We start from the raw sequence: 72,089 nt of genomic DNA, 5'->3' as shown, positions 1-72,089 counted from the left end.
GTGTATTCATCGCACCAAAATCTTCACTCATTTAAGGGATTTTGACCCCCCTCTCTCCCTCCCCACCCCAAATCGGTATTTGCTCTCTTCACCGAAACTACACCACACACACACACACACACACACACACACACACACACACACACACACACACACACACACACACACACACACACACACAATGAAAGCTGACCACAACCTTCATCACCCGTGATGTACCAAAGTTTGCTCACAGCATATTAAAAAAAAAAATACTCCCGAGCAGGAGTGCCGGTCATCTCTGCCAGAGGTCAAAAGTAACTCTGTGCCAGACTGGAATAGGGGCAGTTCATAGCGAACGCAGTGAGCTTCATACTTAACGCGTGCATGTGAGAGAATAGGAAACAACAACAACAACAACACAATAACCCTGGCTATTTGGAATCCGTGTCGTTAGCTATGACCTTTTGCTTCCGGTTGTTTCTAAAGGCTGTACGGTGTATAAACACGATTGGGTTTTATTTCTATCTTGTGAATATTACTTAACGCATGCACATGAGAGAATAGGAAACAACAACAACAACAACAACAACAACAACAACAACAACAACACAATACCCCTGGCTATTTGGAATCCGTGTCGTTAGCTATGACCTTTTGCTTCCGGTTGTTTCTAAAGGCTGTACGGTGTATAAACACGATTGGGTTTTATTTCTATCTTGTGAATATTACTTAACGCATGCACATGAGAGAATAGGAAACAACAAAAACAACACAATACCCTGCCAATTGTGAATCCGTGTCGTTGGCTATGACCCTTTTGCTTCTGCTTTATTTTTGTTTCTGGTTTTTGTCATGGGGAATGATGCATGCTGGGAGATAAAGTCATCGTAGGAGACATGAAAGACCCAAATAATATCAGACATGGTGTATATTTCCTCCACTGATTTTAATAAAGATATCTCCCGCATCATCAAAAAATAATTTTTAATCGTGATTTACGTTATTTGATCGCTGATCCCGAATCCAGGCCGAAGTAACCGGAAATTGCATATACAGTTGTGAACAAGTTGTAGGTAAAGTCAGAAGAATACTACGTTCACTTCTTGTATTTATTTTTTCAGATGAGATCCTGTTCTAGGTGGTGTAGTTGTCGTTGTGAAGGTAATGTTGAGGATTATTTTTTTTTTCAGATGAGATCCTGTTCTTGGCGGTGTAGTCGTCGTTGTGAAGGTAATGTTAAGGTAATATTTATTTTTTCATAGCAAAAAGACGGTTTAATTCGATATATTTAAGAAGTGAATGCGAGAAGAATTCTACGTTAGCTTCTAGGCTTTGCCTATTCCATATTAAAGTACGTACGCTCTACTTCCGGGTTTCAAAACCACCCACCCCCCCCTCTGTATGCAGGCAAGCGACCACCCACCCACCCCCCTCTATATGCAGGCAAGCGACCACCCACCCACCCCCTCTGTATGCAGGCAAGCGACCACCCACCCACCTCTGTATGCAGGCAAGCGACCACCCACCCACCCACCCCCCTCTGTATGCAGGCAAGCGACCACCCACCCCCTCTGTATGCAGGCAAGCGACCACCCACCCCCTCTGTATGCAGGCAAGCAACCACCCACCCACCCCCTCTGTATGCAGGCAAGCGACCACCCACCCACCCCCTCTGTATGCAGGCAAGCGACCACCCACCCACCCCCTCTGTATGCAGGCAAGCGACCACCCACCCACCCCCTCTGTATGCAGGCAAGCGACCACCCACCCACCCCCTCTGTATGCAGGCGAGCGACCACCCACCCACCCCCTCTGTATGCAGGCAAGCGACCACCCACCCACCCCCTCTGTATGCAGGCGAGCGACCACCCACCCACCCCCTCTGTATGCAGGCAAGCGACCACCCACCCACCCCCTCTGTATGCAGGCAAGCGACCACCCACCCACCCACCCCCTCTGTATGCAGGCAAGCGACCACCACCCACCCCCTCTGTATGCAGGCAAGCGACCACCCACCCACCCCCTCTGTATGCAGGCAAGCAACCACCCACCCACCCCCTCTGTATGCAGGCAAGTGACCACCCACCCACCCCCTCTGTATGCAGGCAAGCGACCACCACCCACCCCCCTCTGTATGCAGGCAAGCAACCACCCACCCACCCCCCTCTGTATGCAGGCGAGCGACCACACACCCACCCCCCTCATACATCGCTAATCGCTTGCAAAGCCAGCAGTTCCTTATGAACCGATGTTTGTAAGCCATGAGGATGCAGTCCCTAGCAGTGTAATTTACCTTTTTCTTTTAATATCACAGCACGTCAATTTTGAAAATAAAAGTACAAATTGACATTCAAAACAATGTTAATGTCATAAATGAAAGTAAGTGTGCATATAAACTTGTGTTCCATTGTTTTAGTTAAATCTGACAAAAGCTTCAAATGTAATATTTGTCTCAGAGAGTTCCGGTTCTTAATTTTTTAATACGTACTTTATGAACGGCCCATACGGGGAATCAGAACGAAGTTTGAAGGGCTATAAAATCGGAACGAGAGCAAATTTCAAAAAAATGGCTCGTATTGTTCTAGATAATAATCCGTAGTATCTGAATCACTAATAACATTTGATCTCTCTTGATAAATGAGGGAGGAGATACGATTTGAAATCGACGATTTTCGCAACTTTGACAGCCTCGTGACGTTGACCTCGACCTTGGACGACCTTGAAAGTTATATCGTTGTGCACGTCTCATCGACCTCTATCCATTCCACTGTTGGTTATTTGTCTCCACTCGGTTTGATTGTGGACGGACGGACAGACAGAGAGACTGGGGTTATTAGGTCATCTCCACTGAGATGATCTAAAAAGTTAGCGTCTAGTGGGTCCTGCAGGGAATTTGAGCCCCCAAAATAGGTTTGCTCTCTTCTCTGAAACTACACACACACAATTTCAATGAAACTTGACCACAGCCTTCATCACCCGTCATGTACCAAATTTTGTTCACAGCATATTAAAATAAATAAATTAATAAATCAGGGTCTAAGGGAGTCTGTGGGGGGAGGGGGGGAGGGTTGAAGTACTGTCACTCCTGATCCAGGTGAGCTTCAGGACAGGTGGTCTTATTTTTTATTATGTGGAACAAAACTTAGTAAAAAGGATGAAAGTTTTGAGAGGTGTTCTGGTGCCTTGGAACGTTTCGTTTGTAGTGTTAACACTTCGTCGGAGCAAGGACGCAATTTTATTGCTCTGGGGTCATACACAAAGTACGTACACAAAGTACGTGACGCTTTGGGGGGGTGGGGTGGGTATTTCTTGTCCAGAGCATCAGTGTTCCGGAGGGGGGGGGCACAGTCACGTGATGCCATTACGCAATAGTGTCCGTTATGGAATCCCCATTTACACTTTGAAAGATCGAGGATCATTCTGGGAGAATATCTGAGTATGAACTGTACTTTATACATATTTTGTTCGCCATAGCTGCAATCGAAAATGGCTTTCATTCGGAATAGATAAAAGGTTATTGTGGGGGGTCGTGGTGTTGGAGTCACATATGTTTAACTTTAAGGGAGGAGTCATACGAAGCATCATCGACCGTCACAAGGCCTGGCGGATGTCAGAAAAGTTGTCACGTACGTACATTTTGTGTACGACCCCCCAATTGAGTAATGAAATCCGCTGTGAATATGACAACTGCATCGACACTTCCAAATACAAGAATGAAAAAAAAAAAAACAAGTTCCCTACCCTCACAATCACCATCCCGAAGACCACGTGACAACGACGTGAATGGGAAGAGGGACAAAAGAAGAAGAATCGTCAGCTGAAGGAGGTCTCTGTGGTAGAACATCGCACCAGGCTCACCGAGGCCGCAATTCGCTCGCGGGAGATGCTTCCACATAACTGGAAGCAACGCGCGAACTCACGGGCAAACCCCGCCCCTCTAAACCTCACTGGCGACAGCTGGCGTATTCTGATTGGCCACGAGAGAAGACGTGCGTCCGCGACGTCATGACGACATCGCCGAAATTGCTTTCATCACGTTTTCTTTTCTCCATGTTACGTGTACTGCGCTCCATCATTCTGATTACATGAAGTCAAATCGAGTGCCACAAAGGAGGGACTCGAGTATCGTCCAAGTTAAAATATAAATGTTAATTTTTTTATAAATGCACAATCGTTGTACTTTTCGATAATCATAATGATTGTGAAAGGAAAATACACTAAGGTTTCAAATGCGATGATAAGTCGACAAATATTGCAGGAAAAAGCATCTGTTGGTGAGTTTATAAAAAAAGAGATCCGGAGTATTTGACGTTAACGATAAACAGCAAGACGAAGGGACCTCAACCGGCGCGATTTTCATCCATCCTGCTCACGTTACCATGGTAACTTAGAAACGATGCAAAACAAACCTACTGGAAGAAGAAGAACAAAAAATTTGAACAAAAAGAAACTATTTATAAGCGCCTCCTCCTCCTCGCTCCTCCTCCTCCTCCTCCTCGCTCCTCCTCCTCCTCCTCCTCGCTCATCCTCCTCCTCCTCGCTCCTCCTCGCCCCTCCTCCTCCTCCTCCTCGCTCATCCTCCTCCTCCTCGCTCCTCCTCGCCCCTCCTCCTCCTCCTAGCTCATCCTCCTCCTCGCCCCTCTTCGGCTTGTTTTCTGTTGGCGTTGATACATGTTTGAAGGTGTGCGCTCCAGTTACAACTTACAGGACACTTGTTTTCACAGACAAACATTGGGGGGCAGGAGAGGAACATTGGGGGGCAGGAGAGGAACAGGGGGGCAGGAGAGGGACGGGGGGACAGGAGAGGAACGGGGGGCAGTAGAGGAACGGGGAGGCAGGAGAGGAATGGGGGGCAGGAGAGGAACGGGGGGGCAGGAGAGGATGCATTAGATGGACAGAAGAAAACTATCGGGAGGGAAAACTGGAAACTTGGAAGGGGGAGGGATTGGGGTGTGGGTTAATGGGGGAAGAAAAGATCATGGTTTTGGATTGGGGATGATCTGAGATGGTGGTGAACATCTGTGTTGAAGATTCTGGAGGGAAGAATGGGATTGAAGAGAATGTGGAAGTTGATCCCACAGGTGGGAAAAAAAGAGGAACCAATGAGTGGCGGTGAGCAGTGATTCTGGATTTCAGTCGTTACACCAGAAGGGGGTTCATGGTGGACAGTGTGTGCCGTGCAGAAACCGGGGGGAGGGGGAGTAGTGGGGGACAAAGCAAGACCAGAAAGGAGGTGGTGGAAGACAGAGAGACCACCGACCTGTCTGTGATGGTAAAGTGATCGGCCCATAGACAGTTTCATTGCGGGAGATTCCAATAATCTTGAAGGCCTTGGTTTCCACGGCATCAAGCTGAGCAAGGTGTGAGGCAGGAGCGCCAGCCCAGAGGAAAGAGCAGTCCTCCATTGAGCTGTGGATGAAGGCCTTGAAGGTGGATATGAGTTCAGGTGTGCCAAGGAAGGACTTTGTAGAACAGAGGATGCCCAATCAACGACTGGCTTTGGAGGCCAACGTTGAAATGTAGTTTACCCATGAAAGATCATGACTGATCGTGAGACCCAGGAGTTTGAATGACTGAACCTCCTCAAGAGGGTTGTGAAGAAAGTAGATAGGAGGGTTTGTCAGACGGTCCTTTCAGAGAGAGGTAGTGAGAGAGTGAGATTTGTCAGGATTGAAAGACATATTGCAAGTGTTTAATGAGCTTGTGATTTTTTTTTTTTTGAAGGTCTCAAAGGAGCTATTTGAAAGAAGAGGGATGTCACAGCAGAAGGTGGAGTCATCAGCAAAGAGATAAAGTGGATTTTACCCATTGTCAGAAAGATTGTTAACCAAGATGAGGAATCGGATGAGGCTCAGAACACTTCTTCACTGTCTGCAGCAGTATCATCTTCCTCCAATCCTGACTCGAGCCGCTAATGTCATCCAAGTTTGATTTCCTCATGATGCACTCACGGCACAGTTGGAACAAGTAATAGTGTAGTAGATCGTAGAAAATCGTGCAAATTATGATACAAGCATCAAATTTGGCATTTCTGTTCTACAGGGCTTTCTGATCAAATCTGCCCGATTGACCATTTGAAAATCCAAATTTTGATAAATTGTAAAAAAAAAAAATAAGACTTCAAAAAAATTTGAAGTCACAGCTGGCTGAAATTGTTGAAGCGCAAGTGAACATCCCAGACAGAGAACCAAGGGGAGATGCAGTCATCATTGATGGCTCAGCACTTATCAATGCCCTACCTCCACGCACTTCAAAGATATTTGATGACTATGCTAAAGAAGACATCATCCCAAAGGTGGAATCCTATGGTGCCAGGTACGAGAGGGTGGACGTAGTCTTTGATGTGTACAAGAAGTCAAGTCTGAAGTCCGAGGCAAGGTCGAAAAGCAGGCAAGGAATCAGAAGAAGAGTGACAGGAACCAGTAAGACCCCAAGTAACTGGAGAAGCTTTCTTTGAGATGACAGCAACAAGACTGAGCTGTTTCACTTCCTTGCGGAAAAGATGTGTGAAGCACAGACAACAAGCACAGTCATTGTCACAAAAGGAGAAGATGCCATTAGCAACACAAGGAAGTCACTGGATGCTGTGTCTCCATGTTGTCATGAAGAAGCAGACACTCGAAGATGCAACGACGGATGGTCGCAAGTCCATTATCATTAAGGCTAATGACACGGACGTACTAGTCATAGCAACATCTGTACTGCCATCCTTACAGGAACTAGGTCTTGAGAACATGTGGATTGCCTTTGGCCAAGGAGCCAAGGCGCGATGGATTCCAGTCCATGAGGTAGTTTCTGCAATAGGGCCCGAGAAAGCGAGAGGGATCCCATACTTCCATGCGTTCACTGGATGTGACGTCGTGTCTGCCTTCCGCTGTAAAGGGAAGAAAACTGAATGGCAGACTTGGAACGTCTTTGATGATGTTTCTGAAACATTCACCAATCTCAGCCAGCATCCAACAATGATTCGTAATCTTGACTTTTTTGAAGTTTTTTTTTTTCTTCAAATTTTTCAAAATTTGGATTTTCAAATGGCCAATCAGGCAGATTTGATTAGAATCCCCTGGAGAACAAATGTGCCAAATTTGATGCTTGTATCATCATTTGCACGATTCCTCTCAAAAATTGCTGTTATCTGCCCCACTATAAGAGGGGAGAGAATGCACCCCTCGCTGTCTGACCCGTTTTCCAATTGCAAACCATTTTGTCCTTCTCCGTACTCTGTTCTTACTGTAGCTTCTTGTTTGGTGTCCATGACTCTTATCTTGATCAGAAATCATGATGAATCAAATCAAAAAATCAAAAATACCATGAATCAAAAAAAAATTGATTTCTTCAAAATGCCAACAGGATTAGAACAGCACTGGGCCATGCCAGGTACCCCTGCGAGTTTTCTATAAAACAGAGAGATACACCTTCATCTGATATTCCCTTTCCTTTTTTCCATGATCCAAGTCACATTTGCGATGAAGTCTTCCATTCTGTGTTGAATGATCTTTCGTAATATCTTGCTCGCATGTAAAGATCAAGACAATGGTCGGTTCGGTTATTTGGCAATGGGAGGTGGACTGAATGCTTCCACCTTGTAGGCCATACAACCATGCTCCAGACGAGTCTGTGTACAGACAGCTGATGAAATTTTGATTACCTCTTCCCCAACTACATTAAATAGTTATGTTGGAATTTCATCGGCACCTGGTGCTTTTCCATTTCCCAGCTCTTTCAAGGCTCTACGTTCCTCATATTCTATCACTCTTCTTTTTTCATGCATCCGCTGGCGAAGTCGCTCGTGTCATGTTTTCGGGTTGTCTGTCCGTCCGTGCTAATTTTCTCTCTTTTCTGTGCAACCGCTTAACCGATTGACACAAAATTTTCACCAGAGGGGCAACTACCAATCATATGGAATGTTTTAATGATAATAATGATGTCGTAGGCCACGTGGTGTGGCAGCCATGTTGGAAAAAAGGGGGAAAAAATTGGACCTCTGCGTCTGAAACCGCTCCATGGAAAAAATTGAAATTTGGCACATGTCAAGTACTCCCCATGGGAAACAAGTATGATTTTTTTGATGATGTCATAGGTGGCTTCGTTATGACATCATAATTGCATACAGTACGTCAAACGCTTTATCCGATCAGTACGAAAACTTTTAAGGGTCATCTAGGGCTAAATTGTATGGGGGGAAAATAATTGGTGACATCATCGGTCACGTGGTTCGGCAGCCATTTTATTTTATGTTTTTTTTTTTTAACATAAAAACCTTCAAAAATCTTCTCTGAAACGGCTGAACAGATCGAGGCGAAACTTTACAGATATGATCGCCTATCCATGAGGAACAAAAAGTTCTCCACCTATGACATCATAGGTCACATGGTTTGGCAGCCATATTGAATTTACCTGAAAACCTTTAAAAATCTTCTTCTCCAGACAGCTGGACAGATCAAGGAGAAACTTTACCCACATGTTCCCCATGCCTTAGCGATACCAGGGGATTCACAAATAATTAATAGGTCACATGGTCTGACAGCCATATTGGATTGAACAAAAAATCTCTGAAAAAGTATTTATCTTGAACCGCTCAATGTTAAATGTCGCAATTATGATCTCGTAGTCATGGGGAATATGTGCTTCAAATTTCTACCTGATCAGACACATGGTCTGGCAGCAAGAATTATTTAATATTTTGAATCTGGGTTCGAGGGTATAATTCAAACTTGGTACAAGTATGTATAATGATGTAATGATGTAATGATGTGGGCGGAGGCATATCTGGTGACATCACGACGTCAAAGAGTGCCTTTCTAGTTTTGTTTGTCTTTGTATGCAATCAAGGTTTGTAGAAGAGCTAGAACACTGAACGAATCAGGACGTAACAGAGCGAAAGGAATAGTTGTGAGAGAGAGAGGAAACACCAATAACAGAGTTGAAGGACAAAATACAGGGAGACTTGGACAAACAATGAATGTGGGGAGGAATGGGGGGTAGGGGCGGATGCATGTGGTGGACAATATGGATGTAGAAGAAAACTCTTGGGAAGAAAACACTGGAAATTTGGAAGGAGGTGGCCTGGGGTGGGTGGGGAGAGGTGAATGGGTTCTTGGTCCTTTTCTTTTTCTTTGAAGGTTGCCATCATATTGCTATCTCGTTTGTATCGAGTTTCGATATCGTCCTTCCATCTTTCTTTCTTCTGTCGGATCGTTTCCTATTTTACTCTTAAGAACCCCAATCCCAGACTTAAACTTTCCTGTGATCTCTTAAAATATATCTTGTTTTTTGCTCCTCTGTTGTCACTTCCTCGCTCGTTGCATGCCTCTTTGAAATACTGTATTTATCTTTGTCTTTCCTTGCTTGTTGTTGGAAGTCCGAATTTAGCCGCTTAATGTTCTCTGTTGATGCCCCTTTGGTTTTCATCTCTCTTCTTATGTCTGCAATATTTATTGCTTCTTCTGACAGCAATTTAGCCTTCTGCTTGCTTTTGGGATGTTGTTTTTGGCACGCCAAAAGAGCCACGAAATAAACACACAGGCACAAGCTTATTGGGTAATAATACCATATTCCCATGGAATTGTTTTGGCAGAACTTATCTATAATCGAGCTGCTAACAGCTCAGTAAGATGGTACCTCCTGTTTTCAATCTGTGCAACTTAGCTCAGCTATACACTAAACGATTTGCTCAGCTTGCTGTGGAATTGTACTGGATGGCTGCATATTACTCGACTAGAAGAGAGAGAAAGAGAGAGAGAGAGAGAAAGAGAAAGAGAAAGAGAGTCATGGGCATTTCCTGATATCTGGGGACACAAAAAGGGACGAGATGTGCTGTTGGTATTTCTTGGGGATATTGGACTGGCAGTCAGAAAAGCTTGTGGAGACGATTGTGATAATGAAGGAAACCATCTTGTGATGATAAAAGTCACCAACGTTATGAGAAGATAAATGTTGAATAAGTCAAACTGTGCTAGGGATTATTCATGAAAAGATGTCAAGAAGCATAGGTCCCCATGTTGCTCCTGGCTCAAGATTAAATATTCCTTGATGGCCCAGTAAGCTGGGGTCCAGATGAGCCCACCATGCACCCCCCTCCCCTCCTCCAAGACAATTTTTCATGGATACCAAATTGTTCATCATGGTCAACTGATCAACTGGATGAAAAATCAAATGTTTTCTGAAAAATAAGTAATTTGCACTTGATCAGATTGAGCCGTTTCCATGGCAACCTATCGAAAACTGAACCAGTGCAGCACCTACTCGATCAGTAAATCGAGCATATCTCACTCGGTTTTTAAGATGGAATAAAAAAAAAACTGGTACAAAACAGAGACTATGCATTTCCGCCTTTAACACCTCATGTTATCATATTATTTAGGTCATTTGCCTAATCATGAATATTCATTAAAATCAGAAATTTTGCTTGAAATTCTAAAACTCAACCTCGAAACTTATCAGAAATTACAGGAGGGGTTTATTCGAATCAAAATGTGTCATAAATCTCGGCTGGATAGTCTAAAAAGACTGCTGCTAGAGCAATTTTTACCCAGTGAGGTGAGAATGAGGTCTTCAATAGCTTGCCAGAATCATCGAAGTTACAAATACAGAACCTTATTCAGACTCTACCAAAGGAAATGTTAGATCAACCTTTTGATGATGATAGCATATCTAACAAGTGCAAGGAGTACTATCAATGCAGACAGTGTCTGTGAAGGGAAACTTGGACAAACTGCTCACTTATGGATGGAGTACATTAATCATGTCTGGCTCTTGCTAGTTCTGATATGATCGGTGAAGACAAATGACCTTCTACTCTATGCAGAGTGCCTGCAGCTGCTGTCATATCTGTTCTTCAGCTTAAAAGGACACAATTATGCATGGTATCACCAACCTGTTTGCAAAGACCACCAATCTGCAATGCAATGACGAAGTGATATGCCCATCGACTCGGCTTCATCGCGGGAAATTCCAATAATATTGAACGCCCTTGTTTCCATGGCATCGAGCTGACAAAGGTGTGAGGCAGGGGCACCTGTCAAGAGAGGGTGGGGGGGTGGAGTGCAGCATTTAATCAAGCTGCGGATGAAGGCCTTATAGGTGGATAGGAGTTCAGGTATGCGAAGGAAGGACTTTGTATGATGGATGATGCCCAGTGTGCCAAGGTGACTGCCTTTGGAGGCCAAATTTGAAATGTGCTTTGCCCAAGAAAGATCATAGCTGACAGTGACCCAACAATTTGAGTTACTGAACTTCAAGAGGATTGTTAAGAAAGTACATGGAAGGGTTTGCATTGGGTCCATTCAGATAGAGAGAATGAGTGTGTGGGAGTTCTCAGGATAAAATGACATATTCCAAGTGTTTGACCAGCTTGTGATTTTCTCAAGGACTGAAGAGGCTACTGCCTGTCTGTCTGAAGGATGAGAGATGTCACGGCAAAGGGTGGAGTCATCAGCAAAGAGATAAAAAAAGATTTTCCAGAGTTAGAGAAATTGTTGATGAAGATTAGGAATATGGCTGGGCCAGGAACACTGCCTTGGGGCACTCCGGCCTTGATAGGGAGCGGAGATGAAAGGATTCCTTTGATGTAGTCTGTTCAGTTGACAGGGGGAGATGACATTCGGCTGTGGTCAGGCCCGTCGCCAGGGCTCAGTATTAAGGGGGACATATGAACTGGATGGGGGGGCACAATTATAATATTTAATATTTTTGATAACCTGGTATGCTATTGTATTCATGCAGCATTGACGCATCAATACTGAGGTTGCCGTCACATACTAACCAAATTGATGATACTGTGCCCGTCTGACATATCCTCAAAATTATCAAGGCTCCCTCTGAAAGGTAACTGATTTTCTGCGAGAAATCCCACAACATCTGTAAGAGCAGACACATAGTACCGGTTTCGATTTAGCCGGTCAGCATTGAGGAGTGTGGAAATCTCTTTACCACAATCGATGTGCCTCTCATTCTCCTTCCACCTCAAAACACAAGTGAAATGTTCCTTTGAAGTTGCGTGTTAGTGAAACCCCCTGTCTTTCTCAACGGCATGTTTCCAATTCCGGTAGCCTCGCACTGTGATAGTAGAGTCCACTGGGCCACGTGCGGTGTTAAACTTCCTACATGGATAGCAGAATGCTGCATCTGTCTGCACACTGTATTCCAGCCATTCATTAGTCTGGTACCACGAGGACACAAAAGAGCGACTCTTGTTCTGCAACAGGGCATAAATGGGTGGTGTACAAGTGGGGTGGGGCACCAGATGCGCCATGGGGGGGCATTGCACCCAAATCCCCCCCTAGCGACAGGCCTGGCTGTGGTGTCATTTGAAGTACAGGAAGGGAGGGATGGAGAGCATACTCTGGAGACAGACTTAACAAGGTGCCACCAGGTTTCAGAGGGAGACAAGTTTGAAAGTTCAATCTTGAGGTAGGACAGATGTCTTTTCTGGCTCTCCAGAGAGTGGATACACTTGTTGCGGGCTTTGTGTAATGATTTGAGGTTGCCTTGGGTCAGATTTGCCTTCCAAGAGAAGAATACAACTTGTTTCAAGGCAAATGTCTCACTGCAGGATTCAGTGTACCGTTTTGGGAGGATGGGTATGATAACTGAAGATATGATTGGATGAATCTGTGCCGAAGGGAGAGCAGGTTTCTGTAGAAGAATTCCCAGGCTGTTAATATCAGGGGTGGAAGATATAAGAGACCAGTCCTGAAGTGCAATGGCTGCTTGCAGTTCTTGCCAGTTTGCCTGAGTGAACTGCCAGACTCACTGGCACTGAGGCTGTTCTCTGATAATGGCTAGAGAGATGTTGAACTTCACAAGCACATGATCAGATGAACCAATTGGAGCAAAGGAAGAGCCCAAGACATTGGCAGGGAAGTTGGTCATAACCAAATCCAGAAGGGAGGTTTTGCCATTGACAGAAATCCAAGTTGGAAAGTTCACAGATTGAGTCAGTCCCATGGAGCCACAAAAGTCCTTTGCTGAAGTGTCATGGCTGCTGAAGAGGGGTACCAACACCCAGCCAATTGAAATCACCACATATGAGGAATAAGTTGTGATGAGAGGATAAAAGTTGATCCATGTCATCTGAGAGAGAGACGTAGGTGGAGTCATCACTGTTTGGACGATGGTACAATACACAGGCAAACACAATGTGTGAGTGGAGGTGAAGTCGCAGCCCAAACTCACCTCCTTCAAATTCCCTGATTCCTTCCCGAAAGTCCCTGTAATGTCCGTGTTGTATACCCCGTGTTCCCCACCCCATCCCTCTCCCTTCCACAGATTTCCTAACGTCTCTGTTCCCCACTGTTTTGTCATTCCCTCAAACTTTCCCCTCTTGTCTAATGCCCCCCTTGCTGTGCATTGTGTGTTAGCTCTCAAACGAGCCTCGACAATGTATAAATATATATATATATATATATATATATATATATATATATATATATATATATATATATATATATATATATATATATATATATACAGGGTGAGTCAAAAGTAGCACCCGATTTTTGTTTTTTCGGCTGTAAGATTCTTTCTGGGAAGTCATGTTGTGAATAATTGTCTTGCAGATTATTAATTTTCGTAATTTATTTATTTTTGATTTTGTTTTGCCGGTTATTGCTGCGAGTTTGGAAAGTTACTGAATTAGCAGCAAATTGAGCTTAATGGCACAATTAACAGACACAATTGTGTCTCCTGGGCTGCGAATAACCCAATAGTGACAGTTGGGAAGGAGGTAAATTTACCTGGAGTGACAGTTTGGGCAGCCATATCTCCATTAGGGATAATTGGACCCTTTTTCTTTGAGGGATCTGTCACTGCAGAAATTTACCTGGATATGCTGCAAACCTTCTTTTGGTCCAGGGTACAAGATCAGGAATGTTATTTCCAGCATGATGGAGCTCCACCTCATTATGGACGTTATGTTCATCAGTGGCTTGATGAAAACTTTCCCAGAAAGTGGATCGGCCGTCGCGGTCCGATAGAGTGGCCGGCACGCTCCCCAGACCTTACACCTCCAGATTTCTTTCTTTGGGGGCTCATGAAAGACTTTGTTTATCGTGAAAAGCCTCGTACCATTCAGGGATTGAAGGCTCAAATCACTGCAAAGTTTGAGGAAATTGAAATCGAACTCTGCAGACGTGTGTGCCGCTCTGTGCCTGCTCGGCTGCAATTGTGCATCGATCACGAGGGAGGGCACTTTGAAAATTGCAAGGAAAACAGCTTGGTCCAGTTCCGTAATAATATTTTCTTGAATAAATGGTTATATAAATATGTCATTCATTTATTTCTCCCTTCTTGTACACTGTAATACAAATGGCAAACAAACAATCAACTGACAGAAATCGGGTTCTACTTCTGACTCACCCTGTATATCCTGAATATATATATATATATATATATATATATATATATATATATATATATATATATATATATATATATATATATATATATATATATATATATATATATATTAGTCCAGTACAATTACACTATAACCTGAAACAAATTGCAATAGTTTTTTATTGCTGGATCTTGTTCAGGGGGTCACTCTGAATGTCCCAATATAAAATAGGACAAAACAGGACCACCGGAAATGCCCTAATTTGCATACATTCAAAATGGCCACCATTGAGCACTTGGGGGGGCTGATATCTCCTAAATGGTGCGTTTTAGACCCCATAAATGTATTATTAGCAGATAGGAAAGTGACCCCAAGGAATCCAAATATGTCGTCAAAATTTGTATATGACGTCATATATGTCAGAAATGACGTCATTGATGACGTCATTGATATAATTTATGTTAAATTTATGTTTTCCTCAATGTTTTTGTAGGAAGTACATGTATGACGTTCTTTGGAAATATCCTAGTCTGAAATATGTTCCATGAGCTATGCCTTGTACATTAACAAATTCAAATTCAAATGTATACCTCCACAGAGTCTGTCCTATACATGTCCTGGCTTATTCATATGATGAGGTTTTACTTAGTCTGAATCAATATCGGTGGCAACATCCCCCTTTTTAGTGCATGATGTCCCTTTGCATCCCGTGCATGATGGTGAACACTCTAAGCCATTTTTCCGACAGCTGCAACGTAGGGTGTCACAATCACCCTTGCATTGGCACCGGATTATTTTCAACAGATATTCCGGGACAGGAAGCAAGTCCATCTTGCTTGGCTGCATTCGACCATCTGACAAATGGTCAAACTCTGCGTTGGATTCAGTTCTTTGTGGGATGTCAGCAGGCACCAACTCTGATTAGATGATTCTTACCCTGTTCGAACATGGGACTTCCAGAGGTCTATCTTTAAAGCATGCGACCAAATCCATTGGATTCAGTTCTTCTTTCCCCATCCAAACCTGGGCTTGATAGTAAACCCTCTGTGAGTGATATCTTGCTGCGTTGGATGTTGGAGGTAACGTCTGTACTTGGACACTGCGAGCACTGGTAGCCACCTTTTCCGAGAACTTCCTGGCTCTCAGGTCATCCAGGCTTTCTTCCATCTTTCCACTACATCGAAAGACAAGAGCGCTCTCTCCTGCTTTATCTACTTCCTCTACCCCCAACCCTTCTTGAGCCAACTTTAGAATTTGCGACTTAAACTCATGATGATTTTGGGATTTCTTCACGGGTGCTCCTTTCCCTATCTCAAATATCCTGGATGTTGTGTCGCATCCAGCAATGGCATGGATCACTGGCAAGAAACTACACAATTCTTTCCCCAACTGCTTCTTGAGGCAAACAATGACCAAGACTCTCCTCTTCACTTTCTTCTCCCCACACTTGCATTCTGACCTGAAGATGAGTCCTTTGCAATCATCACCGCAATAGAAACACAACAGTGCAAGAAGATCTGTATCTTCTCCTATTAGTTGCGTACAAGCAGACGTTGAACACCTTACAGCCGTTTTCACAATCAAGACATCAGCATCACCATCTGTGCTTAGGGTCTTGATGCCGTTTTCACCCATCTTCTGTAACGGAGTGGTATTTGCTTCCCTGTTCTGAAGTTTACACTACAAATTATGTGGTAAATGGCATCTGCCGCGTGAAGGTCAATGCAAGATGCCAAACGTCCCCGAACTTTCTCTGCCCAAGGATCGTTTGAGGGCCTTTGGTCGCATGCTTTAAAGATAGACCTCTGGAAGTCCCATGTTCGAACAGGGTAAGAATCATCAGAGTTGGTGCCTGCTGACATCCCACAAAGGAAGCAGTGATCCAAAAAGTTAAATATGGGCTCAATAGAACGGCGACTTGGCGGCTCTGGCTCCTCCCGAAACTTTCATTTTAACGAAAACTGTATGGATTTCTTGTTGCAAAAGTCTAGTCTGCATTCAGAGTGGAACTTCTGCCCCACCATCACGTTGATGGCAACTCCTCTTGATTTTGCAGCTTCCCTCACACTATGGGCACCCTTCTCTGTCAAAGTAAACGTTTGTCGGTCATCATCAAGCTGTTTCTCGCACATGGCACACTTTGTGTCATCCATGGTGTAGATGTCTCCCTGTGGATGGAAAATTAGTTTTTAGGATATTGTCAAAGCTTTGCTAAATTCCACGAAAATCAGTCAAGTAGTTTACCTAATGCTATGCGTGTACATACGATGTCTAATACCCCACACAAACAATCTGAACCAAACACAATATACACAGTACACTCCACAAAGCATGCAAAATGAAATCAGTCATGCCCACAGTGTAAAAATAGCCGCATAAATCTGATGTATTGTACAGATACACCCATGATCACCTGAACAAAGAGTCACCTGGCCGTTGAGTCCATTTACCTTAGGTGAAATGTGCTGGTGTAGGTTACCCTGATGGGGGGGGAGGGGAGGGTTTTTTTTTTGTATACCTTGGTCGAGGCTCGTATGAGACCTAACACACAACTCACAGCAAGGAGGCATGAGACAAGAGGGGCGGGAGTGGAAGGGACAAAACAGTGGGGAACAGACACATTCGGTGAACTGTGGAAGGAAGAGGGATGGGGATGGGACGGGGAACATGGCGAAGAGAAGATGGACATTTCAGGGACTTTCAGGAAGGAAAGCAGGGGAATTGAAGGAAGTGGGCTTGGGTGGATTATCGGGGGTAGAAAAGATCGAGGATTTGGATGGGGGAAGATAAGAGGTGGTGGTGAACAGCTGTTTTGAAAGCCTGGAGGGAAGAATGGGAAAGAATAGAGTGAGGAAGTTTATTCCAAAGGCGGGAAAAAAGAGGAATGAAAGAGTGAAGATGAGCAGTGATTCGTGATTTTGGTAGTTTTACCAGAAGGGGGTTGTTGGCGGACCTTGAGCGCCCTGTGGAAATGTGGTGGGGACAAATCGCAGAGAGAGCAGGGGGGGCAAGGCTGGAGAGGAGTCGGTAGAAGACAGAAAGACCACTGACCAACCTGCGGTGATTGAGTGAGAGTCCCAAAGACTCAGCTTCATTGCGGGAGATGCCAATGATCTTAAATGCCCTGGTTTCGGCAGCGTGAAGCCGAGAAAGGTGGGAGGCAGGAGCACCAGCCCAGAGGGGAGAGCAGTACTCCATCAGGCTACGGACAAAAGCTTTGTAAGTGGTCAGGAGCTCAAGAGGGCCAAGGAAGGACTTTGCACGACGGAGGATTCCCAGTCGGCGACTGGCTTTTGAGGCGAGGTTGGAAATGTGACTTTCCCAATAAAGGTCATGGCAGATAGTGAGACCCAGAAGCTTGAAAGAAAAGAAGGGGTTTGTTGTGTTCCATGTTGTGTTGCATAGTTTATTTGTCAATCCCGATGTATACTATATGATAAGGGAAAATAAACTCTTTTGAATTTGATTTGAATTTGTTTGACACCTATTACATCATATATGATGCCTATGACGTCATTTATGACATATATGACATCATATACAAATTTTGACGACATATTTGGATTCCTTGGAGTCACTTTCCTATCTGCTAATAATACATTTATGGGGTCTAAAACGCACCGTTTAGGAGATATCAGCCCCCCCCCCCCAAGTGCTCAATGGCGGCCATTTTGAATTTATACAAATTAGGGCACTTCCAGTGGTCCTATTTTATATTGGGACATTCAGAGTGACCCTCTGAACATGATCCAGCAATAAAAAAACTATTGCAATTTGTTTCAGGTTCAGCCATTCTGGGGCTAAATCTACTGGAATATATATATATATATATATATATATATATATATATATATATATATATATATATATATATATATTGTTACCGCTGTGGAAATTTGCAGATCACCATAAAGGTCCTTAGTTCAGTGAGATCGATAAGTCTGTGTTCAGTTAGATTTCCCCACTGTTGTTTAATGGGGATTATTCGTGTCACCCGGGCTGTGAATCTTCAGGTAGCCGTTTATTTTTTACTATCGTTGTTTTGGACCAACCTCCAACATCACTCTCATCAACCACTTCACAACAACCACAACCACCCCTGCCTCTCAACAACTACGCCATCCTCACCACTCCGCCAGCAACCGTCAACATCTCCACACCACAAACATCGCCTCACCTTCGTCCCAAAACGCCGCCATCTTTGCGCCAGCCACGGTGAGTTCCCAGCGAACAGCATCGCTGCAGGCACACGCAGGGGTTCGCTCATCGAGCAAGTCTGGTGATTTCTACCACGTCCGCTCTGTGGAGGCTTCACCTTGGTTGTAGTGTTTTTACCTTGCTCGTGTCTTGTCCCCTTCCCCCATTGACTGCATGATTGTTTGAATATGTGCATCTGTGTTGTAAATAAATGTGCTTGTGTGAATGTTACCCCGTTCGGCGTGTCATTTTCTCCTTATTGAACTGCCATGTTGTTTCTCGGAATAGTAGTGGGTTTTTAAATAACCGTTAAATAGAATTGGGTCTGGCGAGGTCTGGCGATAATACCCGCTCGGTTATCCCAGAACGGAACGGACTGCTTAAGCGGTTCGTGTCCAAGCAGGCCTTCGCCAAGGTACGGTCCCTCGGTAGGTTACCTGCGCGGGTACTTAGGTATATCGATATTCGGCGATTGACCCTATTTCGTGCGGGTCGAATAAGGACTGGGCCGTGGTGGGATTAAAAACCCACCCGTGACTGGTTTCTGGCGTTGTTCCAGAAAGTCACGACTGAATTGTCCGTTCGGTGTGCGAGCGACCGTTATTAGTTAACGCGGTCACTCACACGTCGGGCGGGCGTAAATTCGTAACAATATATATATGTATATATATATATATATATATATATATATATATATATATATATATATATATATATATATATATATATATATATATGTACTCCAAGGGTTTGGGAGGTGTAAGAAAAGTACAAGGAGAATGAGAAATGGAATTCTTGATGTACAGTGTGACTCCAGGATGGGGTTCTGATGGATCAAACCTCAAGAGACAATAGCTAAGGAGACACAAAGGAGTCAGAGACATTCTGTGGGTGGAAGCATTCACTTAAATAGATGATTTCTGATTCATTGACAGTGGCCTGCATTGAGAGATGTCAGGTTGTATTGGATGCCTCAGATGTTTGAGGTCCACATAGTTAGAGACAGGGGAGGAGGAGCTGCTGGGAGGGTACAGTGATGTGGAAAGGAGCAAGGTGAGGAAGTGAGCTGGGGTGAAGCTAGGAGGGTGCAGTGTTGGGGAGAAGCTGGGGCGGGTGCAGGGCTGTGGTGAGGTTGGGAGAGTTTGAGGCAGAGGTGAAGCTCTGAGGGTGTGGTGCTGGGGTGAAGCTCGGGGTGCAAGGTGAGGGTGAAGCTGGGAGGGAATCTAGAGGGGATGGGGCAGGTGAGAAACAGAGAGGGGAAGGGTATGGGGAAAAACGTGAGGGGCAGGACAAGGGGGAAGCTGAGAGTGGGTGGGACAAGGGGGAAGCAGAGATGAGGTGAGACAAGGGGGAAGATGTGGGAAAGGGTACTGATATAGAGGGGGTTGACACCATGAATGGATGTGAAGGGGAAATGATTATTGTGTGCACACAAGCTCTGCAAAATGGACTTTTCAGGATTCCCAAACTGGATGTGTAGACTTAATGGGTCTATATAGACTTCATGGGTGGGGTGATCATGTTTTCTGTTGAAGACATGGATTAAAATGGGGCTGTAGGAACAAGAGGAGGCAAGATGAACTAAGTATTTAGGAATGAAGATGTTTTTGGGATATATACCTTGTGAAAAAGAAGAGAAAGAGACTTTGATGAAGAAGAATGAATGGGTTGTTTCTGATGGAGTAGTAAGGACAGTGAGGCATTTGGAAGTGTTAAAAAATGTTAAGAGCTTTTATGGAAAGAAACATTTTATTCAGTGAAGATTCGGTTTGGGGATATTGAGTTAGGGCTGATGATGAGGAAAGGATGAGGAATAAAGGAGTAACTCTGCACGTTAGATTGAGTTTGGTTTTTTCTGTTTTTTTTTTTTTTTTGAGTGAAGAAGAGTTGGTTTTTTTTGTATTTCTTTTGGAGTGAGGAGGGGAAAAGGATTAAGCTAGGGATCAGAGGTAACAATATTTGGGAGAAAGTGAGCGAAAATGAAGCACGTGCGGTCAAAAACTTAAGCAGAAGCAATATCAGTAGCCCAGCCCTAGAAGAGTAAGCCAGACTTTACCAGGGACACAAACTCAACAAGCCGGTAGGCGACATGGCTGCTCGCTCTACAATCTAGATGGAAAGCTGGCTGACGCGACTAGCCGATATTCATGTACATGCTATCAATCAATTTAGCACAATAAATGATTATCACAGCCCTCTTAGTTTGCGCCCAGAAACCCGCCTTGTGAAATTTCAGGCATGTTTCCAAAGAGACTCTAACAAATGGCAGCCCTGGTAATTCCATTTATCGATTCGCGAAAGATTTTTTTTTTTTATATGTTGCTGTAAGACATTCTCCTTGGGCACAAAAAAAAACAGGTCCCTCGGAGGTCCAGTTTCGGAGGTATTGATTTTTTTGTACAGTCCACAATAAGTGTACGATGTACGATAAAGTATTTTAACTGTTGCTAAGCAACGGAGGTGTGCATAGCAACCATTCATTTTTGTGTACATGCAAGCCACATTGTACACATTTCACCCAAGTTTCATCAAAATCAGACTCTTTCTCTTGGAGATATTTGCAATTAACCGTTTCTGAAATGTTCGACATGTACTCGCCCAAAACCTATCTCCTCCTACAAATATTTTTTGTTGGGGCTGCAAATTGGCATGAAGGGAGCTAGATAGATTGCGCACAGAACTCTAAGCTTCGATTTTTTTTGGATTTTTTTCGATTTTTGACCACTTTAAAGGGCCGTTGCTATGCCGTTGCTAGGGCCTGGGGTCCTAAATTCGAAAGCACACGATTCCCAGAAATATTGGTCCTACCTACCAAATTTCATTGGAATCGGTTGAGTGGCTTAGCCCCAAGGCTTGACCAAAGTTTCGCGAACAGACAGACAGATGGAAATGTCCAGAATAAGGGTGCTCTAAGAGCAGCCAAAAATGGTACAACACAACATATCTGGTCCTGGAAACTTAGCTTTGTTGAGCTGTAAGGAAGAACTCACGAACCATCAACACACGTGGAGCAACCTGGAACTGGAAGTTTTCAATGAGATGGTCAGGAAGCTAAAGGAATAGTTTAGATCTCTCATCATTTCTCCTCTTCCTGTCTTCAATTATATTTCGTCATTTTAGGATCTCCCCCGCCCCCGCCACCCCCCTTTCCCTCCACCCCGACACTCCTGTGCTTAATACTGCAACAGCTTGGTCATGGAGTTAGTGAATCCTTAATGCATTGCTCTCACCAGTAAAATCTTATCTTGAGGAAATTATTTTAGTGAGTAACATTTACGAAATAGAGAGAAAGAGAAAATAGCTCCGTAAAGTGGGCGTAACCCCTCAGCCCATGCATTGTAAAAGGAAGCAGTGATATCACGATGATGCAGTCAGTTAGAGCATGTTGGACGTCATAGCGAAAATGAATCAGACTTCAAGATGGCTACCGTGGCGGCTAGTGAAAATCGCAGCGCGTCCATTTTCGAAAAGAACCTTCCTCTACTCAACTCCAACACACCCAGCAAAAATGGATTTAATCGGACAAGGCGTTCTCCTCGAAATCGATGGAAACCAATTTCAAGATGGCTGCCATGGAGGCCACATTGAAAATCGCAGCGTGCACATTTTCGAAAGGGACCTTCCTCTACTCAACCCCAACATACCCTGCAAAAATGGATTTAATCGGACAAGGCGTTCTCCTCGAAATTGACGGAAACCAAAAGTTGACAGACGGACGGATGCCCGGACAACGCCTGTGACGACAATACCCCTTAGCCAAATTCGGGCTGAGGGGTAAAAAAGAGAAAAAGAGAGAGAAAGAGAGAGAGAGAGAGAGAGAGAGAGAGAGAGAGAGAGAGAGAGAGAGAGAGAGTGTGAGTGTGAGTGTGAGTGTGAGTGTGAGTGTGAGTGTGAGTGTGAGAGAGAGACAGAGAGAGAGACAGAGAGAGAGAGAGAGAGAGAGAGAGAGAGAGACAGAGAGAGAGAGAGAGGGGGAGAGAGAGAGAGAGAGAGAGAGAGAGAGACAGAGAGAGAGACAGAGAGAGAGACAGAGAGAGACAGAGACGGAGAGAGAGAGACAGAGAGAGACAGAGAGAGAGAGAGACAGAGAGAGAGAGAGACAGAGAGAGAGACAGAGAGAGAGAGAGAGAGAGAGAGAGAGAGAGAGAGAGAGAGAGAGAGAGAGACAGAGAGACAGAGAGAGACAGAGAGAGACAGAGAGAGACAGAGAGAGACAGAGAGAGACAGAGAGAGAGACAGAGAGAGAGACAGAGTGTCAAGGGCTTTACAATGCATCACCCTATATTAATCATGAAAACATGGTTTGAAAAATATTGCCAAAGATTCTCTTCCGTTCTCTGAATTGTTCCATTAACGTAATCATTTCATGTCTTGTATACCAATGCAAACATGTACAAATCGGACATTGTTTTGCTTAAAGTATGTTTTATTTGTGAAAATTCGTGCATAAACAAGACAGTATTTATCAAATGGAAGATTGAAAATCAGTGCCAGGTCTGTACAAGGGCAGGAAAGTGTGTCATGCAAGTCCATTAAGTGATTGGTGTGCTTAAATTGAGGAGAAAGAATGACACAAATTTGGTGTTTGGAGTGAAGAAACAAATAAACCTGGAGAATTCTTTCAATTTCCACCAGAGCAAAAACAACAACAGTTTCAGACAAACATGAACAAGAAAGACACAGATTGGTTGCTTGGCTTGGATTAAGACAGAAAGACAATTTTGTGGACCAATGTTATTGTAGATGATCATGCAAAATAAAAATCAAGAGGAAGATACCTGACTGATATCGGGGGGGGGGCCCTCACTCCCAAAAAGGCAATTTTGTTTATTGCGATGGCCTGGTGTTCCCAGCCTATTCATCAGTATGACCTAATTCAGACAGCTGCATATGTTTGTTGGCAAAATCATTTACAGGCAAGATGGACATTTGCCTGTGGAAAATAAGGTATTTAAATGAACGTTTATACTCTGAAAAATTAAATCTCATGGTGGGCTTACGACCTGGACTCGTGTGATACCTGGGATTAGAGCGTTGCGACACAGTCACTCAAAGTTTTGTTTTGTGGTAGAAATGGCACAACGTAGCTTCAAAGTTAGCATTAGGATGTTTGGAATATGGCATTTAGAGAACAGGGTTGGCCGAGTTGTTTCGTGGCAACCTCCCTTGAAGGAAGTTTGTCTAGACAGATGACAGTTTCATGCACAGAAAATACAACATTGAAGAATTGAGTTGGTGCAACAATATCTCAGTTATACCCTTTTTAAATATAGCATGGTGATAACCATCCTGGAAGGCAGATTCACAACCCCTTTTGCTTTATCACTATGACCCCATGGTTTGAAACCCCTGGGATAGCTCAAAACCAATAACAAGTAGTTATGGATGACCGTCGTCCTTATGTTTCATTAACCGCCATTAAAAATTCATTCAGAAGATGTGACTAAGTCAAGCCATGGCATTGTAGATCTGGGTGGTAGTTGTGGAGTGGTAAAATGAAACAGGAAGGAAGGAACATTAAAAATTCTGTCATTACACGACGTTCCAGAAATAATATCTGAAGCCATTTTACCACCGATTGTGCTGTGAAACCCCATTCGCTAATTAATGAGCAATAGGTTAACGGTGAATGAGTGACTGAAGGAAAATGTCAAATATATTGAGTTAGTTTGCATCCCTGCCAGTTCACTAACACAGGCAGATGGTCTTTCTTGGTGTATCATTTGGCAGTTTGAATTTAACCACAAACTCTTGTATTACTCGGCAGAACCTGCACTTGCCAAGTTAATCCAGCATCTTGGCTTAACAGGTGAAAACTGTGCTTAATGAATTACCCAAATGACTGCAGCCTTTTTGCCCCCCTTCCTGCCAACTTCCACCATTCTATCTACAAGGCATGCAGTGCGAGAGCAGCAGGCGCACTGTGAGCTGGTACTCTTACTCGAGGCCTGTAGGTGCCAGACGCTGGCTCAGCCACTTTCCAAAGCTCCTTTTCACTGCAGGTATCCTGGGCACTACTGTGAGTGACATCAGAAAGGCCGCTGTCATCTGGTGCAAAGCAGGGGTTGTCAAACTGATTGTAGCCAGGACTCGCAGCAGATGGGCTACTGCCTGGTGGGCTCGAACTGAGTGTCGGTCGTCTCTGGTCATCACGAGTGGTGGTCGTGATGCTGGCACGTAAAGTGGTGTGGCGAAGCAGTGGACGTAACGAGGGCTGACGCCAGCCAGTTTCCTTGAACACGAACCAGACATTCCCAGCCCAGAGAACAAAATTTACCAGGCCGAATACCTGAAAAGATTTTTCCAGTTATCAGGGGGATACACTCCGAGCTGTTTATCAATTTGCATCTGTCACTCCATTGCACCATTTGAGTTAGACACTACATAAACTCATCTGGGCTTGATCCACAAATCGCATACTTACTATGAAGCTTCCAAAGGATGTTTGCAGCATATCTCGACCTGGGTCACCTTATGTTTGTTTTACCTTGTTCAAATCCTTATTCATATGTATAAGAAGATTAGAAAAAGAAAGCAAATGTCAAATACCCATTAGGTAAAGGCAACACAGAGTGGGTGAGCATCCAGCTACCTATGCAGTATGCACGGTTAATATAATTATCACCCATAGATCATCACTCAGTACCCACCACCCAATGCCCAGTACTTCTTGCCCAGTCCCACCACTGAGACGTCGAGAGCTGGCATGATGGGCGGGGCCTCGGAAGAACATCGTGTAGATGTTTGAGATCGGCATGCGGCGATCGGAGCTGCCAGATTGCCTGGAACAAGTGTAGACTTGAGCTCGGAAAGAGCACGAGCCCACAGCAGGGAGCTCGACAGCCAGAGCGCAGCAAATGCTATGGAAACAGCAAAGTCCTACAGCAAACACAAACAAACAGTATTATCGGTCTCATGATTTCTGAAAAAGGTGGGTACATCTTCATGTTGGTATTGCTGATTTTACTATGAGCTTGTTGAGAACCATCCAGGCTTTGGAGGATTTCAATTAATATGCAGAGTAAAGTCAGGGGATGGGGTAGGGGAGGGGGAGATTAGATAGTTGTAAGTAGTAATTCCTACAGTCCACTACTATTAACCATCCCCATAAAGAGACAGTGTGCAATAGGCAAGTGAGGCTGCAAAGGTTTAATGCAAACATCGTTCTGGAAAGTAACTTTCAAATTGATTTGAACAATACGTTTCCAAAAGCTTTTTACCCCCCAAAAGATTGAAAATTGAATTGAACAGTCTTGATCAAAGTCAGTGATCACATAAATACCTCAAAGGTCGATATACGTGGGCTTACTCAGAACAGGTATTTTTCACCACACATACTTGGCTTTTAAAATCGTCTTGGCCTTAATACCAGGTGCATGAAAACCTAAATAGGTGCCTCTGACTCATCTCGTCATCACATTAAACCCCTCAATAGAAGACGAACATAAATTCCAGCTATAAAAGAGAAGCACAGGAATACTATAGTGTAAATATGGCAGTAATACAAACAACTTTACCAAAACGCAATAAAGAAAACAGGAAGAGGAAGTTAATGTCAGGAAAGAGAGAAGAACAGAAGATAAAAGAGAGGAAAAGATGCCAACAGGACTCTCGTATATCATACTATACCAAGTGCCCAAAAGTAGATAAACCACTTATTGATTGAATGGGGCTGGCAAGATATCCTAGAGGTATGTGCATTTGACTCTAACCTGTCCAGCCTGGGTATGAATCATGACCCAACTACAAACCATCATTCCGGTGTTTCACAGACAGGGCAAGGCAGCAATGTGTGTGTGTGTGTGCACTGTACATCGGAGGCATTCAACAAGGCGTCCCATCTGCCGGCATTCATTGGTTGATGTTAAAGATTCCACGGTGTCCTTCGTGAATAGGAGGCAAACTATGGTCAGCACCCTGAACAAGTGACAACCTCCTGCTCTAACCTGGAGGGGGCACTGCATCAGTGGTACTGCCATGCCCATGCAAGAACTGATGCTACGACGACATTGATTGAATGAATTGTACGAGATGAACAAGTCTGTGCGTGAGTGAGGAAATGTAGTGGATTAGGTCAAGGTCAAAAAAATTATGTAAACCCTGCAAAGTTTTATTCCCATGATTGATGCAAATTTTTATTCCAAAAGTCCGAGCAGGATCTGAAATACAGCTCGGAATTTGCCATAAAAAGGAGAAAAACCTAAATGATGGTTTCGTACTCCATGGGGTGGAAGAACTTGACTTTCAACCCTTGAGGGGGGGGTGGGGGATATGATGTGCTGTAAATTAAGTTGAAATGCGCCTTTCTCTGGGCTATCTAGCCAGATCAATTTCATTCTGATCAGACAAACTTGAGTCGAGTTACGGTGAAAAATGTTAAAATGTCTATAATTGGGTCATGACCTCAACATTAGGTCAAGGTAAAAAATTATGTCAATCCCACATTCTTTTTATTCCCAATTCGATTCAAAGAGTCCTTGGGCATTGGCAGACAATAGGGAGAAAAACCTAAATGGTGATTTAATACCTGTAACAGTGTAAGACCTTCACTTTTAACCCGGAGGGGGATGATGAAAATTTATCTTAAATGTTGCTTGCTCTCGGCTATTTAGAGAGGACAATTTCATTCCGGTCGGGCAAACTTTTGTCGAGTTAGGGTGAAAATGCCTATAATTAGGTCATGACCTTAAAATTATGTCAATGTCAAAAAATTAGGTCACCCCCGCATATTTTATATTTGCATTAGTGATACAAAATTACATTCCGAAAGTCCCAGCCGCATACAGCTCAGAAATTTGGATTGTCGAGAGTGCAAGAAGAATTTGGTTTTTCCTAAATGATTGTTTCATACTCTGAGGGGTCGAAGAAACTCTGTGGTACCATTAAAAAATGGGGGTGCTAATTGTAGAAACAAACCTGACAACAGCAATAAGCCTTTCCCTATGCTATAGGAGGAGGCACAATTAGTGCAGATGAATTGTAGTCAGGATAACCTTCAATCTAAAAAAAAAAAAAAGTGATGAGGACAGGAATAAAAGGCACCATAAACTTGAGCACTGCACACATGCACCTGCGAATACCCACAACGTTTCCCACCTTCACTCATAACCCGATGTCTCGCTAATTTCATCCTGATACTCATTATTGTTCAAAGATATCAAGGTTTCCCAACCCATACCAGCTAGTAAACACCTGAATACCATGCTCAACATTACGTGGCTTTATCATTTGGATGTTTGCTGAAATACATGACATGCATATATGTAACGATAATCCCAAAAGTGTTACTTCTATGTATGCACCCCTTCGCCTTACCCTCCATCCCTTTTCTTCCATTCATCAATAAAGGTTGATTACAATTGAAACATCTGACAAACACCAAATTCGTAACAATTGCCACCTCATTACCTCTGCCGAAGGTGAAAGAGGTTATGTTTCCAACCCTCTCTAATCTGTCTGTCTGTTTGTGTGCAGAATATCTCAAAAAGTTGTGGATGGATCCGGATGAAATTTGGGGGGAAGTTTGGGTGTGTGACAAGGACAACTGATTAGATTTTGGTGAAGATCCGGATCCGGATCCGACTACTAGAATTTTTAAAGTGATTCTTCACCATTGAGAGATAGGGCTAAAATGATATATAGCATGATCTCTCAAATCGTTGTTGATGGATCTGGATGAAACTTGGTGGACATGTTGAGTGTTTGACCATGATGAATTGATTTGATTTTGGTGAAGATCCGAATCTGGATCTGGATCTGGATACGAGAATTATTTAATTTCTAAATTGATTCTTCATCATTGAGAGATCCGGCCAAAAACGATATGCAGCATGATATTCCAAAAATGCATTGGGCTCGATATGTTCTCGTGGATCAGGTATTACGTGGCAGAGGTATGCGCTCTACCGAGTGCCCTTCTAGTTTTGGATGTTTTTTAAAATATCTCCAAAGATTTTTAATAAGAATGGTAGAAGCTTTTAGATAGTCATGAGGACAATAGGATGGATTTCACTGTTCTGAACATTATAACAAGGTCTCAAATCGAAAGAGATACCTTGTTACTTGCAAAATCGAAGGTTTTTCAAGTATATAGGTTAGTCGATTTTGTTACTCTGTCTGTCTGTCTGTTTGTCAATCGCCTGCATGTCACAATTCTAAACTATAATAGTCATGAAACTTTACCAGGTTGTAGAGGTAGTCTCAACTGAGAAGCCGACCGATTTGAGGTCAAAGGTCAAAGGTCATCTTCAGGTCGTATCTCTAAAATCGTCATTTTTCACCCGATTGACTTGAAAATTAAACAGCAATTGCATAGTCCATCACTGAATTGGGAAAGCCACTATTTTTTCATGTCAAAAGGTCAAAGGTCAACTCAAGGTCAAACCCCTAAAATCATCAAATTTCAATCTATAAATCGTCAATTTTCATCCAATTGATCTGAGCTTTGATTAAGATTGTCAATTTTAATCGTAATGAAATGTACAATTTGATGTATCCATGGCAACCTTTGGAGGGGGGGGGGTTGGATTTTGCAAGTATCGTATTCTGCACGATGTCCTTTTCTTGTTATAATGTTGAGACCTCCAACATGAGATCTCAATTTCTCACTCTCTGTGTACTGCTCTAATACCTCCAATCCCACAGGACTACCTTTGGCTGTGATTTCCCCTGCACTCATACCTCTTGTTTGCCAGTGTGTTGTCAGGTCAGGTCAGGTACGGGAGCATGCACTGGAGCAGCACGTTGCTGCGTCTACTTTCCATCAATACTCCAGGGGCCTCTGTCTGGCCATCCACCAGGCAGATGCCTGGCCCATCCCCATCTCCTTGAGATTCTGATAAACCTGCTGCAATCACGAGGCATGTGGTCGGCCTATTGGCCTCCTCCACACATGAGGCTCCCTCGCTGAGAGAATCTGGTGAGCAGGATCATCATCAGGAAAACGAGCCACATGTCCATACAGCCACAGTTGATGCTCATTAACTATGCAGGTAATAAATCTCATTTGAGTCTCTCTCAGCAACCGTCCATTGGACAAAAAGTCTGACAAGCGATAGCCAAGGATTCTCCGAAGAGACCTGCTACAAAAGGAATTAAGTCTCCATCTGAGATCCCTGGTCAGAGTCCAACTCTCACATCTGTAGAGCAAGAATGGAAGCACAAAGGACCTGAAGACTCAGACTTTCGCCACCTGCACAGGTACCGACAACACCACACCCCATGATCCAGTGAATCCATGATTCTCCAGGCCCGACCCAAACGTCTGTTGACCTCTGGCTCACAGCCAGCAGAGACATGAATATCACTGCCAAGGCAAGTGAATCTCTCCGTGACCTCAACATCCTCACCACAAACAGGTGCACACAAGAAAGCAGCATCCAAGATGTCATTGAAAGCCTGGATCTTAGTTTTGACCCAGGAAACCCAAAATCCCAGCAGCTGTAACTCCTCATTCAGCACATTAAGGGCCCCCAAAAGGATATCCCGTGTCTCCGCTAAGATGACTATATCATCTGCGAAATCAAGGTCAGATGAACCTCTCCGTGACCTCAACATCCTCACTACAAACAGGTGCAGACAAGAAAGCAGCATCCAAGATGTCATTGAAAGCCTGGATGTTAGTTTTGACCCAGGAAACCCAAAATCCCAGCAGCTGTAACTTCTCATTCAGCACATTGAGGGCCCCCAAGAGGATATCCCGTGTTTCCGCAAAGATGACTGCATCATCTGCGAAATCAAGGTCAGAGATCTTAACATTCCCAAATAATGCACTGTGGCTTGATCTCTAACATCCTCCCTAGAATCCAGTCCAGACAAGCGCTGAAAAGTGTGGGGACCGGTGCACAACCCTGGCAAGCTCCAGTAACAACTGGAAATAAGTCGGAGATGATATCACCACATCTCACAGCACTCACAGTATCAGAGTATAGTTCAGACATCAGATTGATCAGTTTTGGTGTCACCCCATGAAGACGAAGAATCCTTCAGAGGGTATCCCGATTCACTGGATCTAATGCTTTGCAGAGATCAACATAAGCTGCAAGCAGCCCCTACCAAAACTCTCGTCTGCGTTCGGAGAAGACCCAAAGGGCAAGGATACGGTAAATTGTTGACCTTTTTGGTGTAAAGCCTGACTGCTCTGGGCGCTGTTGCTCAAACAGATGATGGTGAACCCTGTCAATAATTATTCCAGCAAGGACCTTGTCCGGCATTGAGAGCAACATCACCCCTCGGTAGTTGTTGCAGTCATGGTGATCACCCTTACCTTTCCAGAGAGGGACAACAAGGCCCCTCCTCCAGTTAATTGGGATGATGCCTGTGTTCCAGTCAGAGAAAAGAACTGCATGCAATGACATGAGTACAGCATTTCCACTGGCCTTGAGGAGTTAAGCATGGATGCCACAGATCCCAGGAGCTTCACCCTATTTCAATTGGTTCACCGCAACCTGTTTCCACAAACGAAGGTGGATCACAGTTGATTGGAGGCTCAGTAACACCCCTAACATCCAACTCGACAGCTGGTGAATCAGTCTGGTACAGCCGCCAAAAGTAACCGGCCCAGCGGGCTTTCACTTTGGACTCCTCTGTCAAGAGCCCATCATCCTCTGCTCTAACTGCAGTACACCGAAGGACGGGCTTGGCGGAATGCAATGCACAAATTCCCCTGTAAGCCGGACGAGAATCACTTGACCACAGATGATTTTCTACCCCCTCACAGATTCCTCACACATAGGCCTTCTCGTCCACCCTAATCAGATGTACAGTTTTACGCTTCAGCTCCCTGAACAGCTGAGCTCTGCCATTAAGCTTGGCCCTGTGACTGGTCAATGGTATCCAGTTTCCCTTGAGAGACAAAATTCTTCCTCGCCTCCTGTTGAGTTACAAGACATGCATCGGCAACATCAAGGACTTTGGTCTTAAAGGTACTCCACAACTCTTCAGGATTCCCCAAAGCACCCAGACCCCCCAAATCCCCACTCAGCCTGGTCACAAACTTCTCAGCTGCCCTGTCATCCTTCAGCTTGCCAACATCCAACCAAGGCTGGGATGGTACCATTCTCCCAGATTTAAGCTGCAACTTCAGAGTTGCTACAACAAGCCTGTAATTGGTATTGATGAATTGAGCACTCCGGTCGACCCTGGAGTTCTGGATCATCCTCCAGCGACCATCAATGAGCACATGGTCAATCCCCTTTCCCACACCACCAACATTGGAATACCAAGTCCAGCGATGAGTCTTTGGGCACTGAAACCATGAACCAGCCACCCTAAGTCCATGACTTCTTGCAAAGTCAAGGAACTTGGTGCTATTCTGGTTCACATTTCCAGACCAATGGGGACCAACACACGTCTCATAACCATACTTATCAGTTCCAGTCGATGCATTGAAATCCCCCAAGACTAGAAGAGTATCTCGCCTGGGGCACTGATCAACCACAGACTCGAGCACGGCATAGAATGCATCTTTCATGGTGAGATCACTCACCTCAGTTGGAGCATATTCAGAGACCAGGAAAATGACACCCAAGGAGTGACAAATCCTTCATCTCATAATATGCTCATTGACCGGTGTTACCTCAATTATCATTGGAGTCAGCTTATTTGAAACAGCTACAGCAACTCCTTTGGCATGGTAACCATCAGAGGGACCAGAGCAATAGTCGGTGTAACCACCCGCCATGATCTCGCCACTATCTGGTCTCCGAACCTCAGAGAGTGCTGCAATACCGATGTTCAAACGCTTGAGCTCAGATGATAACAGAGACAGGTGATCATCCTTTCTTCGAGATGGAACATTCCAGGCACCCACCCAAAGGGACCGCCTCAGGTTAACCCAAGAAGACTGCCGTCTGGTGGATGACACGTCAGCACCATCGCAATCTGACCCTGGAGGTTTACCCCTTGGTTTTCCTCCTATCATCAAGGAATGGGGGTCCCGAAGGCTTTGCCCTAATCCCGTCATCCGGTGAGATGCCGTGAGAAGGGCAGCAGCACAAGGGGTACTCGCACGGAGTGGGTTTTTAGATTTCCTTACATTTGTGGGTTTTGTGGAATGAAGTGTTTTACGTTAGCTGGAGTGCAAATCCTGCCACCAACCTCCTAAAAAAAAGTAACCCAACTGCTGGAGGACAGACACAGTTGGACATAAGTAATGGATGGCCATTGGCTCACAAGGAGCTCCTCCACCCTTTGACAGGTTTTGTTTTTAATCCTGCTGGATGTCCATAACCATACACCCTCCTCACCAGAAAACCTGGTGGGGGGGATGGTTTAGTTGCCGACAACCTGGCCATGAAACAGGTTAGTGCAGGTTTACATGGTACCTGCAGCAAGTCACAGATCTAATTTGGCTTGAACATTTAATGTCACTATGTGAGGAGCAGATAATGAATAAGATTGCTTGTTGTTTGGCAAAATGAGTAAGGCAGCTTTTTAGAGTGCATCACTGATGCTGTCAAAACTATGCTCATAATTCTGAGCCAGAGCAATGTTCAGCTGAATGAAATGAGGCTCCGTCTTCTCCCTATGTCGGCTCAGCTATAAACTGTCACCATTTTGCTTCGCAAGTAGGGTGAGACATCAATATTTGTGCCATCTCTCAGATGAATGTTAAACCAGGCATTGCATCTGCTAACTTTAGTTTAGCTCTTTTCACATTGCACCAGCTTTCAGCAAAATGCCAGTATTTTTTCCACCAATTTTCTGGCATCTCTTTGATGTGAATGGTGGCTAAAACCTTTTAGCTACACAATACATTGTGCAATGCCGATATTTCAATGTGCAATGCCGCATTTTGCCGGTATATTTGGTGTGGAAATGGCTTTAGTAGACGCTAAAGATCCCAGGGTGTCCTTAGCGGAGAATAGATGAACTATCACCAGAACCCTTAACAAATGACAAGTTCTTGCTCTAACCTACAGGGGACAGTACTTTTGTGGTGCAGCCATGCCCCCAGCAAATTATGCAAACAACATCCATGTGCTGCATATGAAAGGAAAATATCTGGCATTAAGAGGCTGTGGTACCAATGGACAGAGTGTGTTGATGAGAACACAGTGTACATCGAACAATATGTACATTTAAATTTTTTAATATTATAATGTCTTGTGTAGGGATAGTATATGTGGGGGTGATATCACCTGTTGGTATGACCCACAGACTGTGGAATGTTGTCATTTAGCACACCTGAAAGACTGTGGAATGTTGTCCTTTAGCACACCTGAAAGACTGTGGAATGTTGTCCTTCAGCAGACCTGACTGAATCCTTGCTGCTCTTTTACATTTTATTGCACCTAGACACAAGCAAGGAGTTGCCGATCCTTCGAGAAGTGCTCAAACTTCGGTAAGATAATTTTGACCGATTTGTCTATCGCACTTGTTTTGTTCCTTGCTTTCTACAAATACTTCTCCTTTGGTTATTGCTTGTTTTGCAGCAGCAGTGCTGGTTGAGCTACTGCTATTACAATTGCTCTTGTATACCAGGGACTTCTGCCATCAAAGAAAGTTCAGCTCACGTTAACATGAGTCATTTTCTCGTGTGCCAAGTTTTAGGTTCTCAAACGTTACACCCATCCAATGATGCTTCGATCTGTGTTCTGGTTTTTTTGGCCTTGCATGTATCACATGAACATACTGACTTGGTCTCAAGCTGTCCTCATCACTCCATGTTATGGATAATATGGTGCACCTTCTGAAATCATATTGAGTTACATCTCGCTGATCTAATAACTTAGGTCTTTAACAGGTCTGCAATATGTCATGTTCATAGTCCCTGGTTTAATGTCTGCAAAAAAAACAAAACCAAGAAGGTACTTTTGTGGGTCATCGGAGTTTGAAGGTCTCATTGAGGCCCCAGCAATCTTCAAAAATAAAAGAACAAATATTTTGTACTGCCTAACTTATTAATGTTGGCCCTGAAATGATAACAAGAAAAGTACTGCATTTCCTCAAAGGTTCTCATTTGCATTCACCAGTACATCTTGCCATTTTTGTAGAACTTCAGATATGATCATTATCAGGTCAATCACGGTATGATGATCGCTGCATGACTTTCTTGTCCCTCTGTCGATGGAAGTTCTATCGAAGTTATATTGAAAACGGTTGAATGCCCAATAGTAAGACTGCAGTCCAGTCAGTTAGTCCACAATACGAATGTTGACTATATTATCTTCAGTTTCATCCTACACTTGTGCTTTGGCACTTTTCTTCAGCTGATTATACCAGGGAGGTCGTCAACATACACCCAATACGTAGAATATCCATCTCATGTACACTTGTACCACGATGTACACATATCAAAAGGCCAGGACATCAAGAGGAGCAGAATCTTGTGCATTAATTTGGTTCTCAAGGAGGAATAGGATTTAAGTTCAGTATCGGCAATCTGTTGTCTTGAGTCCTGTGTCTCTACTGTGCTGTTCATTATTTATGCTCGCAAACTCACTGCACACCACGTGATAAGATAAACTAAAGAATAATTTCTCACTTTTCTATGAGTCTCGCTTGGAGTCCAGAAAGACATTGCCAAAGCGGCAGACATACCACCCGGGGCCCACGGTTGTCCACAAGGTATTTGTGCTGGAAGAAGATGTAGACTACAGTGGCCAGCACACAATAAAGTAGAGCCATCACACCCACGGCCACAAACATCTGGGCAGCCTCAGGGAGTAAGGAAGAGCCACGGATAAAAAAGGGTTGTGTTGTAGCACCGGCTCCTGGAGGACGAACACAGCTAGGCAAACGCACAGACATTGTCGGGAAGCTGTGGAAGATAAAAAACAAAAAAAAAAACAATTATATGGAAAATGGTAAATTTGTGAAAAATCAGAGGCTAAAGGTTTGGTGATATAAAGATCTGTGAAGAAGAAACAGAGCACAATCACATATCCGAGACCAAATATGATAATGGACTGTGGTTATCTGCAATAACAAAAAATATGCAACTAATGTTGAGAGTTTGTTCTTTTTTGGTTTGTTTGAACAACTTCCCTGTGATGCAGAAGTGGGTCATATTGACCCGGTCTGATTTTTGTTCTCCTATAACTTTGTTATTAAAACATTTTTATGCATGACCTTTCATAAGAGTTTCAAATAAAGGATATTCATGTTCTGACATGTGTGTTTTGTTTTTTTGTTTTTCAGGATTGTGGGAAAAATATTTTAAAGTGAAATACCCTGATAATGCAGATGTGGGTCATATTGATCTGGGCCAAGAATGATTGTTTCACCATAACAAAACATTTTTATTCATGAGATTTCATACATGCTTCAAACAAAGGGTAATACATATTCCTGTGTGTATGTGTTTTATTATTATATTTTTCATGATCGCAGGGAAAAATATTTAAAAATCGAATACCCCCTGGAACGCAGAAGTGGATCATATTGACCCGGCCTGATTTTTGTTCTCCTATAACTTTGTTATAAAAACATTTTTATGTATGACCTTTCATAAGTGCTTCAAATAGAGAGTAATGCATGTTACTACATGTGTGTTTTGTTTTTTTTTTCTGTTCAGGATCGAGGGAAAGCTTATTCCCACGATGTGTTAATGGCTTCTTTTTCCCTGGAGCCAGAACGATTTTTTGTTTTGCTATAACTTTGTGAGAATTTTTTTTTCTATGCATGACCTTTCATATATGCTTCAAATAAAGGGTAATATATATTCCTTTGTGTGTCTGTGTTATTTTTCAGGATCGTGGGAAAAAAAAAATTGATAAAATCTAATACATGTTCTTAAGAAAGATTTATAATAGAGTTGTGCTGTCTGATTAGTGTGTGTGTGTGTGTGTGTGTGTGTGTGTGTGTGTGTGTGTGTGTGTGTGTGTGTGTGTGTGTGTGTGTGTGTGTGTGTGTGTGTGTGTGTGTGTGTGTGTGTGTGTGTGTGTGTGTGTGTGTGTGTGTGTGTGTGTGTGTTGAAGAGAAGGGAAGATGGAGATAGAGATAGAGAGAGAGAATTCAATGTCAAGTGGGAATGTATAGTTACATTTGTTTTTTTATCTGCTGTAGTTAGGAACAAAATATATATTTTAAATAAAACAAGTGGGGGGGGGGGGGTTGGGGTGTGCAGGGACAGTGTTGTATCCCTGGGTTGTCGGAAATGTGGAGATGAGAGAGGCTTGATGGACTGAGTGGCCTCCTCCTGTGCAAAGCAAAACTATAAGCCATGATAAATCATTACATAATTTTAAACCAGATAATGATGTACAATGTTTCATGATCATACATGGTGATGTGATAGGTCCAGGAAATTCCAATAAGTTAGGATCGTACATTCCAAGTACTGTCTGGCCCCGCTATTCACGTACGCGCTCTTCACGGACCCCGCATATTTGCAGGTCATAAATTGTGACCTGCTTCAACATTTGCGCTTCGCATATTCGCAGTTTGTTTTTTTTACACTTCAGGACTGGTCTCCTATATCCACCTGGGAAATTGTAAATCAGCCAACATCACAGCATTATATAAAAAGGTGCAAAAACAGATCCCCTCAATTACAGATCAATGAGCTTACTGCACTTCCAATCATCAACAAGGTCATGGAATCTATCATCACAGTTGACATAAAATCATTCCTTTTCTCCAAAAGCCTAATCTCAGATCATCAATTCAGATTCAGACCTGGTCACTCTACCTTGGATATGCTGCTTCTAGTCTCCCAACAATGGATGGAGGCCCTCAATATCAGACATGAGATCAGGGCCGTCTCTCTGGACATACAATCGTGGCCCAAAATATTGGCACCCTTGCAGTTTAATTTTCAAATAATGCACCATTTCTTCCAGAAAATTGTTGAAATAAAAAAATATTTTGTTATCCACAAATGTATTTCCTTGGTTTGCTATGGAACAAAACAAAAATTAGTAAACCTTAGCTTATTCCACTTTGAAATCCTAAAATGGGCCGGACAATATTATTGGCACCTTTTCGAAGTTGTTGGAAATAATTTCATTTCAAGCAGGTGATTCTCCTTTACTTTGGAATTGAACTCACCTGTGGTGAGTTGCAGGTGCCTGCAATATAAAAATCACTCATTCATCCAGTTTGAAGAGAGAAAAGGAGTCAGTCTGCTATTTTGTGTCAATGTGTGTACCAAATGAGCATGGAGAAAAGAAAGAAAACCAGAGAATTGTCTGAGGAAGTCAGACACAAGATTGTAGCCAAGCATGGACAATCTCAAGGCTACAAGTCCATCTCCAGAGACCTTGATGTTCCTGTGTCCACTATACGTAATGTTATCAGGAAGTTAAAGGCCCATGGCACTGTAGCCAATCTCCCTGGATATGGCTGCAAGAGAAAACTTGATCGAAGATTGCAGCGAAGGATTGTTCGAATGGTGGAGAAAGCACCTCAATCAACTGCCAAACAGATTCAAGCTGACCTTCAGACACAAGATCGACAGTTTCAACTTGCAACATCTGTTGCCAACTCAATGAAAGGGGATTCTATGGTAAAAGACCAAGGAGGACCCCACTGCTGAGAGAGACATAAGAAAGCCTGACTGAAGTTTGCCAAAATGCACCTGAACAAGCCAAAATCCTTCTGGGAGAATTTCCTGTGGTCAGATGAGACCAACTTAGAGCTTTTTAGTAAAGCACATCATCTCTATTTTTAAAGGAAACAAAATGAAGCCTTCAAAGAAAAGAACACCTTCCCTACAGTCAAACATGGAGGAGGTTCAATGATGTTTTGGGGTTGCTGTGCTGCCTCTGGCACTGGGTACCTTGAATGTGTGCATGGCATCATGAAATCAGAAGATTACCAAAGCATTTTTGAATGCAATGTTCAACACAATGTCAGAAAGCTGGGTCTTTGTCGAAGATCATCTTGCAGCAGGACAATGACCCCAAACACACTTCAAAAAGCACCCAGGAATGGTTCAAGACAAAACGCCGGATTGTTCGGAAGTGGCCATCAATGCATCCAGATCTAAATCCCATTGAACACCTGTGGGGAGATCTGAAAATAGCAGTTGAGAGAAGGCACCCTTCAAATCTGGGAGAACTGGAGCAGTTTGCAGAAGTAGAGTGGGCCAAACTGTCAGTAGAGAGGTCTAGGAAGCTCATTCATGGCCATAGGAAGTGCTTGACTGCAGTTATTTTGTCCAAAGGCTGTGCTGCCAAATATTAAGTTGAGGATGTCAATAATTTTGTCAATGCCATTTCTTTTTAGTTTCTGATTTAAAAGAACATGTTAAGTTCTGAATCAAAAACAAAGGTTCTGTAATATTACCAGTGAAATAAAGAATTGTGGAGACCAAATAGTTCTGTCAATTTCAACTTATTTTTCGAGAAAATTGTGTTATTTAAAAAAAAATGCAAGGGTGCCAACATTTTTGGCCACGAATGCACCTCGAGCTTCCGATACAGTCTGGCATCCTGCCTTGCTCTCCAAACTATCTGCCTATGGAATCGAAGGCCAACTCCACTCTTGGATTCTTGACTTCCTCCACTCTCGTGGACATGTGGCTCTCAACAGAACCCTTTCATCTTCTCTCCCTGTCAAGGATTATTCTCCTGGATCTCCCTGGATTATTCAAAGGCAGTGTTCTAGGCCACATCATATTCCTAATCTTCATCAAAGATCTCACTGACTCTCTGGAAAATCCTCTTTATCTTTTTGCTGATGACTCCACTCTCTGCCATAACATCTCTCACTTTTCTGATACACGGGCAGCAAGCAGTCTCTTCCCTCTCCTCAGATCTTAACAAAAATCACAAACTGGTCAAACACAATTTTGCTTATGTATCCATATTGTCCACCCTTTGTGTTCTCCCTTAACCCTCATTGTTACCTCCATCCCTTGTTTGTCTGTCTCTATCTACTTTCTCCCTCTGCTATTCTGTTGGTGTTTCCCCTTTCCCCTGCTGTTCCCTTTGTTATTTTGTGTGTTGATTCAATTTTCTTTAAACAATGCCCCACGGAATTTTTCAGGAATGTATCCCCCTCAAATAGTGGGGTCCAACAGTAATATGCTCAGATTAATCGGTGTTGATCATGATCTTCATTTTAATTTAATTTCACAATGAGTGTGTCATTGGTTGTTATCGCCATAAGCAGGTTTCAGAAGGTGGGAAGGAGTCCTCCCAGGCCTCAACGTATCCGTGTGTGTGTGTGTGTGTGTGTGTGTGTGTATGTTTGTTATCTCCATATTCAGGTTCCACATCTGGAAGTATCCACCTCCAATTCAGTAAGGGATCAGGATTCATGGACCAAGCTATGAAGTTTTATAGTTCTCAAAGTTTTGCTCTGAGGGCCCTTTTCAGGATCGTCACTGAGCCTCGGACAGCTTCCCACTGTAGTTAGTTTGTAGTAATATTCACAGGGATGTTTTTTTAAAGATCTTTGAAAGATTCTTCTTCATCATTCCCGTTACACTGATTTATATCACTGGTAAAATTTTGGCATTCTTCAGCTTCCAGGGTCTTTTCACTTTATTATTTTTAGATCGCAGTATTTGGTAATTTTCCTGATTTGTGCATTTCGGCTAAAATCACTAGGTACTGACATCTCAATTGGCAAGGCCATCCTGTCTTTTTTGTACCTAAGTATGATATATAGTCGCTTTTATATGCTCACACTTCAATGGTTCATCAGGTTGTATGTGAGCATCACTTCGTTGTTTTCAAAGACAGTTTCCATGCATTTTTTGAAACTGGGATATTTGTTTTTTGCAGACGTGGCAATAGATTACTCTACATACTTTGTTGTGTCTTTGTGTGTACAGCTGTTCTGACATGAGTTTTTACATCCCATGGGTTGGGTAACTCATGGTTTCTGTTTCTACTTTGCAAAACGTAAACTTCATCATTCGGTGTGAAGAACTTAAATCATCCATGTACAGTAGATGTGACTGTCTCTTTGGATGTCCTAATATTGGATGTCAGGGTGTATCCATGTACTTGCTCATTAATGAGGTTGTTCAGTGGTTCTAGAGCCAGGGAAAACAGGAAAGGAGGGTGGGGGGGAGGCTATCACCCTGGAAGATTCCACGTCGTATCTTTACTCCTGGTATCTCGATCTTTCCTTCCGAGTACTGCAATATCAATGTCCATCCATCCATTGGGACCATACTCTGTGCAGAGCATTGGTGCTGCCTAAGCAGTCTCCTTGGCTATTGGGCACAATCCTTGACAGGTCGCCACCAGCACTCATTTTGCCAGCATCGGAAGGATGACAGGTCGAGTTAACCCCACCTCGTATTAATTCAACAGCTGAGTGGGGTTGAACTCAGGACCCTAGGATCCCAAGCCTGCCACCCTAACCCTTCAGCCAACACCAGGCATACAAATAAACACCAGGTAGTAATATCAATGTGGTCTTCCAGAACTCCACTGTTTTCATTCAGAATATTATTTAGGGGTTGGTATTGTACAATTGCATGCATTTTATCATCCATGAATGTGGGACAATATCAAAAGCTTTTTGCAGTCTATCCAGGCTGTAAACAATTTGGTCTTCTCGTTTTAGTTTTTGTTTATGGCCTTGTTTAGTGGTAGGTGGTCTGTGGTTCCATAGCATCCTCTTATATCCTTTCTGTTCTACCTCTAAGCCTCCATGTTGTGTTAGGTCGGTAGTGGTACATAATTTCTGTGATGATTCCTATTTCAAGTTTTGTGTTGTTGGTGGACATGTTGTTGGTCTACACTTGTGAAGTAGTTGGGTTTCTTCAGATTTTTGGATGAGGAAGGTGTTACCTTCTGTGAACAACTCATTCAATGACTTTTTTCTCTTGTATAGGTTCGTTTAATGCTCAAGTGTAGTGATTGCAGAGAACATATGATAGCTTTAGCCAGAAATTTGGAATTCCATCTGGGCCATGGCTTTTAAATCTGGAATTTTTGCAAGTTTTTTTTTTCTTCATCATATATCATTGGGGGAATTTCCCTTACATGTTGCTCTTTCTTTTCCAAGTTTAAAATCCAATCCATCTCCTTGTGGTGTTCCTTTGGTTCTTCATAAATTATTTTCCAGAAATATTCAAGTTTACCTTTCTGAGTGGGACTTGATACATTTTGCCTTTGTATTTCTTGATCATGGTAAGCCTGGTGTTGGCTTAGTGGTTAGGGTGGCGGCTTGGGATCCCAGTGTCCTGAGTTCAAGCCCCGTTGGCTACTGAATTAACACCAGGGGGTTGACTCAGCCTGTCATCCTTCCGAGGTCGGCGAAATGAGTGCCAGTGTACTGGTCCTGGTGCATGCCCCGGTTGGAATAGGTGTACCATATCCCTGTGTGTCGTAAGAGGCGACCAGGGTTGACATCAGGAAGGGCATCCGGCCATAAAACATTGCCTCACAAAAAGCCAAACCCCTGCACAGCAGGGAAAAATGGCTGTAAAAAAAAAAAAATTCTTGATCATGGTACATTATTTTCAGGTCATTTTACAACATCTGGTTTTGTTTTCTCTCATTGACTTTATCCCTTTTTAATCTTCCTTGCTGTCATTTATATTTTGCGTTTGTTTTCAGCACCCATTATCTCAAGGTCTTTGTCTTAGATTTTATGTTTATTTTTTTATTTTGGATTCTCTTCTTCAGCTTTGTGCTTTGGTTTCATGTTATGAATTGTTGTGTTTGTCCCGTTTCCTTTCTCAGTTCTCTCTGTTTCAGTCTCTGTCTCCATGGTGGTACTTAATTTCTGTCTGTCAAGCCTGGTCTATTCTTCTTGCTTGATTTCTGCAGTCTGCCTGGTAATTTTATTGAATGAGCAGTGCCACTGCAAAGCACACAGTGTTAATTTCCTTCAAGGGGGATGATTTTGGTACAATTTTACCAAATTATCGTTTCGTTCTCCTGATTAGCATTTTTGACTGGTTGTTTTTTTTTGATTCAATAGAGTTGTGTTTTTTCTCTGAGTGGGGTCAGTCTTTTCTCTTCTACTTTGTTGTCCAGCTCTTCTTCCAATCAATGTTTCTCTTCATCATCCTCATCTTTTTCTTATTCTCCTTTCTGCCATTTTCCATCCTCTTCCTGCTGATCATCATTCGCCTTGGGAGCATGATCAGGTCTGGGAGCATGCGCCGGAGCAGTGTGTTGCTGTGTCCATTTTCCACCGGTATTCCAGTGGCCTCTGTCTGGCCAAACCTCAGGCAGATGCCTGGCCCATCCCCATCTTCTTGAGATGCTAATCAATCTGCTGCAACCACGAGGCACGTGGTCAGCCCATTAGCCTCTTCCACTCACGAGGCTTCCTTGGTGAGAAAATCTGGTGAGCAGGATCAACGTCACAAAAACAAGCCACATGAACATACATCCACAGCTAACGCTCACGGACTATGCAGGGAACAAATCTCATTTGAGTCTCTTTCGGAAACCGCTCGTTGGACACAAAGTCTGACCAGCGATAGTCAAGGATTCTCCGAAGAGACCTGGTACCACAGGAATTAAGTCTCCATCCCTGGTCAGAGCCCAAGTCTCACATCTGTAGAGAAAGACTGGAAGCAGCAAGGAACTGAAGACTTGGACTTTCGTTCTCCTGCACAGATACCGACAGCACCACACCCCATGATCCAATGAATCCATGACACCCCAGGCCCAACTCAGAAGACTTCACCTGTGGCTCACAGCCAGCAGAGGCATAAATATCACTGCCCAGGTAAGTGAATCTCTCTGTGACCTCCTCATCCTCACCACAAACAGGTACAGACAATATAGCAGCATCATAGAGGTCATTGAAAGCCTGGATCTTAGTTTTGACCCAGGAAACCCGTAATCACAGTGGCTCAGACTCCTCAATCAGCACCTCGAGGGTCCCCAAAAGGATATCCAGAGATACTAGGGAGTCAGAGACGTCTTGAAGGAGGAAAGTTTCTGTTAAGCGGATTCTGCCTGGTTTGTCAGTGGCAACCTATATGGAAAGATCTGTCAGGTTTGAGCGAAGGCCCTGGATGTTTGAGGTCCACACTGTTGAGGATGAGGGAGGGGAGGAGGTTTTTGGTGCAGGGGAGGAGAAGGCGAGTGTAGGATGGGGGAGGATGGGGGAAGGTAAGGAGAGTTGTTGAAAGAGTGTGTGGGATTGCATAAGAGCAAGGGAAGAGGGCAGGATGAGGAGAATTGAATTACACTTTGCAGAAGAGAGCGATCTCTTTCTCCTGTATGTTCCAACTTTTGTTGTTCAGGTTTCTCTTGTGGAGCTTTATAGTGTATGTGTCTGTTTTCTCTATCTAATAAACAATGGATTCAAAAGGCATGATGAGCAGTTATTTTTAAAATTTGGAACATTTTATTCTGTTAACGATTATTTAGAGAAAGTCCAAGGAATATATATATATATATATATATATATATCCAGAAAGTATACATTGTATTGACTCCACAACCTTGTTTTTGTTTGTGAAGATTTCACACACACACAAAAACAAAACAGCAAAGTGAGACAAAAATGAGAAGAATCCTATTCTGAAAGTTTGTGATCAACAATAACAGGAACTTAGAGTAAGTTATGCAAAAGTAGCCAATCCATATACATGAGGTATTTTAAAATATTGGGAACATCGTGATGGTCTGACAGGATTGTGCAGAGGTAAGATGCTTTTCTCTGAGCTCTCTAGTCTGGGTTTGATTCCCAACCAGTTTCATAAGCTGGGAGTTGCATCGCAAAATATATCTTCAAGAGAGAGAGAGAGAGAGAGAGAGAGAGAGAGAGAGAGAGAGAGAGAGAGAGAGAGAGAGAGAGAGTATATGCTGATAAGGTATTTACCTGAAGGGGAATTCAACAGGGAAGTGAACAATGCTCGGAGGTGCCGATTGGTTCTTGCAATGCACCATGATGGTCACCTGTCCATGGTAGCCACAGCATGTTGCAAACGCGAAGATCGCAAAAATCTTTGAATTGGACACGGGAACCAAGGTAAGTGGGAGAAGATAAAAGATTCAAGTGTGAAAATGCTTTCATTTGTTGTCCAGTACTACAATGGTCAGAAACACATGCAAACACACACACAATGTGATCCTGAGTTTGTTTCGAAAATGATATTTTTGTTTTGTCCTAATTTCCCTCCTCCTTTTTATCCCATACTGTCAAGTCATGAATAAGCGTGAGGTTCTGAATAAGCGTGTAGGGTGGAACATTTTCCAAATTTTAATAAGAGTAGAGGGCGGAATAAGCGTGTAGGGTGGAAATACAAAAAGGTCTAATAAGCGTGCAGGTCCGAATAAGAGGGCAGGGTGGAAAAAACAGAAATGTGACAAATATAGAACATGGATTTTATTGTTCAAATACATACATTACAATGCCAAGATGCGTACTGCACTCTACACTTTTTCTTTGGCAATCTGTATGCACTTCTTCACACTCCTTCGGGCGTTTGCGTTGATTGCTTTGAATCTGCTGAACTGTGGAGTGAAGAGTTCGGATGTGGAAGACGAATGTTTGTCGATCACAGCTTGGATGTCATCAAGGAATGCACAGTCTGTTTTTGTTTCATCATCTGTAGCTTCGTGTGAGAGAGTGGAGGTAGACGGGAGGTCTTCTTGAATCGATACAATGTCTGTCTGACTTTCGTTCTCATCTGAATCTGGGGACTCCACCTCTTGCATCAATTCTTCTTGAGCCAACTCCTCTCCCTCACAATCAATCAGTTCCACACCCTCATCTCGTGGTACCTCACTTTCCCCCTTCCTCTTCCTGGTGACTCCCTTCGGTGGGGTGATGGTTGATGTCAGATCTTTGATGTCCGAAGGGGGAGTAGATGTCAGCAAATCCTTCCGAAACTTCAACATCTCTTCTCTAACAATGCTGAACAGTTTGTCAGAGACAATGTAATCGTCTGACCCATCAAATGCATTATTCAGGAAATTGACTTTCATAGCATGCACTGGATCCACCGTTAGCTCCTTCCAACTGGCATGTAGCATCTCCAGCATTTCATCCCTGCTAGGTTGAGGAATCTTGCTAGGGTTTTCCCTCAGCTGTCTTAACATCAAAGCTGATTCCTTATGCCTGTACAAGGACTTCAGCTGATGATGGACATGGGTATCATTGATCTGAATGTCACCAGTGATTCCTCCGCCGATGACCACCAATATGTAACCTCGAGCCAGCAACGCCTTTCTAACTTTGTCTGTGACATGGACAGAATAATCATCGAGTACGTATATGGCGAAGTTCTTGTAGGTGAACATGTTGAACCAGTTTGGCAGGTGCGATATGGTTTCAAGCATGTCTCAATCTTGTCTCAATGACACGAAACGATTGAAATACAAGTAAACCGCGACGTAAGTACAGTACTTCTCTGGTATGGGAGAGTCAGTCAGGCATTCAGCCATTTCACGTGCAGTGTGAGCTGTGCGGCCATTTGAGGTAAGGAAGGGGATGGAGGGGGAACATATACCAGAAACAGACTTACCTCGACGTAACCAGGATTTGGTGGAGGGAGACAGGTTTGAGAGTTCAGACTTGAGATAAGAAAGATGTTGCTTCCTGGCTCTCCTCAGGGTAGACACACACTTGTTCTGAGCTTTGTGGAAGGAACTGAGATTGCCTTCAGTTGGATTTGTCTTCCATGAGGAGAAGGCAAGTTGTTTCAGGACAACTACCTTGACACAAGCTCCAGTGTACCATGGGCGGGAGGAAGGGGATGACAACTGAAGACGGGATGGGATAAATCTATGCATGAGAGAGAGCAATTTTCTTTGAAAGAATTCCCAGGATAAGTTTATGTCGGAGCAAGTAGAGCTGGAAGACCAGTTTAGAAGTTTGATGGCTGCTTGAAGACCTTGCCAGTTGACCTGAGTGAAATGCCAGACTCGACGGCACTGAGGTGGTTCTCTAATAACAGCCAGAGAGATGTTTACTTCAACAAGTATGTGGTCAGATGAACTGATTGGAGCAAAAGAAGAACAGCAGACTTTTTCTGGGAAATTTGTCAAAATCAGATCCAGAAGTGATGGAGTACCATTGGTTGAGATCCTGGTTGGGAAATTGACAGATTGTGTCAGTCCCAATGAGTAGCAGAGGTATTTTGCTGAAGAGCAGGTGAGAGGGGTACCCACACCCAGCCAACTGGCATGATGGCAATTGAAGTCACCACATATGATGAGATGAAAGAAGTTTGACCATATTTTTGGCGAGCGAGGTGTAAATGGAGTCATCACTGTTTGGTGGAAGGTACAACACACATATAAACATGAGGTGGGAGTGGAGGGGAAGCCGTAGCCAGAGGTATTCCTGGGGGGGGTGAGGGAATGAGGGCAGTGTAAGGAGAGTGAGGAGTGGAATTTTTGATGAAGAGAGCAACTCCGCCACCAGGATGAGGCTCAGGTCTGTCATTCCAGAGGAGGGAGTACCCAGGGAGAGACACTAGGGAGTCAAAGGTATCTTGAAGGAGGAAAGTTTCTGTTAAACAGATTATATCTGATTTGTCAGTGGCAACCTCTACAGAGAGATCAGTCAGGTTAGAGCGAAGGCCCCAGATGTTTGAAGTCCACACTGTTAAGGAAGATGGAGAGGAGGAGGCTTTGGGTGCAGGAGAAGGGAGGGGGAGGTAGCGAGAGATGTTGACAGTGTGTGGGAGATTACAGAAGAGCTAGGGAATAGGGCCAAATGAGGAGGAGAAAAGGCTCGGTGATGATGGGATGACTTTTTGTACAAGTAAAATATTTTTAAAAATTGGAATGAAAAATCTTTCCCATGGAAATGCCAACAAGGGGCCTGATGTTTGTATTGTGGGACAGATGATGATTGTTTTGGTGGAATCTGCTTACCCTGTAAAACAGCAGACACTCTGGTGCACTGTACTTGGCTGAATATCTTCTTTTTGTTTGATGTACCATTCTCATTACAGAGCATTGGTGTTGCCGAAGCAATTTCTTGGCAAGTGTTATTATTGGGAAGTTTGCCATTGCCTTTCCAGCATTTGTCCATGCTCTATCCTTTTAAATGCTGAGCATCAAGTAAAGAAGCACCACATACGATTTTTTTATTCAATTAAGTCTTTGGTATGACTTGCAGAGGGTTTTAACCACTGACTGACCTCCCCAAATCAAGGCGGATGCTCTAACCATTACGCCATCGAGTCTGATTGAATCTCCTTAGCAATACATCAAGTCCCCAGAGATTCTCAGCCTCACCATCAGATGCGTCTTGGGTTGGACAAATCATACATCCGAGTCAACATAAAATCAGTGAATGGGTGGGCTTGCTTCTCCATCAAAGTCCTTTAACATCACTTCTCAATTTCTCATAGCTTCCACGTGAAAAGTGATGTTTAAGAACTTATTATTATTTGTCAATAAAATACTGATGCATGGAGTTTAATGGAGTTTTTACACTCATTTGAAGGCTGGGGATCCTGAGTCATGGGTGATAGATTGTGCTCCTGGATGCTGCAGACTGTAAAGGATGGAACTCAGAGCATCAACGACATTGCCTTTCAAAGGTTGAAGCACTCAGGACCTGCTCCATTACCTCAGCCTTCTCACACTTCTCTTATAGTCTCACTTCCCCTCCCCTTTTATTTTTTTTTTTCCCCACACGCATATTAAAAAGCCTCTACACACATTCTGAAACTGTGAAATAAAACAAAATGAACAAAGCTACAACAGTGAAAAGTACCAAGTAGCATGAAGCTACAAATGTTAACCAGACCCCCCAACACCCCCCCCCCGGCCCCCTTTCTCGAAGCCAGGTGCAAGTCCTCCTTGCCACAGGACTATGATGTATAATATAATTAGAGGGTTGTTTCACCCGCACAATGCCCTCACGCTTGGATCTTATATTGGCCAGTTTTACTCACAATAACCCCACAAAAGTACCCAACAACAGTTTTTTTTTTTGCATCGCAATTACCTTATAAATATTTTCACAACCAGACTTGAAAGGAAAATGTCAAAGATAAATAGATTCTGAAAACTATTAAGCATATGTTGCACACAATTGGATTTCGAATAATAATAACAATAATAATAATAATGTTAGATCTGGTCGACTCATGAGGATATATCCTGTGTTGTAGATATTATATTCCGACGATGTCTACTCGCAACAATGGATCCCTTTATTACAAAAAAATCAGCTTCTCAAAAAAAAAACAAAAAAAAAAAACAACAACCCCATAAACTTGCTTCATATCTCACATTCTTTGATTAAGAAAAAGCCTTGACAGTGTGGAAACCAATGCTGTGATACAAGGTCTAACATCACAGACATGTCAATGCCAGATACATCATTATTTTAAGCGAGGTATAAAATTGAAGAACATTAGCCTTGAACCCGGACTAAAATAGTGGAAAGATAGAAACTGAACACGGTGTCAAAGATGGAGACACCATTTCACCAAAATTGTTCAACAAATGTCTGGAGGAGTTTGTCCAACAGCAAAATAACGAAAATAGAGGAATAAATGTCGATGGAAAAAGATAAAACTTCGTATGATTCACAAGATGACCGTTTTCATTTCAAACAATGCCGAAGAACTGAAAATCATGGAGGAAAAGCTGAATTTGGAGAGTCCAAAATTGGACTAAACATGATGTGAAGAAGAAAAATAAGGACCACTCATTTCGCAGCTTCAGACGCACAGGGCTGCCAAGGCAGTTTTCCATTGGCTAGGGGGGTATAATCTTGGATGAAACAGCACTCTGACACAAGGATACTCCAATGGCTCATTCTTCCCAGTAAATTGGTGCCTATTTTGCTGACCTCAGAAGGATGACAGGCTGAGTCCACCCACCTGTTGTTATCTTTAATGGAATGACAGAGGCTCAAACTCAGGACCCAAAGATCATAAGACAGCCACCTTAACCATTGAGCCAACACCAAGCTTTTAATGGTAAAACAAAGATAAAACTGATGTTCAACTGCAAATTGATCTTTATAGAATTTAAGAGACCATCAATTACATTTCCTCAGGTCAACTTCTGCAAATGGATACGAATCTCACTATCTGCCATGATATTTCCTGGGAAAGCCACATTTCCAAGCTGACCTCCAAAACCAGTTGCCGATTGGGAATCCTCCGTCGTGCAAAGTCCTTCCTTGGCACACCTGAGCTCCTGACCACATACAAAGATTTCGTCCACAGCCTGATGGAGTACTGCTCTCTCCTATGGGCTGGTGCTTCCGCCTCTCACCTTTCTCGGCTTCACGTTGTGGAAACCAAGGCATTTCAGATCATTGGTATCTACCGCAATGAGGCCGAGTCTTTGGGTCTGTCACTCTCTCACTGCAGGCAGGTCGGTGGTCTTTCTGTATTCTCCCGTCTCCTCTCCGGCCTCGCCCCCCCTCCCCCCTTACTAAGTCTGAGATATGTCCTCCTCATATTTCCGCAGGATGCTCAAGGTCTGCCAGCAATTCCCTTCTGGTAAAGCTACCAAAATCAAGAACCACTGCTTAGCTTCACTGTTTCATTCCTCCTTTTCCCCACCTTTGGAACAAATAAACTCCCACACTATCTTCAGTCCCATTCTTCCCTCCAGGTCTTCAAAACAGCTGTTGACCACCATCTCTTATCTTTCGTCATCCAAAACCACGATCTTTTCTACCCCTGCAAATTCACCCCAAGCCCACCTCCTTAAAATTCCCTGCTTTCCGTCTTGAAAATCCTTGTCATGTAAGTACCTGAAAGTTCCTGTAGTGTCCATTTTGTTTACTCTGTGAACCCCCACCCCTCCCTCTCCCTTCCACAGATCTCCTCATGTCTCCCTGTTCTACACTGTTTTTTCCTTCGCTCTCCCACCCCTCTCGTCTCCTGCTCCTCTTGTTGTACGTTCTGTATGTTAGCTCTCATATGAGCCTCGACAGCATATACACAAAAAAGTGAAGAGGAGTACCAGAGCAAAATGGACAGACAACATCCACATAATTAAAAAATATCACAAAAAGCAAACCACCTTTGTGCCTGAAAGGAAAGTTAACAATCAGTGTATTCTCCAAGCAATGACAAATGACAATGAAAAATGGTCTCCAACAAAGAACATGGAGTTAAAATTGATCACCTTGAAATTAGCTGCAGAAAGATGGTCTTGACGTGACCAAAGGGACAAGAGGAGGAACAAATGGATCAAACAAAAAACAAAATTTCTTGATATTCTGGGCACAATCAAAAATCTGAAATGGAACTGGGCAGGACAGGTAGCAAGAAGAGTGTACAACATCATTTACAAAACGGGCAACCTAGAGAAGGCCCTGGAAGAGGCAGAGGTAGACTAAAGATCAGATGGAGAGATGAAATTGAAAAATTATTGGAGTGCAATGCCATCAAATAGAATAGAATGGACCATGTTTTGGGAGGTCATCGTCCTGCAGTGGACTAAATAGTCTGATCAAGTCAAGTAAATAATATACTAGCCGAAACCCTGTCACAGACGGATTCCGTTCATTCAACCACCCTCACCAGCTCACCCACACTCAAGGGACATGGACTGGACAGGGCGTGCTTGCCCCCGCCTACTCATCCCCCGCCACTGCCCCATTCCCCCCCCTCGCCTTCAATTTGCTTTCCCCCACCCAAAAATTTAATTACCCTGGCCCCACCTCCTCCTCTTCACTACCCGCCCCCCTGTCTCTTGATTCCACGCCACACTTGCCCCCACCCCCTGTCCAACCCCTCACACTCAACCCCGCCTAATTCACCCCAGCTCCCGCTTTCAATTTGCTTACCCCCGCCCAAAAATTTGCTTACCTTGCCCCCCGCCTCTTCACTCCCTGCCCCGGTCTCTTCATCCCCCGCCCCCACCTCTTCACTCCTCGCCTCCGTCTCAACGAAAAGTGTTTATTCTGTTTCAGAGTTGAAATTTGACTATTGCTACTATGTGTGATGCACTCTTACAGTACGAAGTTTCTTTCAGTCCAGGTCACAGTACCGAGAAAAACGTGACGTGACCGCTTGGAGGAGCACAAAATTGGTCTTTCAGTATTAATATATGGAAGATACAATGTTTATTGTTACATTTTTTGTGTCAAATTCACATTCTGAGGTTGTCAGCATGTGCAGAAGAGGGTTTTACATTGCAGACGCTATTTTCGAGGAGTGGAATTACACCTCTCAGCAGTAACGGTCTGTTGACGACAGACATAATGACGTCAGCGAATGACCTATGATGTCATGACGTCCTGACGCCTCTCAGCGGTGACGTCACACGTCGCCATGTAAACGAATGTAAAACGAAAAGTGTTTATTCTGTCTCAGAGTTGAAAGTTGACTATTGCCACAATGTGTGATGCACTCTTACAGGTACGAAGTTTCTTTCAGTCCAGGTCACAGTACTGAGAAAAACGTGACGCGACCGCTAGGAGGAGCACAAAATTGGTCCTTCAGTATTAATATATAGATTATTCATTCTTAGCCGCGTCTCACTTGCTCTAAGAGAGACGGGGCTCCAAGAGAGCTCCGTGTACTTCTTCTTCTGAAGACAAAACCTTTAGGACTCGGCTCTTTTATATACAGGATCCGGATCTCCTTAAATACTAAACACCCGCACACATCCTCGCATTGAGGGTGCCTTTTGAGAGCGTCTATCATGAACTTTTAAATACATTCGGACATTTGCTTTGAAGTTTCGAAAAGTTCACATTACTATTTAAAGATTATTCCATATAATGTGTAGTTATTTCGTAAATACACTATTTTCTCGTCATGAACGACGATCGTCCAGGACGGGTCTCGCTATTGGCTCCATCAAGGCACATGACGAAATATCGGAAATTGTTGTTTTTTTTTTTCTCTTCTTCTTCTTCTTCTTCTTCTTCTTCTTCTTCTTCTTCTTCTTCTTCTTCTTCTTCTTCTTCTTCTTCTGGTGAAGACAAAACCTTTAGGACGTGGTTCTTGGACACATTTGTCCTTGTTCTTTAATGGCCCCAATTACTCTCACCTTATGGGGTTGGTTGAGGGGATCGATTCTGGCCCATTTCTTTCCAGAACTGCTGGCCAGGCTTGACGTTCATACATGACAGGCATTTGGCCAGGGAGCTGGCGATAACTCATCTACTCTTTTTGAAAGACATTGTGGGATCCTTAACATCTACCAACAACCAATGTTGACACACACGGAATCTCTGGGTTAACTTCTTTTCGATGTTTGGTGCACACATTGATGCCTCGCTCTACACGCTCTACACGCGAAATAGCAATTTACAGCTGGATCGAGATTCAAACCCAGGCTAGACAGTTCAAAGACGAGTGTGCATACCTTTCTTTATAAGGTATGATATTCTTTCATTCCCCAATAATCTATCCTTACCATAATTTACAAACTGGTGTTTGTGGGTTTGTTTGTGGGGATACTCCTACAATTCTGGGCCAATTACATCCAGACTTGCTGCAGATGATCAGCAAAATCACAATTAATGTATAGGGTTTTTTGTTTTTTTTAAACTTTGCCAGTGGTCTTGAGGAGGTGAGGGGGGGGAGGACACATTCTCTAGGTAAATGTGTATCATGTAGTACTCCCTCCAGATGGGGGAGGGTGTTATAAGTCTCCACAATTTACAGTGCAGTATTCCTGTCGTCACGTTTTCTACTGCAGTGAGGTATTTTTAATTATAAGCAGTACGGATGTTTTTGCTTCATGCACGTAACCTGGATTATTTATTTTTCCTATACAGAGCTGTCACTTGCCAATACATCGCCCAAATAAAGGTATGTGTCAGATGAACGTGTTGCATGCTTGGAACAAGATCGCCCATAGGGTGGGTACTCTGCAAGTATATATATATATATATATATATATATATATATATATATATATATATATATATATATATATATATATATATATATATATATATATATATATATATATATATATATATATATATATATATTGTTGTGGTTACCAAATTCGCAAACCACCATTCAGGTCCCTTAGGTGAGGTATCTCGGTAAGTACATGTGTAGTTAGGCCCAAACCCGTTGTCTAGTGGGAATACATGTCATTTATGCGTGCTGCGACTCTTCAGGATAGCCGTTTTTCTTTTACTATCTTTAATTTGGACCAACCGCCATTGTTACCACCACCAACCACCGCTTCACCACAACCGCCACGACCTTCACGTCACACCTCGCAACCGTCGCATCGCCACCGTTCTTGCGCCGCCTGTGGGTACCGGTGTTGGACTCGTGCAGGGCGCGCGCCGAACAGCGTGTGCAAAATCACGGATTTTGTGCTTCAAAAACAGATCAAAAACGACACACGCCCACTTTTTGCCGTCCAATCGGTGAGCGAGGGGCGATTTGGCCCCGCCTCCAGGGCGTTGGAGGGCGATCGATATATGCAAATTTATGGATCAAAAAGCATTCACGCCCACTTTTTCTCGGGCCAATGGGGAGCGAGGTGAAAGGTCGAAGGGAGGGGGTCAAAGATGAGAGGGCGAAGCCACGGGGCTGATAAAAAGCGACCGTGTTCGTCAGTCCAGAGAGTAGTAGAGTAGGAGAGTCGAGAGGGAACAGAGAGTCAAGACTTCGCGGGCGGTGGAGTTGGCAAGAAGGAGCTGGTCGTCGTGTGCGTTGGAGTCGGAATGGAGGGGACGGAGCTGTGGAGAGGCGGCGAGGGCAGACGAGGGGGTGCTCGCGTCGTGCAGGGAGCTGCACCCCAGGGAGGCCGACAGCGTGACCTGGCCGAGGTGGAGACGCTCGTTGCGGGGCAATAAAAATCCTCTATACCCCGAGCATCAGCAACCCCCTCCTGTTTCCCCCCGCGCTGAGATAGTGCGACCAAGGGGGCCCCTTTCCCACCCCCTACCAGACACTGCCCGCGAGGCCCGCGGAGTTGAGGCACCATCGCCGCTCCGCGTCTCATCACCAGACGGGTAGGCCCGACCCGGTCTCGGCCTCAGGCCCGCCTCATCCTTGAGGGTATTCTTTTCCTTGGTTTTGGGTATGTGTTGTCGGCGCCGTCTGTGAAGTAGAATTGTATAAGTGTTGCCGTGTGCTCGGTAGTCGGTATTAGCTCTGCATTGTGTCCTCGCTTTTACATTTGCTTTTTGTGTAAATTGCATTGTGTTTTTCTTTTCTGTGTGCATTTGGTGGAATTGTATATGTGTGCTTCCCGTGTGCCGCGAATAAATGTGCTTTGTGTTGAACTGTTTCCCGCTTCGCTTCGTCATTTCCTTCATTGAATCCTCATCTTGCTTCACGTAAAGGGTTGGTAGCGGGCTGAATACGCCCGATAATTAATCGAACCGTCGAGGTCGACGATAACACCGCTCGGTTATCCCGATAGTACGGAACGGGTCGCTTAAGTGGCCCGTGTCCGAAGTCGACCTGCGGCGAGGTGCGATCGCCCGGTCTACCCTCCGCGTGGGTACTTAGGTAGGTCGAATTTGGCGAGCAACCCTATCCCACGCGGGGGCTGATTGGCTCGATCGCGGTGAGACCGAAAGGTCCACCCGTGACTGGTTCCCGGCGTTAGTCCGAGAGGGTCACGACTGGATTGTCCGTCCGGTGGGCGACGTGCCGCGATTCGAGTTACGTGGCCGTCAGCACGCCGGCGGGCGCGAATACCGTAACACTGGTGTCAGGTCGTGCGATACAAATCCATCGCCCTCCTCGCGGCACTGGTATCGGAGAACAGGAAAACGGGCTCTCCTGTCTCCAGCTAAATTCACGGGAATCGGTCCAGGGGTGAGAGAAGCGACCCCCGATTCCCTCCAAATTACGGGCGAGCTAAATTAACCCTTCACGAGAAGCAAGATGGCGTCTCAAGGCGAGCGGGTGCCGGGTGGATTAGGTATGTGTAATAGTAATGTAGAATCCATGGCCCAGGATGGAATCCCCGAGCAGGAAATGTTGATTGTGCAGGAACACGGACTCGCCCAACTGAACCCAGAGCCCGAAATGGGTGCGGCAGCGGCCGCGGTGTATGACACCTTCCCCCCCCTCTCCACCAAAACCCTTCCCCGACCCTTGCCGAAACGGCTCACCCAAGCGCACCCGACATGGCCCAGCTATGCGCCATGCTGGCGGCAATGACAAATGAAATGAAAAACGAAATGAACGAAAAGATAAATGCGAACATGAACGAAAAGATGGATGCGAATACACAACAAATAAACGAAAAGATGGATACAAACACAAACAAAATGAACAAGCAAATGAAAAAAGAAATGAAAGAACTAAGGGGTGAGACGCAGAACATGGGCCGATGCCTGCAGGCGGGCATGAAGGCCGTGACCAGGGAGCTGGGAATGGGGACTCCACGTGTAGGAGCAAACGAGCTGGAAGGGGGTGCAACGGCTGACAGGCCCGCGGTGGAGGCGGGTAAAAAAATAATTCGGGGGGCGTGTTGGGCGAGGGTCATGACAGAGGAATCGACGGTGACCAAAAGGGAAAAATTAAATGGGGAGACCAAAACGTGTGAGACGAGACACGAAATGATGACAACGGAAATAATAGTTGAGACAAGAGAGGTAAAGGGTGAAGAGTTGGCAGAGACACGGGAGATAGAAAAAATAGAGGAAAGACTACACGATGAAGACGGGGTAAGTGACGCACACACACACACACAGGTAGTAGAGGATAATGGGGGTGAGCTGGCGGACTGGGTAGAGACCCAGTGCGAGCACCTGGATGGCCTCCAGGAACGAGGGGAGGGAGTATGCCCCCTTGAGGCGAGTCACGACCAGGTGAGTTCGGTCGTGCTTTGCGAGGTTGAGGGGACGAGTGCTGTGGACGGGTGCACGGAGAGCTTGGGGGGTATAGAGGCCCCGGAGACCCTTGTGGGGACACAAATCCCCAGTGTGGTTGTCCCTGTGTGTGTGGTGCAAGGTGTGAGTGCGTCCCCGTGTGTGGAAGCGACCCCGTGTGTGAGTGGTGTGGTGGCGATAGTGCCAGGGTACGTGCTTCCCAGCACGCCGTGTGTGGATGAGGCACCGTGTGTGAGTGTCGCCGTGTGTGTGAATGAGGCACCGCGGGTGAGTGCCCTCGCGTGTGTGAGTGAGGCACGGTGTGTGGATGAGGCACAGCGGTTGAGTGCCCCCGCGTGTGTGGATGAGGCACGGAGTGCGAGAGAGGCACCGCGGGTGAGTGCCCCGCACGCGTGAGTGAACGGCCGTGTGCAAGGTCGCTGTGTGCAAGGGAGACCGTGTGTGTGAGAGAGCGGTATGTGAGGGAGATGTCGGTTGGCATGCGGGAGCACGCAGCCGCATCTCCCGGTGTGAATGTGATGGAGTGGACTGTGTGCGTCGTAACACGCAGGTGTGCGTGGGTGGAATGGAGACTGAGACGGCGACAGAGGAGAGAAAGCCGAGTAGCGGCTGTAGTTGTTTCGGGGACCGTGCCGGGTTCACCCAGCCGCGAGTACGAGGTTCGTGCTGTGCAACGCACGAGACCACCACGTGCTCGCTTGCGAGAGTGAAGTCCCGGTCCGGAAACGCCAGCGGTGGATTTGCCGATCCCGCGGACGGACAAAGTTTAGGCAGGTAAATGGATTTGGACCGGACGGGTTCTCCACGCGATCGTGTGTGTTAAGCTCCAACGGGCAAAGCACATGTGTTCGCGTGGGGAACCCCTCGAGACGTGGGGCTTGTGTTTTTTTGTATGCGCACGGTGACGCCATGGCTGCACGTGGGGTTGGAATCCGGCAGGAGGGGTATCTCTGCCGGATGGAACCGTCCAAAGAGGGACGAGGAACACGTGCAGCTGCATGACGTCACGGGCAGGTGCAAAGTGCGCGAGTTGCCGCGCTGGCGCTGCGCATGTAAAGAAAAAAAAAAAAAAGCAAGCCTCACTTTCGGGTGCACAGGATTCCTGGGCAAGGGGTGGAAGACCCCCTTACCCGGGGCACAGGATGGAAACTAGTTAGGGGGAAGGGTTAGCTTAGTTAGACCGACTTCATGGGGCAGGGGTAAGTCCTCATGGAGTCCGTGGAATGGATTAGTTAGAGGGATTGTAGCCAGATTTAGGTTGGGAAATAAAATGGGATTACTTTGGAGACAGAGACAGACTTTGGATGTGTAGAGGGGACGTAGCTTAGCTACGTAGGTTAAAAGGAACGTGCTACTAGTTTAAGGGACGACGTGGGAGCACGAGTTAGTTAGGGGATGTAGTTAGAAGGATGGCAGAATTCAGCGGTAAGTGTGTTGAAGAGTTGTTGGTGAGTTGTGAGGTGAGTACGTGTACATGTTGAGTGAGTGAGGCCAGCGGGTCTGTGTGAATGGAGCGAATGGGGAATGCATGGTGCGATGAGTGATTGGGGGGAGGAGTGACTCCCGCCCAAGGGACCCCGGGGTCAGTGTAGAGTGAGTTAGCTGGGTTAGTCAAATTGAAAAATGGAGGTCGTTTTGTTGTTGGTGGGAAAGTAGGCTCGAGACCCATTTGGAGTGGTGCAGGAGCCCTGTTGACGGGCTTGGGAGCGTGGCTGCGAAAGGTGAGTATCGCTGAGTGGGTACCCCGGGCACCAGGCTAGTCGGCCGCGGTAGGCCAAGGGCCCATGGGGGGCCGGGATAGCGTAGTGGGCACGGGTGCGCCTGCTTGGTGCGGGGGCCCGGGGCGCCATTAGCCGCGTGGGCAGTGTTGTGGGCACGGGTGACCCTCGGAAAGGGGCCCGGGAGGCCGGCCTGCCACGTGTGCGTTTCAGGGGAGGTGCCATGGGGGGCACTCCCCGGTGTTAGGGAGCTGGTAGGCTCGGAGGCAGTGTAGTGCCCGGGGGTGCCATAGCGGGAGAATCGGCAGAGGGTCGTGCCTGCCAAAGGGAGCCACGTGTCCCAGCCAGGAGACCGTGTGAGGGCACGGAGAGAAAATTGGGGGGCGAGGCCCGAAATTGTGAGGACACCAACACAGGCGACGGGAATCTGGGTTGTTAGAACCAATAGTTTAAGCGAAAGGCGCTTGTTGAAAGCCCCGGGGTAGTTTAATGGTTAAATGGTTAGGGTAGATTAGGAGATGTACCCCTCCGCACCATCCATCCCCTCGCTGTCGTTGTGGGCCGCTGGACCCACTTTGGGTTAGATCGCCGAACTCTGGGGAGGCCATTCTGAGGCTTGAGTTGGGCCTCGACACAGGACGTTAGCTCTCCCTTATTCCCCTCCGGGAAGGGAACGTAGGGGTTGGGAGTAGGCTAGGTGACAGGATAGGTTAGCCGAACAAGGACGATAAAGGGGGTTAGGGGACGATTTATAGTGGGGAAGTAAAAATAAAAACAACAAAAAATTAAGTTGGGGCTAAATTGGGGTTTGACAAATTAAGGGAGTGGGTATGTACAGTGACAGGCAAAGGCGATAGGTTGGGAGGGAGACAGGTAGGTAGGTCCGAGCCCGCCTTCCAAGTGGCCAGCACCACCGCACTCCCTCCACCAACCTCCACTGAACGGCAAAGGCTGGCCAACTTCATCGGCTGGCCGTGTTTTGCTTCAAGGCGGAGGCCGGCCAACTTCATCGGCAGCTGTGTGCTGCAAGGCCTGTGCCGGCCAGTTCATCTGCTGGCTGTTTTTCTTCGAGGCCTGTGCCGGCCAGTTCGTCTGCCGGCTGTGTTTGCCTGCAGCGGCCTTCTTCTGCGGGCTGTGTTTGCCTGCTCACCTTTGCCATGCCATGCCCACTGCCCATGTTCACCAGCCCCGTTCAATTTTGCTTTGCCCCCCCCCCTGTTCATTTCCATGTGCGCCAGGATCCGCAAGGCAACAGTTTGCAAGCTGCGAGAACTGCCCCGTTGGCAGCTACAACACGGGCCTGCAGTGGCGGCCCGTGCACCGTGTTTGTGTTCATGCATCCATTCGTTGTGCTCATTGCGTGTGCCACTTGAGCTGGCACGGAGACTGCGTTTGTGCAGCCCATGCACCGTTGTGGTTCACTGCGTTCAGTTCAAAAGGGAAGGCCTTGGACTGCGTGTGAGCAGCCAGCCACGTTCCCTGTCACCTGCATTGTTTGAGCCAGAGACTGCATGCGGGCAGCCTGGCTCCCTGCTAACTGCTTTCTTTTTGCAGAGTTCAATGATCCTGGGCCATGGTTTAGTGTAAAATTTGTAAGTTAAGGTTAAGATGTACTGTAAATATGAGTGCGCCCCCGGCATGTCTGTCTAGCGCCGGCAATTTTATTTAAGTCGTCCGTGTGAGTGAGTTTGTTAAGATAGTTACGCAGCCCTCAGGTTATTTATTTTGGGGACACGAATACCATGAATGTCGCACTCAGGGATCCGTAGGTAAAATGTACTAGGGGAAAACTACACATGATGGCACACGAAAATTTGACGACTCAGGACGAGTCTGTAAAAAGGGGAGGGGGTAGTGTTGTGGTTACCAAATTCGCAAACCACCATTCAGGTCCCTTCGGTGAGGTATCTCGGTAAGTACATGTGTAGTTAGGCCCAAACCCGTTGTCTAGTGGGAATACATGCCATTTATGCGTGCTGCGACTCTTCAGGATAGCCGTTTTTCTTTTACTATCTTTAATTTGGACCAACCGCCATTGTTACCACCACCAACCACCGCTTCACCACAACCGCCACGACCTTCACGTCACACCTCGCAACCGTCGCATCGCCACCGTTCTTGCGCCGCCTGTGGGTACCGGTGTTGGACTCGTGCAGGGCGCGCGCCGAACAGCGTGTACAAAATCACGGATTTTGTGCTTCAAAAACGGATCAAAAACGACACACGCCCACTTTTTGCCGTCCAATCGGTGAGCGAGGGGCGATTTGGCCCCGCCTCCAGGGCGTTGGAGGGCGATCGATATATGCAAATTTATGGATCAAAAAGCATTCACGCCCACTTTTTCTCGGGCCAATGGGGAGCGAGGTGAAAGGTCGAAGGGAGGGGGTCAAAGATGAGAGGGCGAAGCCACGGGGCTGATAAAAGCGACCGTGTTCGTCAGTCCAGAGAGTAGTAGAGTAGGAGAGTCGAGAGGGAACAGAGAGTCAAGACTTCGCGGGCGGTGGAGTTGGCAAGAAGGAGCTGGTCGTCGTGTGCGTTGGAGTCGGAACGGAGGGGACGGAGCTGTGGAGAGGCGGCGAGGGCAGACGAGGGGGTGCTCGCGTCGTGCAGGGAGCTGCACCCCAGGGAGGCCGACAGCGCGACCTGGCCGAGGTGGAGACGCTCGTTGCGGGGCAATAAAAATCCTCTATACCCCGAGCATCAGCAACCCCCTCCTGTTTCCCCCCGCGCTGAGATAGTGCGACCAAGGGGGCCCCTTTCCCACCCCCTACCAGACACTGCCCGCGAGGCCCGCGGAGTTGAGGCACCATCGCCGCTCCGCGTCTCATCACCAGACGGGTAGGCCCGACCCGGTCTCGGCCTCAGGCCCGCCTCATCCTTGAGGGTATTCTTTTCCTTGGTTTTGGGTATGTGTTGTCGGCGCCGTCTGTGAAGTAGAATTGTATAAGTGTTGCCGTGTGCTCGGTAGTCGGTATTAGCTCTGCATTGTGTCCTCGCTTTTACATTTGCTTTTTGTGTAAATTGCATTGTGTTTTTCTTTTCTGTGTGCATTTGGTGGAATTGTATATGTGTGCTTCCCGTGTGCCGCGAATAAATGTGCTTTGTGTTGAACTGTTTCCCGCTTCGCTTCGTCATTTCCTTCATTGAATCCTCATCTTGCTTCACGTAAAGGGTTGGTAGCGGGCTGAATACGCCCGATAATTAATCGAACCGTCGAGGTCGACGATAACACCGCTCGGTTATTCCGATAGTACGGACCGGGTCGCTTAAGTGGCCCGTGTCCGAAGTCGACCTGCGGCGAGGTGCGATCGCCCGGTCTACCCTCCGCGTGGGTACTTAGGTAGGTCGAATTTGGCGAGCAACCCTATCCCACGCGGGGGCTGATTGGCTCGATCGCGGTGAGACCGAAAGGTCCACCCGTGACTGGTTCCCGGCGTTAGTCCGAGAGGGTCACGACTGGATTGTCCGTCCGGTGGGCGACGTGCCGCGATTCGAGTTACGTGGCCGTCGCACGCCGGCGGGCGCGAATCCGTAACAATATATGTGTATATATATATATATATATATATATATATATATATATATATATATATATATATATATATATATATATATATATATATATATATATATATATATATATATATATATATAAGTCCTGTGTATTTAATTCTCTGTCATGCAGGAAGTGACCTCACATTCACAGAAGTGGCGTCGCATTTGTCACTGAAAGGAAGCACATGCAATAACAGTGTTAGTGCCATTCGCCATTTTGCTTCCACTCAGGAAAGTTGAATTTATACCATCGAAAACTTTTACATGATGCATCTGAATTTGGGCTGATTGCATGACCATTTCAGTTGTTTTCATAACTTTCACACTGGAGGTGAGACATTAGTAATTTTTATTCGCAGTAAAAATACAGTATATACAGATAAGTAATTATACTGTCATTGAAATTCCGTTATCACTTTGATAATATTTATGTTTCTAAAATAATCATTCTTTCCATTCTGAAACAAAAGTAAATCCACAAGCCTGTGAGTTATATTCGTAACAACTGTGTTGTGATGGTGGTAATTGGAGGGGGGGGGTGATGCCCTTGGCCCCATCATTTTTGACGGGCTTTACACCAATAATACAATATATACTGTTGATAAGTGTACAAACTTCCATCGACACGATTTTCATTTTTATGTCGAGGCTATTCGAGCAAATCGCTGGAATCATGTGGTTTACCATGGTCACGTAATGTTCCACATGCCACGAGATATATATAACTTGAACAACACTCGGAAGAGCGCATACCCCCACCATGCAATTCTGATCCACTCAAACATATTGGGCTCAATACATTTTTGAAATATCATGCCATATTTCGTTTTTGGCCCCATCTCTCAACGGTGAAGAATCACTTAAATAATTTTTAATAATTCTCGTATCTGCATCTGCATTCAGATCTTCACCAAAATCGAATCAATTCTTCCTTCTCATACACCCAACCTGTCTACCAAGTTTCATCCGAATCCATCCAAAACTTTTTGAGATATCGTGCTATATATCGGTTTAGCCTGACCTCTCAATGATGAAGAATCACTTCAAAAATTCTAGTAGTTGTATCCGGATCCAGACCTTCACCAAAATCTAATCAGTTTGTCCTTGTCACACACCCAACCTGCCCACCAACTTTCATCCGAATCTGTCCACAACTTTTTGAGATATCATGCACACAAACAGACAGACATGGGTGAAAACATAACCTCCTTCCACCTTCTGTGGCGGAGGTAACAAACAACAATGCGAGGTAACAAACTGCAATCACCTATTTTGGCATCACTTATTTAATATTATACTTGCTTGCTTATTTACTCAATTTAATATTACCGATCATCTTTTTTTTTTTTTAATCTCTTCCAGGAGTAAATATTCTAATCACCTCTTTGCATTGTCATTGTTGTTCTTTGGGTTATTTTTAATTACACAAGGTTGTGATTTTGATTACACAGGGTGGTTTGTGATTTAGGGATGGGTACAATAAACTCGAGCACGGTTGTGTTCCAGTTTAGCAAAGAGACCAATTGACCATTTGTCAAAATAAAGGCTCAAAAAAGCTTTTCAAGAACGGTTGCTCCATGTGAATGAGCTTTTCCCTCTCAAATCTGCATTGCCAAAGATATATTATTTAATTTTTAATGACATTGTTCAGAAATGAGAAGAGATGTCGTCAGGGATTTTTGGAAACCACTAGGAATAGGAACCAAATATAGTAAACCCATAAAGGTGCCAACAAGATATGATCAATTGTTTTAATCAACCAGGTTTGTTTGTATGAAAACATCGAATCATATTAATCGTTTAAACGTTGTGTAAAGTTTGTATCTATAATCTCTGCCAAATCTTACACAAGAACCTTTACAGCACAGGAAATGGAAAAGATAATAACATCTCGTAAATATGTTTCACCTTTGCTTTTGCAATTTGCATTGTTGTTTTTGTTACAACTTGTGATGGATGACACAACGCCAAGTGAGCCCCTAATGCGGTAAATTAGCATAAAGAACGTGAAAAAGCGTTACACACAAGCCCAGTGCATCAGATAGTACATTGTGGGACTGGTGTCCGTGTGTGTTCCATTTACTGGGCTCCCAAAGCCTGGCGTTGGCTTCACGGCTAAGGTGGTGGCTTTGGGTCCTAGGGTCCTGAGTTAGAGTCCCATTTTCCACTGAATTAACACCAGGGGGTTGACTCAGCCTGTCATCCTTCTGAGGTCTGCAAAATGAGCACCAGTGTACTGGCAATAGGGGCATTGGCAGCGGCATAGCTGCGTCCATAACCAATGAAGCAGCCAAAAAGGCTGGACATGAAGGGAAAGAGAGAGAGACAGAGACAGAGACAGAGACAGAGACAGAGACAGAGACAGAGACAGAGACAGAGACAGAGACAGAGACAGAGAGAGAGAGAGAGAGAGAGACAGAGACAGAGACAGAGAGAGAGAGAGAGAGAGAGAGAGAGAGAGAGAGAGAGAGAGAGAGAGAGAGAGAGAGAGAGACACACAGAGACAGAGACACAGAGACACAGACAGAGACATTGCACTCCCATACTCAAACTTGGAACTACAGTATGAACTGCGTTCGATCTCAACGGATCCAATCGGAGTAGTACGAGGGGTGATCAATAAGTCCGTAGACTGACTTTTCAAAAGCGATTTAACCAAAAACGGTTCTTTTTCTACTTTGAAACATTAGGCCACGGATTTACTGATCAACCCTCTGCCATCTGAGCACAGACAAGTAGGTTTGCTCCTGAATTGATTCCAGAAATGTGTCTGCAATATATATATATATATATATATATATATATATATATATATATATATATATATATATATATATATGTATATATATATATATACACATATATAATCAATGAATAAAGTCTAAATCGATTCATTCCGAACAGATGTTTCTGTACATGTGAATGAATGAAAAAACAAAAAAAAGCAAGTCAACGCTTCCCTCCCCCCCCCCTCCCGAACTGATCTCTACCTGTATATATTCAAACGAATGATCGAAGAATTCTTTCACATTCGCATCATATGGCCCAGGATGGCGGTGTAGGTGTGGTTGGATGAAACAATCGGACATTTTCAACAAAAAGAACCCTCCACGAGCCTTCCTGCGATCCACGAACGTGAACTGAAGTCCAAATCAGATCAAGTCTTCACCAAATCCCCCGTGGCACCCGACTCCCCTCATCGTGCTGCCGTTGCCATGACATCCGCATGATGAAGGCGCTAAAATCACCGCTTTGTCGCCTCCACGGAAAAACATGTAATAAAATCCTTCATTTGAGTAAATAACTGTTTATGTGCCGATTAAACGGAGAAAATGAGGAAACGGGCTTGGAGGGTGTTACAGAATGCAGTCCGAGATCGGAGGGGGTTCAAAACGCCGAGACGGACAAACGCACGGACAGACCGGTTACCTGCATCACCTGTCCCCGTGTGTGTAACCGCGATTGGTATGCCGCTTCACGGAGGCCTTTGCGCATCGCGGGTGTTTCAATCATTCGGAGAGTTCGCGCGTCGAGAGCCACGACTTACCGCTCACGGAAAACATAACCTGAGGAAAATGGCATTTCATGACACACACGAACGGGGCTCGAGCCCAACCGGTTGGACACCTGTTGAGAGAATTAAATAAAGGAACCGGCCAGGCTGGCGAACCGCTTTTCCAGCAGCAATGGCGTAGCAAATGAATCGGTGGTGAAATGAGAGAATTTGGGATGTGAATAATGGAAGCGAGCTTACCGGAGCGAAAATAACCATACACATCGGGAAGGGATCAACGACCTCTCCTCCTCACATCTCCCTCGGCCACCTCTTCTTTTCTTCCCCTTTTTTTTCTTTCTATACACTCTAATTGTTTCCTCTTTTATCAATCCTCTGTTCCGTCTTTCTTCATCTCGATATTTCTTTTTCTTCTTCTTCTTCTTCTTCTAGCGCTGCACTCGTTGCGCGCCGATCCACGCCACCCCTAATCTTCTTCTTCTTCTTCTTCTTCAAGCGCTGCACCGTTGCGCGCCGATCCACGCCACCCCTAATCTTCTTCTTCTTCTTCTTCTTCAAGCGCTGCACTCGTTGCGCGCCGATCCACGCCACCCCTAATCTTCTTCTTCTTCTTCTTCAAGCGCTGCACACGTTGCGCGCCGATACACGCCACTCCCCCCCTCCACACACCAATCAATATCTCCTGTAATCCTGCATTTCGGTATAATCGGATCCTTCTCCTGCATACCAACGTGCAGGCCCAACACGATGTCGGGATTTACTACAACAGGTTGAAAAAAAAAAAGAAGCATCGTTCCCGTGATTCCAGGTGTGCCCACAGAATTGTTCTTCAGGTTCGTTTCCTTGTGTGGATCGAACAAACATGGTAATTGATTTTTTGTTTTTAACGTAACAAGCCCTCCACACTCATTAATTTGTGTGAACACAATTAACCAACTCGGAAAAAACTTCCACGGCACGCGGTACTTAACTGCGTCCTGGTGTCCTGCTGACACGTATTTACCTCAAGACAAACACATCATCAGGTACTTTTGAGCAATTCCACGATGACGATCGAGTGACGAGTCCCCACCCTTTCCACAGAGCGAAGATACTGCGCCCAAGTGGTCTCATTGCGATGATTGCACGAAGTGGTTTGCCATTGCCTTCCCAAAAGGAACATGAAACTCGATAAAAGAGTTCGCCACACAATGGCGGACATTGGGAACAAGCTAAAATGAGCTAAGTAAGATCCTCGTCCTCTTAATGATGACGTCATAAAAACGAATATGACGTCATTGTGATGTATCAGGTTTGCGATAAATAATTATCTGTGCTAATGCCCGGCTTGATTCCCGCAAACAAAATTCAAACAGCTTGCCTAGTTTCGGATATAATGGTATAGGTGATTTACATTAGCGGCGATATTATGACGTCAACTTTTTTTTTCTTGGAAGAATTTCCAAAATCGGAGATGGTTCCTGCCTGCGCGTGGGCTTTCTGCATATACATGGCAAGTTTCACGAAGATCCGATGAAAACTCTGGGTTGTGAAACAAAAAATGTCAAAAAATAGGAATGACGTCATAAAAATTGATATGACATCATAGTGATGTATCATATGTGCGGTAATTCATCTCTGCTAATGCCCTGTTCGATTCCCGTAAACAGAATTCAAAAAGCTTGCCTAGTTTCGGAGATAATTTTTTAGGCGATTTCCATTAGTGGAGATATTTTGACGTCATAACTTTTTTTTCTAGGAGGAATTTTCAAAATCGGAGATGGTTCCTGTCTGCGCAGGGAATTTTTACATATATATGCCAAGTTTCAGGAAGTTTCGATGAAAACTGTAGGCTGTGAAACAAAAAAAGTCCACAAGAAGAAGCAGAAGAACAACGTGAGTAAGACTTGAGATCCTCCACGAGGATCTAAAAAACACACCGCGGGATCTTCAACGTCCTCGCAGACAAGACACCTGGCAAAGCCCCATCCGGTGGATACCTGCGAATAACAAATGATGGCTTGAGGTCAAGTCGAACATCGAACCCAGACAACAACTCAAAGGAGGGTGCACGACCTCTCAGCTATCAATTATCAGCCCCAAGACACCTTCAGGGTCGTTATCTATAATCCTAAGAATTTCAGACCTTTAATGGAATGATTGGATGATGTTCCATGGTCCTCCATTGTGAGAACCCCTCAGTGAGATGGTCATGCATCATGAGATCCATTAGGAATGTTCAAACACATAATTTCTACCTTCACAGTATTTCTTACTATCTCCAGGGGTGAAGTTTTTTTTATTGTTGTTGTGGTTTTAGCGAAGGTAGGTCTTCTTCCTCGAGTCCTTGCAGATCGTTACATTAAAGAGGTTTGTTAGCAAGTTTCATTGAGAAACCTTTTCTTGTCCTGCTGATGTCATCAAGGTAGAAACGGTGATGTCCAAGACTGGAGTAAACCTCTGAAAGTCCATGGGTGATGCTTTCACACCGGCCTTTGGGTATCGGGGTCCACGGTAATGTCCCGTGATCTCCCGATCAATACACGACATCACTTACCAATATGTCATCTCTCTCTTATTACTTGAGAGGTCATGTGCTTGACGTCGAATATGATGAACAAGTTTTCTGCAGTTTGTGGTGAGCAAGTTAATGAAACTGCTCACCTCTACTCATTCTTATCGTGGCACCAACTTCCACATTCTCTTCAATCCCATCCTTACGTCCAGGTCTTCAAGACAGCTGTTCACCACTATGTCAGATTGTCCCCCATCCAAAACCATGATCTTTTCTACACCTGTTAATCCCCCCACCCCATTCCCCGAGTACACCTCTTTTCAAATTTCAAGTTTTTCCTTCCTGAGTTTGCTTCTGCATCTATCTTGTCCACCCTGTGCATCCTCCCCTACCCCTCATTTCTCTTAACACCCATTATTCATCCTTCTCCCTTTTATTTTGTCTCTCAATTCTGCAGTTGATGTCCCCACCCCTCTATTTCTGTTGTGGCCTGATCCATTCTGAGTTATACGGTGGCTCTTCCAAGAGCCTTGACTTTGCATACCAAAAAAGCGTATTTGTAAGAATCGTAACTTGTATCGAACTGAGAAGTCATGGGTGGTCCCTCTGGAGATGATCTGATGCAAGAACCACCGTCCATGTGCAAGTGATCTGATTCAAGAACCGGTCCATATACAGGTGATCGGATTCAAGAACCAGTTCATGTGCAGTTGATCAGATTCAAGAACCGGTCCATATGCAGGTGATTGGATTCAAGAACCAGTCCATATGCAGGTGATTGGATTCAAGAACTGGTCAATATGCAGGTTATTGGATTCAAGAACTGGTCCATATACAGGTGATTGGATTCAAGAACCAGTCCATGTGCAGGTTGTTGGATTCAAGAATCGGTCCATATGCAGGTGATCGGATTCAAGAACCAGTCCATGTGCAGTAGAACATTACATGGTGTCAGAACGTCTGTTATAATCATAAAATCTGGGCTTCGACACAATCCATCGATCAATCTGTGAACCTTTTTTGTGAAATATGACAAACATTAACTTCAATCACCCCATGATTGATTGAGATAGTACGGATTTGTACTCTGAATTTAGAATATTCAAGAACCACGTGGGGTGTGTGGTCTCTGGGCCCTTGGTTCTATTGAGAAACAAAGAAAATGCCGGCTGTCTGGGAACATTGATCGGTCAGGAGGGCAGAGAGGTTTACCAGACATGAATCTGAGATGAAGGTGAGAAAGACAACCCAGAAAAAGTTCTTGAAAATTTTGAAGCTTTTGTCTGACCACGATAGGCTAAAAGCAGAGCTTGACACAGGCCAAAGCAACACAAGCAAGGTAGCAATGAGTCTTTTTGTAATTTTGACGTGCATCTCATTCTCCCGGACTGTGAATATGAAAATCCTGATAACATTTTAATCAATGCTATATCAGTGGTATTTATGAACACAAGAAACACCCACGACCTTCAGGAGCATTTGCAAGTCGTCTCTTCCCACCCCATTTCACAGAGGTGGGTGGGGAAGGGGGGGGGGGTTGCCCATAACCTGCTCCTTGGTACTACCAACACAGATGTAAAATTTAGTGGAGACCAGGCCAGCCCTGTAATTGTCTCTGATTTTCAGATGTAATACAAGGAAAACAGACACAGCTGGAGGCTATTCAGCCCATCATGCCTGTGCGAACACCATACTAATTTATAAACACAACATCCAAAGAAGAAGATGCAAATTTTTATTTTATTTTTTAATCAATTTATTTTAAGTTTTTTTTCTTCTTTTCTTTCAGCTTGTTCTTATCACCCACCTAACTCATCCACCAAGTTTTGTCTGAATCCATCCACAACGTTTTGAAATATTGTGCTACATATTGTTTTTAGCCCTATCTATCAATGGTGAAGAATCACTGAAAAATTTCTCATATCCAGATTCGGATCCAGATCTTTACTAAAATCAAATCAGTTCATCGTTAACGAACACCCAACCTGCCCACCAAGTTTTGTCTGAATCCGTCCAGAAGTTTATGAGATATCCCGTTCACAGACAGACAAACAGACCGACAAGCCGGTAGGCGGCGATGGGTCGCCGAGCATGGAAACTATAAGATACAGAGCAAAATGGATGTCATATAGTGGATAGGGAATCACCTTAAGATTATGCATATTAAATCTCATCCAGTTACATCTACTGATAACTACTCGGTATCCATTTGAATGAAAAGTACCGAAAATGCGGTTTGAAATCGGAAATCCCCAAAGTTCGAGGGGGTGCTGTGGGTGAACAAAGATATAAATCGAAAATCCAGCTCAGTCGTTTGTGCACAATGTATTCCAGACGATTAGTGTGAATTTTCATGACCATCTGACAATAACCCTCGGAGGAGTTAGCATTTGGCGCGAAGGCACCTCCAACTCTCGCATATTATCGATTTTTGCACTAATTGACCTTTGACCCCTGACCTAAGCGAAATCGGTCAATATGTCCTGAGGCATAGTTGTAGTACTCATTGAGTACCATGAACCTGCAAAGTTTCATTCGTATCGATGCACTCACCTGGTCGCTAGGGGGCCTTCAATTTTCGCCAATTTTTGCGCATACCCTAATTGTAGGGGGCGCTGCGGGTAAAGTATTCCATATATCACAAAAAACGGAATGTATTTGATAGAGCATCACCTGTAGATCATTCGTGCCAAATTTCATAACCCTACGTGGGATAATGGCTTTCGGGATTGATTTCGCGTGAATGGTACCGATTTTGTAGGTTTTTCGGTTGTTGCTAGGGAACCAAAGCGTCCCTAGCAACCATCACAATTTCCAAAGCACTAGGTCATAAGATGTACCTACCACCCGAGCTTGGTCAAAATCCACCCACGTTTACTACCAATTATGCTGATGACAAACGAACAAACATCCAAACAAACAGACAGAATTACTGACAAACAGTCACCTATTTCGGCGACCCAACAAGCCAGTAGGCAACATGGGTGGTCCATACATAATTGCATACGTCATACAGTTTTTGACGGATCGGGCTGAAATTTTTTGACAAAGAGGTTGATTATATAGTGCGCATAACAGCGTGGAAGCCGATTTTTGATTTTTTCAAAAAAAATATACAAAAATATTTTTCGGATTTTTTCAAAAAAAATTCAGTCCCGTTGCTTGGCAATGGTGGTGTCCATAGCAACTGTGCTCAAAAGCATATAACAAGATCCTGGTATGAACCTACCAGTCAAGTTTCATCAAAATCGGTTGACTCCTCTGGCCTCCAGAGCTGTCCATTACATACATACAGACAGATGGAAAACCTGAGAATAACGGTAGTCTAGCGACCACCCAACAGATAAACAAGAAAAAGACGTCATGCAGAGTATGATACTTGCAAAATGCATAAAACAAATTTGACCTCAAAAATAATTGCTGGTTGAATTCAACAACCAAATATGCAACTCCTCTTCAAATTTCAAGTGAATCGGATGAAAATTGACAATTTTAGAATTTGGCCTATGTTGGCCTTTTGGCCAATGCTGACCTACAAAATAATTGGTGGTTGAATTCAGTGACCTGAAATATATATCCTCTTCAAATTTCAAGTCAATCGGATGAAAATGGACAATTTTAGAAATTCAGCCCGTGTTGACCCTTTGGTCTATATTGACCTCAAAAATAATTGGCTAGTTGAATTCTATGACTTGACATATTGTTGCGAATCTGGAAGCCATGAGGAAACAACATACAGGTCCTATAGAACAGTTATTTCGATAAGTAAATGTGGATAGATAGCTCCCTGTCCCTTGTTTAATGGGTGAATAAATGTACACGCGCTGTGAGTTATTTTGATAGTCAGGGTTTTCTTTTATTTTTACACCACCAACATCAACTACGACAACGCCGGCATCACCTTCACCTCACTCTGGCCGACTGCATGGTGGGCGGAGTTCAAGGAGGAGCCTCGCAGCGGCCCTCGACCAATCAGCATGCTACGAGTGAGGTGGCCGCCGCTCAGCCAATCAGACCCCGCGATGGTGAGCAAGGTGGTCCGCGTGATGTCACCATGCCCCCAGGCCAATCGATGGACTTGCCGCTCGTTTTGGCCAATGACATGGCGACGAGCGATTCTGCATGCCAAAACCATCCAGTGAGGGAGAGCGGGGAGGGTGGAGGCATTCCCCCCCCCCCCGGGAGAGGGGTGAATAAGGGCGTTGCACATTCGGACAAATCCTCCTCCTCCACAAGAACCGCAAGTCGGTTGCGTGCCATCTCTCCGTCAGTGAACAAGAGAAACTTGTGAGAAGAGTGGTGAACACGTTCGCCTGACCAAGAGTGGTTATCACATTCGCCTGACACGCGAAGGGTCTCTGGTGGTGGTTCTTCTTTTGGAAAGCCAGTTTGTCGTCTTGCCAGACTTCGCCCTGCCGGCCTCCGTTTGCCAGGAGCCCGGTCGTGTGGATGCTCGGGGCTGCTACAGGTCCGAGTTCCGCCACCCCGTCAGCTCAACGTACCCGCACAAGGGGGACAGGTCAAAGTGCAGGCTCTGGTCTTCAGCTCGCCTTCCCTCTGAGCTGGAGGCCTCAATAAAGGCTGTGGCCAACGTTTTGTTTGTGTGTGTGTGTGTGTGTGTGTGTGTGTGTGTGTGTGTGTGTGTGTGTGTGTGTGTGTGTGTGTGTGTGTGTGTGTGTGTGTATTTGTGGGCCCATCTGCCAGTAGGAA

General features: G+C 44.7%; 2 protein-coding genes across 4 annotated transcripts in view; both read right to left on the bottom strand.

The window, feature by feature from the left end:
- LOC147014043 (mesencephalic astrocyte-derived neurotrophic factor-like) overlaps nt 1-3,943 on the bottom strand; it is an 8,002-nt gene extending 4,059 nt beyond the window's left edge. The window contains exon 1 of the mRNA XM_085851630.1: nt 3,724-3,943. Coding sequence (XP_085707756.1) covers nt 3,724-3,877 — 154 coding nt within the window. The 5' untranslated portion in view covers nt 3,878-3,943. The remainder of the gene's footprint in view (nt 1-3,723) is intronic.
- Nucleotides 3,944-22,922: 18,979 nt separating this feature from the next.
- On the bottom strand, nt 22,923-65,470 carry LOC147014042 (synaptoporin-like). Of its 3 annotated transcripts, XM_085851626.1 has the most exons (7): nt 65,126-65,470; nt 64,801-64,937; nt 64,362-64,630; nt 44,216-44,340; nt 35,060-35,279; nt 25,202-25,396; nt 22,923-24,806 (listed from the first exon to the last, which is right to left on the bottom strand). In XM_085851626.1, exons 3-7 carry the CDS (start codon nt 64,458-64,460, stop codon nt 24,405-24,407), a joined length of 1,041 nt encoding a protein of 346 aa, XP_085707752.1. In that variant the 5' UTR covers nt 64,461-64,630; nt 64,801-64,937; nt 65,126-65,470; the 3' UTR covers nt 22,923-24,404. The 3 variants fall into 3 exon arrangements, with proteins under 3 accessions (XP_085707752.1, XP_085707753.1, XP_085707755.1); XM_085851627.1 differs by lacking the exon at nt 64,362-64,630 and having other exon boundaries at nt 65,126-65,465; XM_085851629.1 differs by lacking the exons at nt 64,362-64,630; nt 64,801-64,937 and having other exon boundaries at nt 65,126-65,452.
- Between the last annotated feature and the right edge of the window lie 6,619 nt (nt 65,471-72,089).

Source organism: Eptatretus burgeri, chromosome 13, assembly GCF_056783735.1.
Source record: "Eptatretus burgeri isolate ZD-2024b chromosome 13, Ebu_testis_v1, whole genome shotgun sequence".
NCBI lineage: Eukaryota > Metazoa > Chordata > Myxini > Myxiniformes > Myxinidae > Eptatretus > Eptatretus burgeri.
The sequence above is the reverse complement of the archived record's forward strand: the minus strand, read 5'-3'. Positions and strand labels throughout refer to the sequence as shown.

Excerpts from the sequence above, each read along its gene's own strand:
- LOC147014042 (XM_085851626.1), bottom strand. The coding sequence starts at position 64,460 with ATGTCCGATTGTTTCATCCAACCACACCTACACCGCCATCCTGGGCCA. Across the intron at positions 44,341-64,361 it reads ATTCGTTTGAATATATACAG|ATTTTTGCGATCTTCGCGTT; the intron begins GTAGAGATCAGT and ends TCCAATTCAAAG. Across the intron at positions 24,807-25,201 it reads CAGCTCTCGACGTCTCAGTG|GTATTCGGCCTGGTAAATTT; the intron begins GTGGGACTGGGC and ends AAATCTTTTCAG.